The following is a 72,089-nucleotide window of genomic DNA, read 5'->3' as shown; positions in this document are numbered from 1 at the left end:
TGGAAGTTAGGAGGAGGTGCGGGATTACCAAAACTGTTGTCCAGAGGGCTGAGGAAGGGTTGTTGAGGTGGTTCGGACATGTAGAGAGAATGGAGCGAAACAGAATGACTTCAAGAGTGTATCAGTCTGTAGTGGAAGGAAGGCGGGGTAGGGGTCGGCCTAGGAAGGGTTGGAGGGAGGGGGTAAAGGAGGTTTTGTGTGCGAGGGGCTTGGACTTCCAGCAGGCATGCGTGAGCGTGTTTGATAGGAGTGAATGGAGACAAATGGTTTTTAATACTTGACGTGCTGTTGGAGTGTGAGCAAAGTAACATTTATGAAGGGATTCAGGGAAACCGGCAGGCCGGACTTGAGTCCTGGAGATGGGAAGTACAGTGCCTGCACTCTGAAGGAGGGGTGTTAATGTTGCAGTTTAAAAACTGTAGTGTAAAGCACCCTTCTGGCAAGACAGTGATGGAGTGAATGATGGTGAAAGTTTTTCTTTTTCGGGCCACCCTGCCTTGGTGGGAATCGGCCGGTGTGATAATAATAATAAAAATTCTTTTATTCATTGGAACCATGGCTAGGGCTAAAAGTAAGCAGGTTAAAACAATAAATGGAGAAAAAGAAACTGGAATGACTTATACAGCAAGTAGCACCACCAAACAGTACCAGCAGGTTGGTGTGGCGACCCTGGAAATTTGAAATTATGCTAGCCAAAATTAGTGCCGATTAACTGAAGGAACCAAATAACTGATTGCCGGACTTGTGATGGTGGACCTGTATGTTGGTAGACAGCAGCCACCCAGAGAGGTTAATGAATTAAATAGAAACCTGTAATTTTTACACTGGTAAGATTGCTGTGGCTTTTCTTGTATAATTGCACAAGATAACAGGTACATCTTGCTACTGCTACTGACACTTAGGTCACATTATACTTGCAGGTAAACACATGTATACACACCCATCTGCATTTTCCATGGGAAAGTGGAAAAAGAATACTTCTTCCATAAGCCATGCATGTCATAAAGGAGAGCTAAAATGTCAGGAGCAAAGGGCTAGTAAGCTCCCTCCTGTATAAATTATGGTGGACAATCAGTTAATGATGTCATCGGATAGCGAAAAAAATTGGATACCTACAAATTTTTGCATCAAGATATTGGCTCGGCCAACGAAAAAAAACTTGGTTAAAGACATTCATCCCGAACGTGTCCACGCGGCCTGAGCTGCTCGGACACTCCATGTATAGCCAGTGTGCCATTGTTTACAAGCCAGTGAGGACGATTCCCTGCATACATGCGATACATATTGTATTCCATTGTTTTTAGTGCTTGTAACTGCTAAATAAGTCACCAAGGGCCCAAAGAAAGCTTCTAGTGCCAGCCCTGTGGTAAAGAAGGAAAGAAACACAATAGAATTCAAGAAAAAAACTCGTAGCAAAGTACCAAAGTGGAGGAGGAAAAGAGAGGGGAGAATGTGCCTTTTGCAGTGATTCAGTGATTCTGCTATATGTATGATACTTAAGAAGCATGTATCGATGAAGGCTATAGTGCCAGCCAGCGATGAAGTGTAGAATTAACAGTGTAGCAAGTAAATTAAGCGAGTAAACGATAGAAAAACAACACGAAAGTAACTCTCCAATGTTGTTGGACGTGTATAGGGCCAATGAACATATGCCACCCTGCTGTCTTCCACCACCCTAAACCTCTGCCAGCATCTCTCCATCAAACTAACTAATTAAACTAACATCTCCTCCAAGGTAAATGTAAATATAAGAGTGTAAGTATAAAAGTAAATACAAGTGTAAATATAAAAGGACCCCAATGGAAATAAGCCTGACTTTTTTGGGTTATCCTTGGTACTTTACACATATGCTGCTATGCATGATAATTATGTACATAACTGTATTTGTGTATACCTGAATAAACTTTCTTATTTATAAATTAAAAAGTAAATCTTTTTTATTTATAAATTACATACATTGTTTGTGTGAATAGTGGTGGCGGCTTCTGCTGCTGCCTCCACCACCACTAATATGTATGGCTTCTCTGTGGCCCTTACAAACCCAACAACAACACCACCACTTATTCCTCGCATACATTATGATATATTTTATTAATTCTAGAGTATATATATCATGTTTCTATGTTGTTAATATTGTTTATTATGTCATATTAGATGAATTTTGATAGATAAATAAGCTGTAGAGATATTAACGTCATATTGAAGCATAATAAACTCTCCTTCCTCTCGTCTCCTACCTGTCTTCCATACACCAACAAGAGTAGATAAGTGTGATGTTAAATGTTCATTTATCCATTTTATTAGTGCTTTATATTTATTTGTCATTGTTTTCTGCATGTATATCTGTATTTAATCTTTAAAAATATTTTTTGCTAATACTTTTGGGTGTCTGAAATGGATTAATTGGATTTCCATTATTTCTTAGGGGAAAATTAATTCGGATAACAACAGAATCGGTTAAAGACAAGCTCTCTGGAACGGATTAATATCGTTAACTGAGGGTCCACTGTACTAAAAATAAGAAGAAGAACTTTATGAAGTTGGGATGTCTGGATGTAGTGCAAATAAGAAAGAGGAGTCTTTATGAAAAGATTAAAGTAAGGGTCATATGGCAAAAAGTGGGTTATACTTGGATTTTATGCACCCAAGAAGATTGAGATTGAAAGAGAGATCGAGTCTGGAACACATTCATACAGTATTATGATGTCAAAGAGATAGTGGATCAAATGAAAATGCTGGCCCACAGATGGCTCCAACTTCATCCTGTTCCCTACTTGTATGTTTCATAACAATAAAAATGCTTTCAAATGAGCTGATGTAGGTAACAGCTCTTAGCTTGTCAATAAAGTTAGGAATCCTGAACCTAACCTTGTCAAACCCTGTTTAAAAAAAAAGATTGAGATTGAGTGTGAGATTAAGAGACAGTGAGATTGAGAGTGAGACAGATTGAGAGACAGTGAGATTGAGAGTGAGACAGATTGAGAGACAGTGAGATGTTAAATGAGTGTTTAGGGAGCTTTGAACCAAATGAAGGTAATTGTGGTGGAGAACTTAAATGCTGAAGTAGCAGCAGTTGTAGTGGGCATAGTAGGTAAGTTCGGGGTGCCAGGGGTAAATGGTAATTAGGACCCTATGATTTAACTTTACAGCAGCCATCTTAAACTGAGGTGGGGTGACCCAAAAAAGGAATCACTTGCTGTCTTGCCAGAAGTGTGCAGATACTGCAGTTTAGATGCCCCTCTAGACTGCAAAATATCCCCACCCCATTTTCAGAGTGCAGACACTGCACTTTCTACCTCCAGGACTCAAGTCTGGATAACTGGTTTCCTTGAATCCTTTCACAAAATATTACCTTGCTTACACTTCAGTTGTTCATAAAGTCTCAAAAATCATTAATCTCCACTCACTCCTATTTAACATTCTCACACACGCTTTCAGGATGTGAAGCTCACATTACTGTATTTTTTTGGGGGGGGGGGGGGGGCTTTAAGCCTATCTTAAAGATGCAGACAAACATTAATCCTTAAAGTGTCCAGACCTCCAGTCTGAAAAGTGTCCAGTGTCCAAGAATTTAAAAAAAAAAAAAATGAAATGGTAGAGAATCTTTTTCTGAGGGTAATAAAACAAGAAATAAAAAAATTGATGGAAAACATATGAAATTAAGCTTTTGCAAAGTTTGTTGTGTTAGCAGTATTTACACATTGGTGATTTTTGCACACTTTGAATCCTATTTTAGGCCAATTACATTGTGTCAGTTGACCAAATTCTTGGCTATTTTGCTAGTATGACTTCCATGTTATTGAGCACATGAAACTGCCCAATTGACTATTTCAGCTACCCAAGAGAGTGATCAGAAATTGGTAATTTGGCCAGTTTCACACACATTTCAAAATAGAGTACAGAATAAACAATGCAGGTATTCCTGGCACTAAAATAACACTTCCTCTGTTCATTAGTTACATTCCCAGGCTTTAACATGTAAATTCCATTTTGAAAATTTATGTGCACAATTTTCATTCACAGAAAAAAAAAAAGGAAGATTTACTGTTACGAATTATTGTAATTGTATAAATGTCAGAGCATTTGTGAATGTATGTTAGACCAACCAGTTGGATGCATATTGGACAGGTGACATGATTTGTTTACTCTGGAATATTGGCAAAATCGAATATTACTGCTACATTGAACTTTATTTCAAGCTAATTCCAGTTCTCATTCTGTAATATATCTTCCATTCTACCAGACGATACCCAAGAAACTGAGAATACATCCATAAAAACCGTCTGAAAACACGCCGCAAAGTCGCTATTTTAAACCAAAAAACAGTTGCAGGATTCTTCCTCCCTCCCCTCCATTATGCACTTTGTGGAGTAGGATTTGTTTTATATGGTGCAAACGTACTGTATCGACCCATTCTCTCGTATCTAGGCACAAATTTACCGCTCACTGCTTATCTGAGTGAGCTGAGCTCATCAAGGAGTTCTTCGGCATGGAAGAGACTTCAAACCCATAGTACCACAGTATGGACACTTAGGGGATTAAGAAATGAATTCATTCACTAATCCAAATTTTTGCTGTGGTAGTGCTTATTCTTTTGTTCCATGCAGTGCCTCATGTCTAGAAATTTTAGTAAGGATGAATATAGCTTCACATAGTTTAAGGCTAGTTTTTTTTTTTTTTCTTTTAAACCCTTCTGGATTTTAGTCCCCTTTTGCTTGCATAGCATTTTTTACAAAATTCAGACACTCTTGGAATACCAAAGTTTTTTTCTTTTTTGCACATGGGCCTTGGTGCATCTTTCTAGGAAGTCTTAATTCTGGATTGGTATTATTTGTTCTGAAGAGTTAGGTAAACAACAGACTTTATGAATGGCCTGTTATATTTAGAAAGTGTAACATTTTGATTAGAAGCAGTGTATGTTGTCTGAAGGCAACATTTTATAGAACTCTGGTGGTTTCCTTTTATTGCATGATTGTTTTAAGATGGTTTGCAGTTGTTGAACCTCCTTTAATGCCCTCCTATACACATCCCATAAATGAGATATGGATAGATAATAGTAGAGAGTAAGCAAAGTAGGGGTAGGTACATAATATTGCACTTTTGAGAGCATGCCCACAGTTTGATACTTTTGCTACAGTGTGTTGGTCTGAATGTGCACCAAATTCAGTTTAAAAATTTCTCCCAAAGATCTTTTTCACCTTGCCAGAGTTTGCTAATCTCCTAATAAGGCACTTTAGTTGAAACTGAATTGCAGTACAAGTGTAAAGCATTAGTTGTATGTTCCCTCATTATTTCTTTTACATCAGGTTCAAGAATTTGGAGTTACTGAGGTAAGGGATCTCAAACAAAATGGCCGAAACATAGCTGTTACAGAAGAATCCAAGATGGAGTACATACGTCTTGTATGCCAAATGAAAATGACAGGAGCCATTAGGCAACAGTAAGTATTTATGATAATTCATATGACTCTTAGGACTGTAACCTCTTTGCTCCTCCTCCTAGAGTGCAGACACTAGTTCCTACCACCAAGACTTCAGTCTAGTTTATCAGTTACTCTGCATCCTTTCTAAATCTAATTTTACTGAATCGGTTAATAAAGTACATTCTCTTAAAATAAAATAAAGTGCGGTAGAAGAAAACTCTTGACCTCAGGAAAGAAATTCATAATCTGAATTTGTGGTTCTTTTCTTCTTATCAGCCAGTGTGAGCATTGTTTTTCATTATTTTTGTGTAACTTATAGTTCTGAGAGAATTTTTAATATTTATCACTCGGTGCTTTCTCATGTTTGTTACATGGCACTTGCCTAGGTAAAATTCCATTATCCATAAGTCATAGGATTTTTACATCATTTGCAATCCTATTTGTGTAGATTTTTATTCCAATATCTATTATATAAATTTAAAGCATTGACAGTTATTTAAGAGTCTTGTGGGAACTTGCATTAGCACAGTATCAAAAGCAATAAACATTGCTTACATGCCAGGAAATTTATATAATAGTCGCCCTTCAGTCTTTATTTGTCGAAGATACAATGTTAAATATTAATTTCAAGATAAAACTGACCATTGTTGCTGAGAAGTTTACAAGCAGACAGATGTGAATCAACACTTAAGTAAGACATTAAGAGGATTGTGTAATGTTTGGTATTGTATCTATTTAATTAATTATTTCCATAAGTAAATAATTTTCATTAATTATAAAAAAAATTATTATACTTTCTCAGGTTGAATGCTTTCTTGGAGGGCTTCTATGACATCATTGCTAAGCGTCTTATATCTATTTTTAATGAACAAGAGTTGGAGCTACTTATATCTGGGCTTCCAACAATAGACATAGATGATCTACGAACTAATACTGAATATCACAAATACCAACCGAACTCCTTGCAGGTAAGATGTGTAGAAGACTGCAAAGATGATTCAAAAACTTTTTGCAAAAATGTCTTAAAATTCAGGTTCTATATGTACCTTCACTTTCCTTGTATTAAGTATGAGTACATATCTTCAATATTTAACAGGTGACAATTCTGTGAGTAGAAATTTTCAAATGCTGCACCTGTTTAACCCTTTGAGGGCCGACAGGCCCTCTCCGAGACTCGTTCTCAGGGTCGGCCAAATTTAAAAAAAATAATTTTCTCTTATGAAAAGATAGAGAATCTTTTCCCAATCATAATGACACCAAAAGTTTGAAATTTGATGGAAAACTTACGGAATTATGCTCTTGCGAAGTTAGCGGTCTCAGCGATGTTTACGCATCGGCGATTTTGCCCACTTTGAGCCCCATTTTCAGCCAATTCCACTGTACTAGTCAACAAAAAACATGGATATTTTGCTAGAACTCCATTTTTTTTCTATCGAATGAGTGCAAGAAACCACCCATTTATCAGTTTCAACTATCCAGTACAGTGGTCAGAATTTAGCAATTTTGCCAATTTCACACAAATTTCAAAAGATGCCAATTTCTGAATAGATTCCAGAATAAACAAGAAAGACATTCCTGGCACTAAAATGACATTTCCTCTGTTCATTAGTCACGTCTCAAGGCCCCTCTTACATTCTTTTGCTTTCCACTTTGAATTTTTATTCTATAAAAAATAGAAGATTTACTGTTATGCAGACTACTGCATTAGTGTAAAAAATGGTGTAAATAATATTGACAAACTTGCGAAAGAATATTAGACTCGCCAGTTGACGTGTATTGGACACATAGCATGATTTGTTTATTTTTGAACTTTGGTAAAAATCGAACATTTCTGCTACTTTGAGCTCAATTTCAAGGTACTTTTCATTGTAAAACCAGTCAAAATCATCTCTGGTTCTGTAGTATGTCTTCCATTCTATAAAATGAGACCAAGAAAACTAGAATACAACAATAAATACCATGCGAAAATACAGTGCAAAGTCGCTGTTTTATTCCAAAAAAATGGTCAGGTTTTTTTTTTTTTCTCATTATGCACTGTGTGCTGCAGGATTTTTTTTATACTGCGCACACTGACCACATAGACCCATTCTTTCATATGTAGGCCTACCAGCTTTCTCCCACTAGATTTGAGGGCGCTAGAATTTAGGCGTACTAGTACGTCAAAAACCCTGGGTCGTAAGCCGTACTAGTACGGCCGAAACCCTCAAAGGGTTAATATCTGCATAGTTTTTTTTTTTTTTTTTTTTTTTTTTTTTTTTTTTATTTTATTTTTTAATTATCACACCGGCCGATTCCCACCAAGGCAGGGTGGCCCGAAAAAGAAAAACTTTCACCATCATTCACTCCATCACTGTCTTGCCAGAAGGGTGCTTTACACTACAGTTTTTAAACTGCAACATTAACACCCCTCCTTCAGAGTGCAGGCACTGTACTTCCCATCTCCAGGACTCAAGTCCGGCCTGCCGGTTTCCCTGAATCCCTTCATAAATGTTACTTTGCTCACACTCCAACAGCACGTCAAGTATTAAAAACCATTTGTCTCCATTCACTCCTATCAAACACGCTCAAGCATGCCTGCTGGAAGTCCAAGCCCCTCGCACACAAAACCTCCTTTACCCCCTCCCTCCAACCCTTCCTAGGCCGACCCCTACCCCGCCTTCCTTCCACTACAGACTGATACACTCTTGAAGTCATTCTGTTTCGCTCCATTCTCTCTACATGTCCGAACCACCTCAACAACCCTTCCTCAGCCCTCTGGACAACAGTTTTGGTAATCCCGCACCTCCTCCTAACTTCCAAACTACGAATTCTCTGCATTATATTCACACCACACATTGCCCTCAGACATGACATCTCCACTGCCTCCAGCCTTCTCCTCGCTGCAACATTCATCACCCACGCTTCACACCCATATAAGAGCGTTGGTAAAACTATACTCTCATACATTCCCCTCTTTGCCTCCAAGGACAAAGTTCTTTGTCTCCACAGACTCCTAAGTGCACCACTCACTCTTTTTCCCTCATCAATTCTATGATTCACCTCATCTTTCATAGACCCATCCGCTGACACGTCCACTCCCAAATATCTGAATACGTTCACCTCCTCCATACTCTCTCCCTCCAATCTGATATTCAATCTTTCATCACCTAATCTTTTTGTTATCCTCATAACCTTACTCTTTCCTGTATTCACCTTTAATTTTCTTCTTTTGCACACCCTACCAAATTCATCCACCAATCTCTGCAACTTCTCTTCAGAATCTCCCAAGAGCACAGTGTCATCAGCAAAGAGCAGCTGTGACAACTCCCACTTTGTGTGTGATTCTTTATCTTTTAACTCCACGCCTCTTGCCAAGACCCTCGCATTTACTTCTCTTACAACCCCATCTATAAATATATTAAACAACCACGGTGACATCACACATCCTTGTCTAAGGCCTACTTTTACTGGGAAAAAATTTCCCTCTTTCCTACATACTCTAACTTGAGCCTCACTATCCTCGTAAAAACTCTTCACTGCTTTCAGTAACCTACCTCCTACACCATACACTTGCAACATCTGCCACATTGCCCCCCTATCCACCCTGTCATACGCCTTTTCCAAATCCATAAATGCCACAAAGACCTCTTTAGCCTTATCTAAATACTGTTCACTTATATGTTTCACTGTAAACACCTGGTCCACACACCCCCTACCTTTCCTAAAGCCTCCTTGTTCATCTGCTATCCTATTCTCCGTCTTACTCTTAATTCTTTCAATTATAACTCTACCATACACTTTACCAGGTACACTCAACAGACTTATCCCCCTATAATTTTTGCACTCTCTTTTATCCCCTTTGCCTTTATACAAAGGAACTATGCATGCTCTCTGCCAATCCCTAGGTACCTTACCCTCTTCCATACATTTATTAAACAATTGCACCAACCACTCCAAAACTATATCCCCACCTGCTTTTAACATTTCTATCTTTATCCCATCAATCCCGGCTGCCTTACCCCCTTTCATTTTACCTACTGCCTCACGAACTTCCCCCACACTCACAACTGGCTCTTCCTGCATAGTGTTAGGTTAAATATGACATGTTGAAATTTTATCTGTACTATTTACTAAGTTCTCCAATATTACTTATTGGTTCCCTACATCTCTTACTTTTTTTTTATTTAAAAGTTGGCCGTCTCCCACCGAGGCAGGGTGACCCAAAAAAGAAAAAGAAAGAAAATCCCCAAAAAGAAAATACTTTCATCATCATTCAACACTTTCACCTCACTCACACATAATCACTGTTTTTGCAGAGGTGCTCAGAATACAACAGTTTAGAAGCATATACGTATAAAGATACACAACATATCCTTCCAAACTGCCAATATCCCAAACCCCTCCTTTAACCCTTTGACTGTCGCAACCCCCAATCCTGAGGTGTCTCCTGGTGTCGCAAAATTTCAAAAAAAATATATATATATATTTTTTCTTATGAAATGATAGAGAATCTTTTCCCGATTGTAATGACACCAAAAAAACGAAATTTGATGGAAAACTGACGGAATTATGCTCTGGCGAAGTTAGCGACCTCGGCGCTGTTTACAAATCGGCGATTTCGCCCACTTTGAGCCCTATTGTCGGCTAATTCCATTGTTCCAGTCGCCCAAACTCATAGCTATTTCTTTAGAACTCCATTTTTTTCTATCGATTGAGTACAAGAAACTGACCATTTACCGATTTCAACTACCTAATAATGGGGTCAGAAATTTGCAATTTGGCCAATTTCACGAAAACTAAAAAATAGGACAATTTCAAAATAAGGTCCAGAATGAACAATGCAGACATTCCTGGCTCTAAAATAACATTTTCTTTGCTCATCAGTCATGTCTCCAGGCCCCTCTGATATTACTCTTGCTTTCTATTTTGAATTTTTATTCAAACAAAAAATAGAAGACTTACTATAATGCAGACTACTGCAATACTGTAATAATTGTATAAATAACATCAACCCATTCATGACTGCATATTAGAATGGCTAGTTGGACATTTATTGAACAATGGCATCATTTGTTTACTTTTGAACATTGGCAAATATCAAACATTTCCCTTACTTTGAGCTCCATTTCTAGGTTCTTTTTATAGTAAAATCAATCAAAATCACCTCTATTTCTATAATATGTTTTCCATTCTATCAAATGAGACCAAGAAAACGAGAATACAACCATAAATACTATACGAAAATAGACCACAAAGTCGGCATTTTAATTAAAAAAAACGGTCGGTTTTTTTTTTCTCATTATGCACTGCGTGCTCCAGGATTTTTTTTATATGGTGCACACTGACCACACAGACCCATTCTCTCACATGTGGGCCTACCAGCTTTCTCCTGCTTGATTTGAAGCCGCTAGAATTTGAGTATATATACGTCAAACACGGTACCTCGTAAGACGTATATATATGGCCGCGACAGTCAAAGGGTTAAAGTGCAGGCATTGTACTTCCCATTTCCAGAACTCGAGTTCGGCTATATAAAAATAACCGGTTTCCCTGAATCCCTTCACTAAATATTACCCTGCTCGCACTCCAACAGCTCGTCATGTCCCAAATACCATTCGTCTCCATTCACTCCTATCTAACATGCTCACGAATACTTGCTGGAAGTCCAAGCCCCTCGCCCCTCCAACCTTTTCGAGGATGACCCCTACCCCGCCTTCCTTCCCCTACAGATTTATACGCTTTCCATGTCATTCTACTTTGATCCATTCTCTCTAAATGACCAAACCACCTCAACAACCCCTCTTCAGCCCTCTGACTAATACTTTTATTAACTTCACACCTAATTACCACACTCCGAATTTTCTGCATAATATTCACACCACACATTGCCCTTAGACAGGACATCTCCACTGCCTCCAACCGCCTCCTCGCTGCAGCATTTACAACCCAAGCTTCACACCCATATAAGAGTGTTGGTACTACTGCTATACTTTCATACATTCCCTTCTTTTCCTCCATAGATAACATTTTTTGTCTATACATATACCTCAATGCACCACTCGCCTTTTTTCCTTCACAAGTTCTATGATTAACCTCATCCTTCATAAATCCATCCGCTGATATGTCGTCTCCCAAATATTTGAAAACATTCACTTCTTCCATACTCCTCTTCCCCAATTTCATATCCAATTTTTCTTTATCTAAATCATTTGATACCCTCATCACATCATTATTGCTCTTCCTATAATTTTGAGTGTTTAAGAAATGTTTTGGAATAGCTGTCAGAACCATCCCTGTCTGTTTACTTTCAATAATAACCATATTTTGCATTTTAACATTTGCACAAGCTTCCTTTGCAATATATTGAGAATACACTGTACAGTGGAACCTCAAAAATCGAACTGCTCCCAACACAACCAATTATGTAAGTGTATTTTTGTAAGTGCTTTTATAAGTGTATTTTTGAGGGTCTGAAATGGACTAATCTAATATACATTATTCCTGATGGGAATAAATTCATTCGGTAAAGGCACTCGAACAGCTTTCTGGACTGAAGAAAGTTCGATATTTGAGGTTCCACTGTATTTATATATATATAGCTGTACGATCTCATAAATCAAGGAACTCCATTTATCTTAAAAAAATTCCCTTCCCTTTCTTTCATATTTCCTTATCTTTCAAGTATGTTAAAAATCTTCTTACAGCTGCTTTTATACTTTCATATCACCTTCCTCGGTTGCAAGGCCATTGTTTCTATCTTTCACATTTTTTTCCTCTCCTCCACCTCAGAAATTGGATCCAGATTATTGTGGATTTACTCATAGCAATCTAATGTATCTCAAGAACAGTATTTGCATAATTCTAAGGCTTTGTTTACATTTGCATCTCCTATATTTATTAACCCACTTTCCCTTACGTCTTGAGTTGATTGTTGTCTACCTAGGGTACTGTAGTAAATCTTTTGCACCTTTGAGGGCTCATATGTTAACTTTGAAGGGAATGCCTGGATGTTCCATTGTTGGTCCAACAGTTAATGGCCCCAATGTTGTCATCCATGATCTTTTTAAATCTTATTTTTTTATAGTGAATATCTAATAAAATTGATTGCTCTAGAGGGGAAGGAGTGTCCAATTTAGAGAACATCCTGAAAGTTTAAAGTAAGTGAATGTAGTCCGTTTAATTGATTGCCTACCAGACATAGATAAACTTCCAATAAAACAGACTTAGTCCACTGTTTGGATGGATTACTGGATGTGCTAAGAATAAACTAGAGTACAATACAGTATTACCTGTATATGTACATGAAAAGAGAGTTAAAACTACAGTACAGGTCAGTAATGTCTTATCTTTTCTGGTGGATAGATGAGTTTACAAAATCCAACATCTCCAAGACAACACTGTATCGTACCAAAGCGAAGAAAGACCATTCCCTACCTACAAACAGATACTCCACCAACTCCAAACCAACGAATACTACTACAGCTCTCCCATAAGTGTGATACAACTCTCTTGAAAACAATTTACCGCACTGATAAACAGTTTAAGACCATAACCAACTCATCCTGCTTGCTGCCTTCTGACACTCCCAGCTCCTACCGCTGCCTTCGCCATCCTCTCCTAGTTAGCCAAGCAATGACATCAGTCAAGCCTCTCTATCTACGTCTCCAGTACTTTTGTACCACATGTCCCAAAGTGGTTGGGCCACTTGCCTTGATTCCTCCTCTTCCCCTCCTCCCCATCCTTTTCCAGTTATTTCCATCCTTCCTTATCCTTCTTCCTTCCCATCTTACGACAGCTCTCGTCGTCCTCGATTTGATTCGATTCGTCTTCATTTCCACTTCCATCAGTGTCAGAACTATCAGATAGGAAGAGGAGAGTCCCAATTTTCCGGGGAGTGAGAGCTGACTTGCGACGAGGCATGGTGAACAAGGGTAACTGAACCCAGCGTTCCCACAATGCTATGCGGGCGCCTAGATTTTTTGTTTATGGCGCACACCCACCACGCAGACCCGTTCTCTCACATGTAGGACTATGAGCGTTTTCGTGCTAAATTTGACGGCGCTAGAATTTTGGCGTAGATCTATGGTTTGGACACTCAACGTGAAGCCGTAGATCTACGGGATGGACCCTGAAAGGGTTAATTGGAATTAGTGTAATTGAGAAAGTTACTTATTTATCTTCACCCTTTGACTGTTCCTTAAGATGTACACCTCATGGATTGTAAGTGTAGAAAAGCTGGCATTAGTTTAGAGAATTGTAAATACAGTACTGTAGGAAGATTTTTTTAATTTTAATTTTTCTTCAACTTTCTAATTTGTATAGATTCAGTGGTTCTGGCGTGCCTTGAGGTCATTTGATCAAGCTGAGCGTGCCAAATTCCTGCAGTTTGTGACTGGTACAAGTAAAGTTCCACTACAAGGTTTTGTAGCACTAGAGGGCATGAATGGGACACAAAAGTTCCAGATTCATCGTGATGACAGATCAACTGATAGGTTACCTTCAGCTCATACCTGGTAAGTTTTGTGTGTGCGTGTTTTTGTTGTTGTTGTTTGTTAGTTCCCACCTGTAAGGAAAACAATTTCCTAGTGAAGGTAGGACCTAGACAAGGATGTCATGTCACCATGGTTGTTTAATATATTAATGGGGTTGTAAAAGTGACTCCTAGTGTTGAGGAGAGGTGTGAGGTTAACATATTGGAACTGATACAGGTTGGGAGATGTCGGTTACATTTTTGCAAGTGACGTAGTACTTTTGTGGGAGATTCTGAAGACACACTGCAAAGTTTGGAGGACTAATTTGGGAAGTTATATATAAGTTGGAAGTTAAAGGTGAATACTATAAAAGATCAGTGATGAGGGGGTAACAAAAATCCTAGGCAGTGATAGATTGAATATCAGATTGGAGGGTGGGAGTATGGAAGAGGTAGATGTAGATTGAATATCAGATTGGAGGGTGGGAGTATGGAAGAGGTAGATGTATTCACATATTTGGAAGCAGAAATGTTAGCAGACGAGTCCATAAAATGTGGTGAATGATAGATTGGGAGGAGGGGGTGAGGCATCCTTCAAACAAAACTAGTTTTCATTTTAATAATGTCCCAGGAACAGCTTTTGAATTTTAGGAGTTTGAGCATCCAGCAGGCTTGCAGGTTTGTTAGTGAATGAAGATGAGTGGTAATTTAAGGGACGTATAGTTGGAATGTGGGCTAGGTAACGTTCATTGAGGAATTCGGGGGAAATTGGACTTGTCCTGGAGATGGGAAGGGCAGTACCTGCATTTGGAAGGAGGTACGGAGATATTGGTCAGTGTAATCTGAATTGTGTTGTCAGCACACTTATGATGAGATGGCATCTGAATGAATGATTGTGAATGTAAAAAGTTTATTGGCTTGCTCTTCCTTGCTTGGAGATGGCTGTTAAGATAAAAAATAATTTCTGGAATTTTATTATTTTAGTGAACTGGTTTTATCATAATTTACAATAAAAAATTATTTTTTGACCTAAAATACAATAAATGATTAAATTATCTGATTGAGTGACACTTCTGCATTATATAGATTTGCTCTTAAAAATATCTTCTAATGGTTATCTCTTTATTGACAGCTTCAACCAGTTGGACCTACCAGTGTATGAAACCTACGATAAGCTACGTCACTATTTATTAAAAGCCATTCACGAGTGTTCTGAGGGTTTTGGTTTTGCATAGAAATTTTAATTTTTTCCCCACAGCTCCAGCTGTGACAGATACTAAAGTAAAAAGAAAAATGTAGGAAAAAAAAAAGAAAAACGGAAAGCTAAAAATAAACTTGCTAAAGCGTGTGCACAGTGGGAGCTCTGGTTCATATTTACAAGTGTAGTCGTAACAAACAAAAACACACACACACACAATAGTGAGAGGCACATGGAGAATTGTGATTAATCTTACTGATGTAAGGGCATGTTCATCTTAACATGTAATACTTTCGCCTAAGGTTCGGTGGTTGTGGTTGGCGTGTAAAGTGTGTTTGAGCATTGAATTATTTTTTTCTATTATGATTATCATCACTGTACATTATTAAATAACCAACCAAAAGAAGGTTCGTGTTTGTTCATCGCTCCCAAACTGATAGTAGTAGGAGCTTAATATGATGATTGTTATAAAATAAGTCACCAAGCTGTAATGCTTGACATGTTTATAGCATAGCAAACTGTATATTGTATTCAGATATACATATAGTTGAAAATATTTCTTAACTTTAATTTTGTATTTTGTCTCTTTTGGATGGATTTTCAGCATATATTGTGTGCGCACAGATATTAATGAAAGAAATATTTTGAGCAGCTTCAGATATTTTATAAGCAAGCATTGAACCTTCCAGCAAATCCTGAAAATGTGATAGGTATTACCAAGTTTTCTGCCCAATTTATTGTGCACCTTTACTTAAACTCGCCTTTCCTATTTTAGTCTCCCGATACCAATAACTCTCCTTAACCTACACTTTAAGAGTAAATAATTGATTCCATAGCCAACAGTAGGTCATACATGGAACTTGGATTACTGACCTGTTGACACCCAATGCCCAGGTTGACTTTTTTTTTTTTCCTACTTGTATATCTCCACTATCTCCACCTTTGGGCTAGAGGTGAGAACTGGAGAAGTAGGCCCACGTCATTTTACTTCGTTAATTCAAAGGAAAACCAACAAGAACTAAAAAATTATGAATTCCTCGGAGTTGTATGGACAACAGAAACCTGAGAATTTATGCTTTAAATGATGGATCCTTTTCTTGACACAGTTTCACATCAGTGTGTGTGTGTGTATGTGTGTGTGTGTGTGTGTGTGTGTGTGTGTGTGTGTGTGTGTGTAAAATCTTGTTATATTCATACAGACATGTGCTTGTGTATGCATGCATAAATATACATATTCACATGCATAAACATACACATGTATATGTGTACACATACATACATGTACATGCATACACAGTGCATGTACACTGCACATACACATGTACACACACATATATGTACACACATATACACACATGTACACATACACACACACACATATGTACACACATACACACACATACACACACATGTACACACACAATGTACACACACAATGTACACACACAATGTACACACACACACACACATATGCACATACACACACACACATATGCACATACACATGTACACACACACACTGTTCACAATACACACACACAACTACTAGTAGTATCACTGTGCTGTATATTCTGGCCTCACTACTGCTGTACATATAATTAAAAAATACACTTGTATATCTAATGTGATAAATTTACCTTAAGGGCTGTCTAATATTGCTACAAAGTGTTGAACATTATTGTAGAGATAATAGAGTGACACGTGAAGAACTTTTGCAGGTATTGTATTGGCAGGTTTCCATGAAACTTGGAATGGGCTTCTGAAATCTTATCACCATGAATTAGTTCATAGTAATGCCTCTTTGTTTTATTTTTCAACTTTTTCTTATTTTTTGGCAGCCTTGCATTAAAAGCATGAGGAGCATTGTCAGTATTATAAAACTGAAAAACATAGCCAGCTCTTGTCAAATTCTGCATAAAAGGAAACTAGTATTGAGAGTGCATTGAGTGTAGCAACACGTTGGGTGTTGTGCTGTGTGAAGTGTTGAAGTTTTCAGGTGTTAGTGAAGTGTTTCTGGCCACAGCATGAAAGGAAAATATGTAAAGTACATTATATTAAATGTTTACAAATAGTTAGTGATCCTTCTGTTCGTTAAGTATTTTTCATTTGTGAATGATCATTTATTATATATGTTCTTATGGGTTAATATTTTTTTAATTTAAAAAGATGTGTAGACATTGAGTTACGAGTTTTTTATTTTGTCACAGTTAGCCCAGATGTTACATAGTGTATTTTATCACATATGCAACAATCGTTCTTCTACTTTACCATGTTGGCATTAAAATACACAGTATTAATTAATTGAATCATTAATCCTTCATTCTCAAGATAATTTGCCATCCTAATTATATAAGATACAAAGGCACTCCAAAGCAAAAGCCATTAATACAGTACATCTGAAGGAATATATTTTAGTTATGGGGTGTATTATGGTCTTTGTCAGTGCCTTGGGTTGTACTAGTTGGGGGCTTCCCATGTCATGGTGGCCACAACCACAAAATAAGCACTACTCCTGTTTCTGTAATACACGAAGTTCTGTGTACAGTACTAGCCATTGCTGCTAGCCTGAAAGTTGAATATTCCCTGGTGCTACAGCACATCTTCAGAACAGTTCTTTGGTGAATGGATAGAGGCAAGAAGATTGTGGGTTGGCGGTTACTACGAATTCTATTTTTGTGGTTATAATTAGGTAATTCTTATGTGGATCAGTTCACGAGTATTTTTAATGAATGCAACACTTAACTACATGTGTTCCTTAACTTCTGTTCTTCTTTTGCACAGGGATTGCTTTCCTAATTCTAGGGGATTGCTCTGCACTGTATGACCTCTTCAAGGGGGGCTCCTTGGTGTGGTGAAGAGGCTCTTGGTCTGAGGAATTAGACCTGTCGGTCTCCTTCCTCAGACCGAACCTAATTACCCCCCAATCCCCCCTTCCCTATCCCATCTTCCCCTTTTTCCTTTCCTCCTCCTCCTCCCCACCCTTCCCTTTTGCCCTTCCTTTTTTGGCCTTTGGGATTTTTCCCACAGGCGTGCTAGTTCCTAGGTAGGGGAAAGGGTACCAGGGTCCATTCCATTCCGTTGAGGTTCTTGGCAGTGGCATAGTTTGCCGTGGAATCTGGATCGCATGGGGATATCCCGATCCCTCTCCAGTATCCCGGAGGGTGGCTTTGGGTGTCTTTCGGGTGACGGGTGTATCTCTGGAAGCCACCTTTCGGATTCCGGGGGTGGTGGCCGAAGGAGGTATGCTTTGTGGCGGATATCCGGCCACCCTCTCTTTTGTCCACCGAGGTAGCTCGGCAGATGTGAGGTTGCTATCCCAGATTGCTGGTTTACTGGCATGATGGGTAGGGTATAGCACGGGTTCCATGCTGCATCTGCGCTACTTGTGGTGCTGAGGTCCTCTTGGGCACCAAGGGAGATTTCTAGCCCTTTCATTCCTCCTAGGAACTATCCCTCCCTGGTCTCCCCCCCCCCCTTTTTTTTTTTTTTTTTTTTTTTTTTTTTTTTTTTTTCTTAAAAACAAAAAGAAAGAAGTAACCTAACCATGGAGTACCCGATCCATGACCCCACTACCCCCGGGCCCCTTATTGCTACCGCACCCTGTTCTGACCTCGCCTCGTCTTTTGGCCACTCTTCGGACATTCCTAAGGCCCCTGTACCTCTTGCTGGTGCTGTTTCCTCACCAGCTTCAGGTACCGGGGCTTCCACTGACTCCTTCGATTTGTCTGACCTCCGCTCTCCTTCGACTATGCTTCTGGCTTCTCCCTCTACGGTGCGGCGATTTTCGAATTGCCGGCCCGTCCCACGTCGGACTGACTCTGGTCCCACTTCTAAAAGTCAACGACAATCTCCTAATGATGTTACTTTGTTACCTTCCCTTTCTACTCGGAAAAGACCGACACGTCATGCACTCCCTCTCCACACTCAGTTTCAGACCACACAATGGACTAAATTCTTTACATTAAGACCGACTTCTTCTTCTGCCTATCTTTCCAACCGTAGTATTGGCAAAGCACTCCTACGCCACGTTGGTAGAGATATCTTCACAGTCCAGAATTCTACTCAAGCTCATGATCTTTCTCTTCTTTCACATATCGATACTATTCTTATCACTATCGAAAAACATCATTCCTTCAATTCTTGTAGTGGTACTGTTATTCTGCCCCATACCATAGTCCAACAGAATTTCCAGACATGTGGCACTGACATTCTCGAACAGCTGGAACTCCAAGATCTCCCAATTCTCAAGGTAGACACTTACGTTCTTCCTGCCCGCGGGCGAAGACAATACCCTTGCAATGTGGCTCGTTTAACTTTTGACAGCCGTGAACTCCCATCCTCTATGTAGCAGGACATCGGTTACAAGTTCGGAAGGTGATCCCTACACCGCAACAGTGTAGGAATTGCTGGCGATTTGGTCACCCAGCAAAATATTGCAGATCTATAGCCGAATGCCCAGTCTGTGGTGCTGATGACCATTCTAATACTTCTTGCAGTCGAACTTCCTCTTGCCTCAATTGTCATGAGGCTCGCCCTTCGTACTCTAGCCGTTGCCAAGTCTACTTAAATGAGTGGGAAATTCGTTGCCTCAAAGAGGCAGGTCTTCCTTATGCTATGGCGGTTTCTCATCTCCGCCTCCAAGGGAGACTGCCCCGTGTTTCTTATTCTCGTGTTTCAAAGCGTCCCCCCACTTCCCGGTCTCTGTACCTGAGTCTTCCCCTTTCACTGGCTCTGTTACAAGTGTGGAGGTTCATCATCCTCCTCGTACTGTGCCTTCCTCCCCTGTCCCCTCCCACGTTTCTTCCTCTTCTGCCACCTCCCAGGTTTCTGCCTCTTCTGTCCCCTCCCACACTTCTCCAGTTCCCTCCACCCTTTCGCCCCCCTCCCCTACCTTGGTACAGTCCATTACAGCTCCAATCTTTACTCAAACTACTCCTCCTTCCATCTCCAATATTGTCTCCCATACGACATCTCTGAACTCCGAAACACTTGAAGTAATCTCTGAATATATTACAGAGACCAAACCATCAATGGACACTGATCCACCCTCTGTTCCTTCTCTTTCCTCTTCTCCATCTGCACAACTCCTTTCTTCACAACACACCGTTCCTTCGCTACTTGAACGTTTTCCTTTGCCACCGCATGTGGACTTTTCTAACCCCTCTAGTCCATAGGTACCCTTACCTGCAGATTTCAGGTATCTTTATTGTTGCCAATCATGGCCTATTTACAGTGGAATATTCGCGGCCTCGGGTAATCGGGGTGAGCTTCAGATGTTGCTCTCCCAGTTTTCCCCTGTTGGTGTTTGCTTACAGGAACCAAAATTACACTCTGCCGTTGTCTATCCTATCTCAGGCTATAATTTATTGTATTCTTCAGATCCTTTTCCTGATGGGACCTTTAATGAAAGTGCCCTTCTATGCACTGATATTCCATACCATCAGCTATTTATTCGTACTTCACTGCATTACACAGCAGCCCGTATCCACTTGCATAGGTGGTATACACACTGTTCTTTGTATCTCCTTCTCAGGCATTATCTATCCCAGATATTGCCTTTCTTGTTTTGTCATTACCGCCACCACTTCTGTTACTTGGCGATTTTAATGCCCATCATTTCCTCGGGGGGGGGGGGTCTCGCTGTGATTCCCGTGGCATTCAGTTAGAGGCTTTTCTTGCTACCCACCCCCTCCATGTTTTAAATATAGGTACTCGCACCCATTTTGATCCTCGGACTCATACTCTCTCTTGCATCGATCTCTCAGTTTGCTCTTCCTCCGCCACATTAGACTTCACCTGGGCTGTTCTCCCGGATTTACATGACAGCGATCATTTCCCAATCATTCTTACTTCCCATTCATATTCACCGCCTCTTCGTAACCCACGCTGGCAATTTGATCAAGCAAATTGGAACCTGTACTCACAACTAACTGTTTTTAGTGAGGTTCCTTCTTCGTCCTCCATTGATGAGCTTTTACACCTCTTCTCGTCCTCTGTTTTAACTGCAGCTTTTCATTCTATACCCCAAACTTCGGGCAGGCATTCTCAGAAATGCGTGCCTTGGTGGTCTCCTGCTTGTGCTCGTGCAGTACTTTTGAAATGCGCTGCGTGGGGCAGGTACCGGTGCAATAGAACCACGGAGAGACTTATTGATTTTAAGCAGAAGCGTGCGATCGTTCGCCGTGTCATCCGTGACGCTAAACGCACTTGCTGGCGAGATTGTCTCTACCATCACCTCTGTTTCCTCTATGAGTGCAGTCTGGAAAAAAGTACGAAAACTGAGTGGTAAATATTCTCCTGACCTGGCTCCTGTTCTGCGGGTTGCCAGTGTTGATATAGCAAACCCACTAGATGTTGCCAATGAAATTGGCAATCATCTGGTCCGTATTTCTCCGGCTCCATCTATGCCCCTCAATTCTTTCCTCAAAGTCTGCCAGAGAGTTAGCACCCTTGGACTTTTCTTCTCTCGGAGAAGAACAGTATAATGAGCCTTTTACACTTCAGGAACTGGAGGCAACACTCTCAGCTTGCCGATCATCGGCACCTGGGCCCGACGACATTCATATTCGTATGCTACAACATTTACATCAGTCAGCCCTTGCAGACCTATTATGCCTTTTCAATCTTATTTGGTCACAGGGAGTTCTTCCACAGCTGTGGAAATCTGCCATTGTTCTCCCTTTCCGCAAACCGGGTACTACGGGACATGAAGCCTCACACTATCGTCCCATTGCTCTTACCAGTGCAGTTTGCAAAGTGATGGAACGCCTGGTAAATAGACGTTTAGTGTGGTATTTAGACACAACAGTCTCTCCACTCGTCAATATGGCTTTCGTAAAGGCTGTTCTACCATAGACCCCTTACTACGCTTGGATACATATGTTCGTAATGCCTTTGCGAATAACCACTCGGTTATTGCCATATTTTTTGACCTTGAGAAGGCATATGACACAACTTGGAGGTATAATATTTTGGCCCAAGCCCACTCCTTAGGCCTTCGAGGCAATCTACCATCCTTCCTTAAGAACTTTTTAACTGACAGACATTTCCGTGTTCAGGTTAATAATGTGCTCTCCCCGGACTTTATCCAAGCTGAAGGTGTTCCCCAGGGATGTGTTCTGAGCACAACACTTTTTCTCCTTGCTATTAATGATTTGGCCTCTAGTCTTCCATCCAATATTTGGTCATCACCCTATGTTGATGACTTGGCTATTGCATGTACAAGCGCTGACTGTCACCTCATTAAAGTTTCTCTCCAACATGCGGTCGACCGTGTTTCCAATTGGGCCACCACACATGAGTTTAAATTTTCCAGTACCAAAACTCACCAAATTACTTTCACTAGACACTCTGTCATCTCCGATCATCCTTTGTACCTCTATGGCTCCCTTATCCCTGAACGTGATAGTCGGGTTTCTAGGCCTCCTCTTTGACCGTAGGTTATCCTGGAAACCTCACATTACCTCTCTGAAGGTAACTTGTCACAGCCGGCTGAACCTTCTTAAAACCCTTGCTCATCTTTCATAGGGAGCTTATCGTCGAACTCTCCTTCGCCTACATTCCGCCCTCATTTTATCAAAACTTGATTATGGTGACCAGATCTATTAGCGGCCTCTCCTGCTACTCTCTGTAGCCTTAACCCCATTCATCACCAAGGATTACGTTTATGCCTTGGTGCTTTTCGTTCTTCCCCTGTTGAGAGCCTCTATGCAGAAGCGAGCGTTCCATCCTTATCCGATCACCATGATGCCCATTGTCTTTGCTACTATGTACGCTCTCATGATCTCCGCAATCCTTCCATTTAAAGAATGGTCACCGATATTAGTAGACATTCTTTATTTGTTCGTTGCCCCTGTTTGCTCCGTCCCTTCTCTCTTCGCCTACATTCGCTCTTGTCTTCTCTTCAATTACCACCTCTCTATGTTCATGTAGCATCTCCCTTTTCCCTACCCCTCTGGGAAGTTCCAGCTGTTCGAGTCTGTTCTTTCTCACTCCGTTGCTCGAAAGCCCAATTGTCTATGGTAGCTTCCCGCTCTCTTTTTCTTGACCACTTCCACTCTCATTCTCATGCATTGCAGTGTACACAGATGGCTCTAAGTCTTCTGACGGCGTAGGATTTGCAGCAGTGTTTCCGGATAGCGTCATACGAGGGCATTTACTATCTTCGGCTAGTATCTTTACTGCTGAATTGTATGCCATTCTTGCAGCACTTATCTGTATTGCATCTATGCCTGTGTCATTATTTGTGGTTGTCTCAGACTCCCTTAGTGCTTTACAGGCTATACAGAAATTTGATACACCTCACCCCTTAGGCCTCCGTATCCAACTTTGGCTACGCTGCATCTCTTCCAAGCATAAAGATAGTTTTTTGTTGGGTCCCTGGTCATGTTGACGTACAGGGCAATGAACAGGCAGACACTGCTGCGCGGTCAGCAGTACATGACCTACCAGTTTCATATAGAGGTGTTCCATTTACGGACTATTTTGCTGCAATAGCTACCCACCTTCACACCCGTTGGCAACAACTTTGGTCTACTCTGCTCGGTAACAAACTTCAATCTATTAAACCGAGTATAGGTTACTGGCTGGCTGTCTTGTCACCAGTGTCGAGGTTGGGAGACAACTCTCTCCCGTCTTCGCATTGGCCATACTCGTCTTACTCATGGTTATCTCATGGAGAGACGCCCTGCTCCTCTCTGTGAGAATTGTCAGGTTCCATTATCGGTTAGCCACATTCTATTAGACTGCCCACTTTATCAACGAGCACGCAGAGTATACCTCCAACGTCGTCTTCGCTCCGCTGCTTTCTCTTTACCTTCCCTTCTCGCTGATGGACCCGCCTTTCATCCGGACTCTCTCATTGACTTTTTGACAACAACTGACTTACTTCACAAACTCTGATGATACCTTCAGCCCTTTCTACCTCAATCTCTTGCTGCCCTCTACCCCCGCACTATCCCCTGCCCCGATGTTGGTGAGGGGCTCTTGATTTAGGGAATTGGATCTGTGCTCCAGTTCCCCGAATTAAGCCTGAATGCCTTCCACATCCCCCCCCCCCCCAGGCGCTGTATAATCCTCCGGGTTTAGCGCTTTCCCCTTGATTATAATAATAATAATATCCCCTGCCCCGCTGTTTTCTGTAACCTACTGATCATCCCTCCCCCCTTCTACCGCCCAATACTCTCCCTTCCTTCCATACCCTGCAGCACTGTATAGCCCTTGTGGCTTAGCGCTTCTTTTTTATTATAATAATAATGCACTGTATGAACCTAGTGGGTTTAGGTCTTTTTTTTATTATTATATGTATTACTTTCCTTTGTGTTCATACAATATTTTTCCTTTACAGGCTGACTCCTCTCAAAGTGCAATTTATATTTTGGAATGTTGATTATCTCTTATCAAAATATCCATATCTCCAGGTGGTACCTTAGAATATAGGTCCAATAATAGCGAGTCTGAAGCTTTGCTGCACTGTCATTACCCACCATGCTGTGTGGGGATGTGTGGTTTTCAGGGCAGACAGGATAGAGGGAGGCTGGGGCTAACATCCATATGGTCAAATTTTCCATTCAGGCACTTTTTAGGCAATACTTATGAAGGTTACTGAAATTACAAATTACAGTATTCAATGCATATGGCAATCAGAGTTGCCTATTGATATATATAAAACCTTTGCTTTGGCATACAGGAATTTGCTCACTACTTCATTCACTTAAATTAACCATCTGGTTACGGGTGATCTTTACTCATGGCGCTGCTACACTTGTCTCATCCTTCATTACTTCCCTCAAGCCTCCAACTTGCTTCCATCATCCAAATTTTTTATTGCCGAAAATGTCTGTAGAATAGTCAACTAAAATATTAAAAAAAAATATTATCAATCATTATACTTGTTGCACTGTGAGGTGTGTTGATGTTATTAGAGGGCTTGGTGGTACAACTGTCCACCAGGGACCTACTACAATCCCTGGTAGTACAACTGTCCACCAGGGACCTACTACAATCCCTGGTAGTACAACTGTCCACCAGGGACCTACTACACTCCCTGGTGCTGTATAGCCCTTGTGGCTTAGCACTTCTTTTTGATTATAATAATAATAATACACTCCCTGGTAGTACAGCTGTCCACCTGGGACCTACTACACTCCCTGGTAGTACAGCTGTCCTCCACCAGGGACCTACTACACTCCCTGGTGGTACAACTATCCACCAGGGAGTGGTTCGTGATGGCTGTCAGCCTACACACTACAGCATTAATCTGGAACCCCTCTGAGATCGACATGACAACCGAGGTGTGAGTGATGGACCTGGCCACGAGACTGCGGTTTCAGGTGGTCTCCCTGGTGGTACAACTCTCCACCAGGGTCCTACTACACTCTCCATCTTAGACACCGACTCTGACTCCGACGATGAGTCTCCAGACTCGTCCAATGAGTATGGCGACTACAATTATGTGGTTCCATCCAGTGTATTGGACGAAGATCCATCCGGTGAACTGGGCAAAGATCCATCCATTGAAAACTATCGGGTACAAATCGACGGGTCGATGCTTGAAAATAAAAAAGGTTCAAAGAGTACTAAAGAAATAGTATTAAGAAGGAGTAGCGAGTGCAGAGTCTCGGATGATATAAATAATTGCATGGACAATCCTCATCCAGTCGAGCTGTATAGCCCTTGTGGCTTAGCGCTTCTTTTTGATTATAATAATAATTTGATTATAATAATCATCCAGTCGAGGGTGTAGATGACTATGAATTCCAATAAACAAGATATCTAAATAAACAAGATACTATCTAAAAAAGTCATTATTTTGAATAACTGCACAATTGTTCATTTTGGCAACAACACAACAGTAGTTTTAGACAATCACACCATCAGTACCGAGGACGAAGATTATAAGTGTTGTTGTGCACGTAAGAACACAAAAATATCAGCAGTCTCGATACTGATAAAATAAGAGAAATCAAGAAAACCTACAAGCAGGAGAAATTTTACAACAGGACGCTCTGGAAAATCCTTGAACTTAAAGGACAGTTTTATCAGGATATGAAACTTATCTTAAAGAGAGAGATGGTCACTGCTTCGCTCAAACAAGATAAAAAGCAACTTATGAGTCAGGTGACTATCGTCATAGTTATAAAAAATACCGAGAAAATGCAAACAAATACCTCAGAGACCAGCCTGCAAAATAAAAAAAAATACGACCCTTACAGAGAAGGTTGAGTCTCAGCGTCGGGAGTCTCAGGGTTTACAGGATGCCACTAATAAAATTAATGCTGTAATCGACGAGCTCCGATGAAAGTTTCCGGCATCCAATACCATCATTGATGTGAACACAAAAAAAGAGTCAAGGAAGAAGCAGCAACAGCAGTTCAGGTAGACAGCGATAACATGGTGATCCAACAATCACTGCATCACCAACTGCATAAAACTACACTAGAAAAGACTGACGCAGCATTCATTAGGGATTTGCCGGTACTTCCGGCCCGGGTCTTCTCCAGATGGTGACCCGTTTGTAGATGAATGGTTCAGAGAACCGACATGTTGATAAATTAGACACATGTGCAACTCTTGGGTATCTTTATTGAGGAAACGTTTCGCCACACAGTGGCTTCATCAGTCCATACAAAGGAGAATCTTGAAGAACAGGAGGAGAATGAGGTAATCAGTCCCTCAACCTTGAGTCGATGGACTGACCACATCGACTCAAGGTTGAGGGACTGATTACCTCATTCTCCTCCTGTTCTTCAAGATTCTCCTTTGTATGGACTGATGAAGCCACTGTGTGGCGAAACGTTTCCTCAATAAAGATACCCAAGAGTTGCACATGTGTCTAATTTATCAAGATGGTGACCCGGCGACTGACGCAGCAGTTCAGGGGAAACACTTTGATAAGTATCGCAATCACCTACGATACGTACTGAAGAAAGACATGACAGCACAGTCCACCCTCATGAAGGATTTACATAATCTTCGTGCTTGTATACAAAAGCTTCTAAAAAAGAAAAACAAGTGATCCCTCCCTTTCTCTACATTTCTTTATTGCTGGATGACTTATACTCAACATTTTTTTATACATGCCATCTTTCGTCTGTCAATACCATCTGTTGTCTGTCTTGTGGAAAATTGCATTTATCTGAATGTAACTAATTATGTACATAACAGTAAATGATAACAAAGATAATTATTATTTATCAATGTTACATAGACAAGTAGGAATTTTGGACACCTAGGTCGCAAAAAATGTCCCCCTTCGATACCTACCACTGTCATAACCACAAGTTGCTCTGGACCTATTAATTAAATGAAATATGCATACACCAGGAATACTGGTAAATATATAAATTTGTGGACTGTATATTAAAAAATTATTATATATAAATTCACATATACATAACAGAAGGAAAATATATCTTAATATCACTCACCAATTTGACTGGATATTAATTTGTATCATACTCAGAAAAACCTCACTAACTAAATATATGAAAACACTGGCCAGAATTATACACAAATCTAGAGAGCTTATCTGAGGTTCCTGGAGCTGTCTTGTCCAGTCGTCTGATATCTCAAGTTATGCAGGAATGCACATCCAACAATTTCGCCTCCTATTTGAGAGGTGTCAATCTAATTTTAACCTCTAGAGCACGAAAAATTCTTCCCATTATATTAACATATCCAATTCAAAACCAAGATGGCGAGTCTCGTCTGCGCAGACGCAGGCTTTCCGTTTTATATGACATAAATATTATTAAATACAGTATGGCCATCTATTTACATATAAATACTGAATTTCTGGAAAATATATACAGTATTTTCCACATGTCTATACCATCTGTTGTCTCTGTCCATCCCATCTGTCTGTCCATACCGTCTCTGTCCATCCCATCTGTCGTCTCTATATCTCATCTGTAATCTGTCCATACCATTCATCTGTCGTCTGTCCATCCCATCTGTCGTTTGTCCATACCATCTCTCATCTTTGTCCATCCCATCTGTCGTCTCTGTCCATCCCATCTGTCGTCTCCATAAAATCTCTTATCTTTATCCATCCCATCTCTCTTCTCTGTCCATCCCATGTGTCGTCTGTCCATACCATCTGTCTTCTCTGTTCATACCATCTGTCATCTCTGTCCATCCCATCTGTCATCTCTGTCCATCCCATCTGTCGTCTCTGTCCATCCCATCTGTCGTCTCTGTCCATCCCATCTGTCGTCTCTGTCCATGCCATCTGTCTTCTCTGTTCATACCATCTGTCATCTCTGTCCATCCCATCTGTCGTCTGTGTCCATCTCCTCTGTTGCCTGTCCATACCATCTGTCGTATCTGTCCATCCCATCTGTCGTCTCTGTCCATACCATCTGTCTTCTCTCCCCATCCCATCTGTCGTCTCTGTCCATACCATCTGTCGTCTCTGTCCATACCATCTGTCGTCTCTGTCCATACCATCTGTCGTCTCTGTCCATTATATCTACCCCCTCCCCCACATATTGATCTTGAAAATTTATTACCGGTAGGGATACTTTTTTTTTGCTTATAGTTGATGGCGCAGCCATCAACTATAAGCAAAATCAGTCATAAAACTCCAGACCGCGGGTTCTAACCCTGCCCGTGGTATAGTTTGTTTGCAATCGTGGTATTACGAGTTCGTGAGTCACGACTCTGGTGGTATACCTGAAGGGTATTCCGGGGGGCAACGCCCCTGAGCCCCGGTCCATGACCAGGCCTCGAGTTGACACAATCATCCATACATAAACATTATTATAATTATTAGCTGTATAGCCCTTGTGGCTTAGCGCTTCTTTTTGATTATAATAATAATTATAATTATTAATAATTATTATTTTCATCAGAAGCGCTAGTTCCGTAAGTCGATATCACCAGACTGTTTACACTTATTAAGTTTATTCAGGTATACACAAATACAGTTACATAGAATATCATACATAGCAGTATATGCTATATGACCCTTTTGGGTTTAGGTCTATAGAGAAATTGGATGGAATAAAAATGTAACACGAACAGGAGGCAATACAGGCATTTATAGGCATATCAGCAGAAGAGAGAATCACTTCATGAACCAACAGTCATTACAATCAAAACTAGGCACTAGACCCACAAGGGTCATACACCTCATGAATCATTCATAAATAATTAAAAAGATTCCTTGATGCCAGTGAGAAGGCTCTTGAACTAGGGAATTGGAGCTGTGCTTCAGTTCCCTAAATGCCTTCCATCCCCCACAGGCACTATATAATCCCTACGGGTTTAGTGCTCCCCCATAATAATAATACAGTAGTAACAGGGCAACAGTGAACTACTTAATGGTCCAAAGTTCGATCACAATGGCATCATAATCTTCAAGTCGCTTAAGTTCGGATTATTTATGAATTCCTGGCTGTCAAAACTAGGGAGGCCAAGCCCATGATGACACTCTTCAGGTCACTTGTTCTATCTAGGCTGGAATATTGCTGCACACTAACAGCACATTTCAAGGCAGGTGAAATTGCCGACCTAGAAAATGTACAGAGAACTTTCACGGCGCGCATAACGGAGATAAAACACCTCAATTACTGGGAGCGCTTGAGGTTCCTAAACCTGTATTCCCTGGAACGCAGGAGGGAGAGATACATGATTATATACACCTGGAAAATCATAGAGGGACTAGTACCGAACTTGCACACGAAAATCACTCACTACGAAAGCAAAAGACTTGGCAGACGATGCAACATCCCCCCAATGAAAAGCAGGGGTGTCACTAGCACGTTAAGAGACCATACAATAAGTGTCAGGGGCCCGACACTGTTCAACTGCCTCCCAGCACACATAAGGGGGATTACCAACAGACCCCTGGCAGTCTTCAAGCTGGCACTGGACAAGCACCTAAAGTCAGTTCCGGATCAGCCGAGCTGTGGCTCGTACGTTGGTTTGCGTGCAGCCAGCAGCAACAGCCTGGTTGATCAGGCTCTGATCCACCAGGAGGCCTGGTCACAGACCGGGCCGCGGGGGCGTTGACCCCCGGAACTCTCTCCAGGTAAACTCCAGGTAAACTCCAAGTCCTCAAGAAGGCTTTGGACAGACACCTAAAGTCAGTATCTGATCAGCCGGGCTGTGGTTCATACGTCGGTTTGCGTGAGGCCTACAATAACAGCCTGTAAAGTAAAAGGACACAAGTGCAACTAATGTGACATTTATTGTGGCAACGTTTCGCTCTCCAGGAGCTTTATCAAGCCATTACAAACAATACATGGACACAGAGGGTATATAAAGGCTCAGAGTGAGGTGAATACTAGTGAGGTACTATTTCGATGTTCACTAGTGGTAGTAGTAGTAGTAGTGAACATCGAAATAGTACCTCACTAGTATTCACCTCACTCTGAGCCTTTATATACCCTCTGTGTCCATGTATTGTTTGTAATGGCTTGATAAAGCTCCTGGAGAGCGAAACGTTGCCACAATAAATGTCACATTAGTTGCACTTGTGTCCTTTTACTTTACATATTGTCGGTAATTCTACCAACTTTATTACAATAACAGCCTGGTTGCTCAGACCCTGATCCACCATGGGGCCTGGTCACAGACCGGGTCGCGGGGGCGTTGACCCCCGAAACCCTCTCCAGGTGTTGTCTTTTATTCTTGGGGAATGAAAGTAACCCTAGTGCTTGAAACTCTATATAATGTACAACTTGATAACACATAATATAGAAAGGATTTGGGAGTTATGGTAGACAAATCCAAAGTGAAAACAACAGTGTTTAAAGCGTCCATATAAGGCTGACAAATTGCTTGGATTTACATCAAAGAGTTATAAGCCAATCGAGTCCACGGTGCCCCGTGGACTGAAGGCAAAAGCTCTCGCTTCACACACGCTGTCAATTTTGTCAAGGTTGGGAACCAAAGCAATCATAGTACTAGGGGGAGAGAGCACAACTTTGTAGTACCCACAGTCATTGGACAGGCTTCAAACACCTTTTATTGTACAGCAATAAAGGAATGGAACATACTGCCCGCACATGTCAAAGCCAGTCATAGCATGAACCAGTTCAAGAAGAGTGCCAAAAGGTGTCTGATGAATGTAGCTACAGAAAGGGAGGGGAATGATTTTCTATTTTTTAGCTAACATACGTGTAAATTTTGCCATATTCCTAGTAATGACCCTCGTATTGTAGATAGTCTTAATGACCTTGGTGTAGTAGATAGTCTTTTTAGTATGATAATAAGATGTTATCTTCATTGTAGAATAATAAGAAAATATTATAACCTTCATATTATAATAATAAGGTAAAAGGACCCCAATGGAAATAAGTCACTCTGACTTTTTTGGGTTATCCTAGGTTCTCTACACATATGCTGCTATGTATGATATTTCTATGTAACTGTATTTGTGTATACCTGAATAAACTTACTTACACACGGTGAGGGTTCGGGTTCGATTACCGGCGAAGGGGTGGAAACATCGGACGTGTTTCCTTACACCGGTTGTCCATGTTCACCCATCAGTAAAATGGGTACCTGGGTGTTATTGGACTGGTGTGGTTGGCATCCTGGGACAAAACTGACCTAATTTGCGGGAAATCCTCAGCATAACAAGCGGCTTTCTATATAGTAGTATGTCATTGATGTCAACTATGGTCTGTATACCTTGTACATGTACTTGCAGAAATAAAGATTACTATTATTATTATTATTATTATTATTATTAAAGAAATTCCAGGCCGGGTTGGTATGTCAATATTTTAGGTTGACTGTGAGAGTAATGGACTTCTGCGTCAGCCTTCGTCGGGTGTGGACGTCTCTCGCCTGAGTATCAGTGACAAATTTACCCCGTTCTCACTGGGACGCTTGTCTTCATCTATTTAAACCATACCCCCGGCCGGGATTGAACCCGCGGTCATAGAGTCTCAAAACTCCAGCCCGTCGCGTTAGCCACTAGACCAGCTAGCCACGGGCTGGAGTTTTGAGACTCTATGACCGCGGGTTCAATCCCGGCCGGGGGTATGGTTTATTTGCAATCGTGTCATTACGATTTCTTAACTCATGTCGTCTTCATCTATTTAGCCCGCCGGGCACTCTACAAGAGGGGCACCTGTTCATCGGCTTACTTTAGCCAGCTCCATTTTTTCCGGTCTGCGGAAAATTAACCCACCATACCCCCGGCCGGGATTGAACCAGATTCGTCTGTAAAAAACTTGCATTTGTGGTCACAGTGATGCCTGTGCTAACCTTCCTATGGTGTAGAAATATACCTAGTTGGATGAATCTTATTGTGGCTAGCTGGTCTAGTGGCTAACGCGACGGGCTGGAGTTTTGAGACTATGACCGCGGGTTCAATCCCGGCCGGGGGTATGGTTTGTTTGCAATCGTGTCATTACGATTTCTTGAGTCATGCGGAAAATTGTTTGTCGGTTTAGTGGGCAGCCGGTTACTGTACTCAGGTGGGAGTGTTGGCGTCCCTCTCTGCTGGGGCTTGGCAAGGGCGTCCCTCTCTGCTGGGGCTTGGCAAGGGCGTCCCTCTCTGCTGAGGCTTGACAAGGGCGTCCCCCTCTGCTGGGGCTTGGCAAGGGCGTCCCTCTCTGCTGGGGCTTGGCAAGGGCGTCCCTCTCTGCTGAGGCTTGACAAGGGCGTCCCTCTGTTGGGGCTTGGCAGGGGCGTCCCTCTGCTGGGACTTGGCAAGGACGTCCCTCTGTTGGGGCTTGGCAAGGGCGTCCCTCTCTGCTGGGGCTTGGCAAGGGCGTCCCTCTGCTGGGGCTTGGCAAGGGCGTCCCTCTCTGCTGGGGCTTGGCAAGGGCGTCCCTCTCTACTGAGGCTTGACAAGGGCGTCCCTCTCTGTTGGGGCTTGGCAGGGGCGTCCCTCTCTGCTGGGACTTGGCAAGGACGTCCCTCTGTTGGGGCTTGGCAAGGGCGTCCCTCTCTGCTGGGGCTTGGCAAGGGCGTCCCTCTGCTGGGGCTTGGCAAGGGCGTCCCTCTCTGCTGGGGCTTGGCAAGGGCGTCCCTCTCTGCTGGGGCTTGGCAAGGGCGTCCCTCTCTGCTGGGGCTTGGCAAGGGCGTCCCTCTCTGCTGGGGCTTGGCAAGGGCGTCCCTCTCTGCTGGGGCTTGGCAAGGGCGTCCACCGGATCTAATTGGAAACTTCAAGTTTCTATTTCTATTTACAAAGGAACTTTTGTTCCTTTCCTCTCATCGCCCAGCCTCGCCCAACAATTTCTTCTCGTCCCGTCGAGAAACCGGACTCGATACTGCGTGTGCTGTCAGTGGCCCTGATAAACCCAACAAAGAAGACTGATGGTGAGTGTTATGTCGCACCTTGACACCAACTAACAAATACGTCTTTGTAAAACCACGTCAGGTAGTCTTGTTAGTTAGTTTAATATGTTAATTATGCTGTTGTGTTACCTGTGTTAACAGTGGTTATCATAAAGGACATCTTACAAGTTACCACAATAATAATAATAACTTTATTTACTACAAGTACATGTACACACAACCCCCAATAAATGGAATTGAGGGGATTTGGAAGGATAAAACCATGGATTAAACCTTTCTGATCTACCAGAATGGAAAGGAGTTAGAAGTTAATTGGTGAAGCCAGACTGTGAAGTGAGATGGGAAGGGGAGTGTGTAATAAGGGGTTAACTGTAAGGGTTGTGTGAAGTTAAGGGAAAAGTGAGCAGTGAAGAGGGTTTTGAAGAGGAAATTTTACTAGTAATTCAGTGGTGATTGCTAAAGCAGATACTAAGTGTACTAGGGACTGGAAAAGAGAAATAAATATTATTGTATATGAGTAAAAGAGCGAAGAGTGAAAATGGCAGGCATTAGGGGGGTACAGGCTGCCATAATTATATTTATATTTCTTCTTCAATTCCATGAAGAAAGAAATCAGTCATGGGGGCTGGAAAAGGTGAATGGAGTAACAGCGCCCTGGACAGTAAAAGCCCAACAGTTGCCATCCTACCAGAAAAGTAAATGTCACTATCGCCACAAGGTATGCCAACACCGCATACCCAAACAAAAACAGTGGCACACAGCTCTTATTGTAGCACTCTTAATTAAGTGGTGATATCCAAATTAATCCAGGACCTCAAACTATTGTGCAGAGGCAAAACAGACGGATAAATGACGGCGATAATGACGGTCTAGTAGCTAGGAATGATAACCTTAACTCCATATGTAATGCATACATAGGTCAATGTGAGACAATACAGCCATTATTATCTCAAACACTAACAAACAGGTGCATACACTGTACTAAAGTACGCATGAAAAACAGAAAAGGCACCTTATGTAAAATGTGTAAGGGGTGGATGCATGATGGATGTATGTACAATTATAGCAACGGTGCCAGAATTCATTTTGTGTGTAACAAATGCACTTTGGCACAGTTACCCTTTAGCAGTGATGACATTGATTTACCTAATTTTAATACAAATGACCCATTGCCATATATTGATGATTATAATTGTTTTATGAAAACAGGCCTTCACTTTATTCATGTCAATGCAAGATCACTTCTTCCTAAATTAGCAGAGATTAATATTCTAGCTAACAAAATTAGGGCGGCAGTTATAACCATCTCTGAATCTTGGTTGGATGATACGGTGACTGACGACGAGGTCAAAATAGATGGTTACAATATAAAACGCTTAGATAGGAACAGAAAGGGTGGTGGAGTATGTGCCTACATTGGAAATGACTTAGCTTACAACCCAAGACCTGATTTAAATAGCAATAAACTGGAGATTCTATGGTTTGAAGTGCTGCTTCCTAAGACCAAACCCATCTTAGTAGGAACTAGTTACCGCCCTCCTACCCAGGACCAGTCCTTAGAAGACTTTTCCAGAGTCTTGTCCGGAGTTGAAAACAATTGCGAGACAATAATACTGGGCGACTTCAATATCTGTTTTCAGCAGCAAAATAACGGGCTATGCAAAAGGTATAAGCAAATTCTAGGATTAAATAGTTACACTCAACTAATTAATACTCCAACCCGGATCACACAGTTCTCAGCCACCCTAATTGACCACATACTTTGTAACCGCTCTGAGAACATTAGTCAGTCAGGCGTCATTGCCACAGGTCTTGGTGATCATTTCATCATTTACTGCACCAGGAAAATCACTAGGGATAGGATAGGCCTACACAGGACAATAAAAATGAGGTCAACTAGAAACTACAGTAAAGAAACACTGGTAAATAGGCTACACAATTGTGACTGGACAGAGATAACAAGTTGCACGGACGTAAACGATGCCTGGGAAAAATTCAAAACAATGTTCACTACCATCCTTGATAATATTGCACCAGTTAAAGAGGTTAGGGTTAAACGAAGAACTGAACCCTGGATGAATACTGAGATATTAGATAATATGAAATTCAGAGACCAGCTGCTAAAAAGATTTAAAGCAAACAGACAGGATATTGCAGCACTAAATGAATTCCAAAGGGTGAGGAACAGAGTACAGAGACTTATAAAAGGAGCAAAGGCAAAGCACTACTGCTCAAAAATTGAAGAGTATAAGCATAACCCCAGAAAGCTCTGGCAACAACTAAAACAGTTGGGGTATAGCCATAAGCCAGTAGATAGGTCTAACATACTACTCACTATCGATAATGAGGTATGCCACGAAACATCTAAGGTGGCAAATTGCTTTAATTCCTACTACACATCTGTTGCATCAACACTAGTAAGTAAACTACCAGCTGCATCAAATACCTTTAACACAGACTCTGATAAGTTTCAAACATACTATACCAATAAAGGGGTAACCCCAAACAGTTGTCAACTAGTAAGTGTATCTCATGACTTTATTCAAAAAGAACTAAGCAGGTTAAACCCAACTAAGAGCACAGGCCCTGATAACATCCCGTCTAAGTTCCTAAAAGATGGTGCTTCTGAACTGTCAGCGTGTCAGCGTGCCTCGTTGTGCTCCGGGTTATCTCGTGTTTTCACGGTCGCTCTTACGTGCTAGAACTTTAATTTGTGTCATCAATCCTATACGATACATCCCTCTAGCGCCTGGAACCAATCTTGGGCGGAAAACATTATATACTGAGTCAAAAAAGGAGAATTAGTGTGCACTACCTAGCAGAGTTTACTGCCAGAGGGGAATCATAGGCCTGTGTCCCGTGTGAAAAAATAATAATAATTGAACTTTTCGTGTCAGAGGAAAGAAAGTCTCCCTGATAACATTGAGTATACATAGTGTATAGTGTATACTACAGTGGCTCCCTAGTATATTGATGATAAAGGCTAAAGTGTCATTTGAAAACAGGTGAATTTGTAAATGAAGTGATAAGCCTATAGAGGCAGGTGCCAGAAGTCGCCAGAAACTTACCACAGGTCAGCTGTTTTTAATAATCTTCCTGGCTTGCTAGTGTACTCGCATATAATCTAGTGATACCAGTGAATAGCAGAATACAGTGTTGTAGTAGCAACTAACCAGTATTATAATGGTACTTAGTGGAGTGGAGTGACTTTCATTAGTTTCTTTTTCTTGAAATACGAGACGTTACTGTGAATTTCATATAACCTGTAGTTACCAGCGGTCGCAATATACACAACGAGAAGCAATTATTACTACAGAAAAAGCGTCCTTCCTCCAAAATTTGCACCAGTCAACTATAGTGATAATATAGCATTTATTGTGGTGGAGACGGAAAAAAAAAAATAGAAAAGCCAGATACAGCGATTGATAAACAAGGGTGGAGGTCGACCGTTCGTCATTGTAGGAGCTGCCAGATATCACCGGCTCTTCAACACGCAAGTTATACTTTTGTATCAGTCAAATCACATATTACTCGGGTAGATAATTTCCAGTAGATCCTTCATGTGTTAGCTCAAATCACCGACCAGTATGTTTTAAATAAGTGACCCACTGATCAGAGCAGATCGACTGGTCCGAACCCTTGACTCGTCCGAACCCTTGACTGGTCCGAACCCGGGACTGGTTTCAAACAGTTTCGTTGGACAATAAAGCAGACTGTAAATGGATAAGATAAGATAAGATAAGATTTTGTTCGGATTTTTAACCCCGGAGGGTTAGCCACCCAGGATAACCCAAGAAAGTCAGTGCGTCATCGAGGACTGTCTAACTTATTTCCATTGGGGTCCTTAATTTTGTCCCCCAGGATGCGACCCACACCAGTCGACTAACACCCAGGTACCTATTTGCTGCTAGGTGAACAGGAAAACAGGTGTAAGGAAATGTGTCGAAATGTTTCCACCCGCCGGGAATCGAACCCGGGCCCTCCGTGTGTGAAGCGGGAGCTTTAGCCACCAGGCCACCGGGGGGTTGTAGGCGCCCTTATAAACACAAACATTAAAAATCAGGAACGTGACGGTAAGCTGTCCAATATACAAAAAGAGTTAGAAACAGAAATACAAATAGCTAGAGCTTCATTTAAGGTTATTAATATAATATTCAAGAGGTTGCTAGTAGAATTGCAGTAAATCAACCATTCAAATCATTATGAAGCTGTGTGTAGTCTGTGGTCAGTCAAACAAACGGGCTTCCACATGGATAAATTGTCATTTTTGTGGAAATTGGTGTCACGCCCCTTGTGCAGATATCCCAGAACTAGCTACAAGCAGTATTAAAACAGAGAAGTGTTTTTGGGTATGCCCAAATGAGGAAAATCTGTGGACTAAAATCACAAGGGTATTAAAAGAGGACAACATCAAAGCTGCTTTCATAGAAAACCTGGAAGCTTTCTACAACAGATGGGAACATAAAAAGTCTGGGCTGAATGGTACTGCCCTTGATACTGGCCATGTAGTCACAAACTGTAAGGCTGGAGGTGATGTCCTGGTAGTCAGTAAATGTGGGGCTGATAGTGCTGTCCTGGGAGACAGTAATGGTGAAGCTGGAGGTGCTGTCCTGGGAGACAGAAATGGTGAAGCTGGAGATACTGTCCTGGGAGACAGTAATGGTGAAGCTGGAGATTTTGTCCAGGTAGTCGGGAATTATACGCAGGAAGGAATACATATAAATGACCTCATAGGGGACAGGAGCCATAGTAGGGAAACAAGTGTAGTCAAAGATAAGATAAAACCAATATTGCAAACTAGAAATACCGCAGGAAATAGCAAACAAGAGGACTCCAATAGCAATAGTGAGGATACATTACCAAAAACAACTGGTGGGAGCTCCATTGTTGGTGCTAGGGAGGATAGAAGTAAGACAGGGAAACATGCACCAACAGGGAATACAGTCACAGAAACCCAAGGCAAGCGGAAACCAAGCCTGTGCACATACTATGCACTTGGTATCTGCTGGCATGGGAAATCTGGAAAAACAGATGGGACATGCAACTATGACCACCCTAGAAAATGCCATGCCCATATGACAACAGGAAAATGCAAACTCCCTTCCTGTAAGCTTTTTCACCCTGAAATGTGTACCTCTTCAGTACAGGAAAGACTGTGCTATAACTTAAATTGCCAGGCATACCATCTAAAGGGGACAAAAAGATACAAAACATCCAGGCCATGGGAAAACCTGGGTAGCCACAGCCACTCAAGAGGGAGAGGTTTCTTAGTGCCAGGAAGGAAAAAAAACTGGCAGGAAATGGCAGAAATCGTACACCAAATCCAGTCATTCCTGGAGTGGAACCACAGTCGATGGCCTCCACTCCAAACCAACAGATACAGATACTAATGCCAGAAAAAAAATCCCCCCCCAGTACCAACAATACCACCAGTCCGATAACATTCTTCTTTGCGAATATACAGGGTCTAAAGCCAGCAACAAACAACAAAATACCTTTCATCCGTGGACTGCTTGCAGAGGCAAAGGCAATGTTCGCGGCTTTCACTGAGACCCACATAAAGGATCACTTGGACAACGAAATATGGATCCCAGGTTACAACCTATACAGATGTGACAGAGTGAACAGGCAAAAGGGGGGGGGGTTGGCCTGTACATTGCAGAGTCACTTGTTTGCACAGAACTGCTTAATGCCTCAAATGATGTAGTGGAAGTTTTAGCAGTAAAGGTCGAGAACCAAAACCTAGTCATTGTGGTAGTCTACAAGCCTCCGGATGCAACATCCCAGCAATTCCAGGAACAGCTGTTAAAAATTGACCACTGTCTGGAAAATCTTCCAGCTCCTGCACCCAACATCTTGCTCCTGGGGGACTTCAACTTAAGGCACCTAAAATGGAGGAATATAGCAAATAATATTGTTGCAGTAATAACACCAGGAGGCAGCTCTGATGAAAACTCACACTCACACGAGCTTTTAAATCTCTGCACAAAATTCAATTTAAACCAGCAAATAATAAAGCCTACTAGACTGGAGAATACACTAGACCTCATCTTCACTAACAATGATGATCTGATAAGAAATGTCACCATATCAAAAACAATATACTCAGATCACAACATAATTGAGGTTCAGACATGTATGCGTGGAGCCCCAGACCGACAAAATGAGACTAGTCACGAGGGAGCATTCACCAAATTCAACTTCAATAACAAAAACATAAAGTGGGACCAAGTAAACCAAGTCCTAACCGATATAAGCTGGGAAGATATACTAAGCAACACAGACCCAAACTTATGCCTAGAACAGATTAACTCGGTGGCACTCGATGTATGCACAAGGCTTATTCCTCTAAGAAAAAGGAGGAGTAGATGTAAAATAGAAAGAGACAGGCGCTCCCTTTACAGGCGATGGAAAAGAATAACAGAGCGGCTAAAAGAGGTCAATATATCTGAAATGCGTAGGGAGACACTGGTCAGAGAAATAGCAAGCATCGAACTTAAGCTAAAAGAATCCTTTAGGAGTCAGGAATCGCGGGAAGAACTAAAAGCCATAAATGAAATAGAAAGAAACCCAAAGTATTTCTTCTCCTATGCCAAATCAAAATCGAGAACAACGTCCAGTATTGGGCCCCTACTTAAACAAGATGGGTCCTACACAGATGACAGCAAGGAAATGAGTGAGCTACTCAAGTCCCAATATGACTCAGTTTTTAGCAAGCCGCTAACCAGACTGAGAGTCGAAGATCAAAATGAATTTTTTATGAGAGAGCCACAAAATTTGATTAACACAAGCCTATCCGATGTTATCCTGACGCCAAATGACTTCGAACAGGCGATAAATGACATGCCCATGCACTCTGCCCCAGGGCCAGACTCATGGAACTCTGTGTTCATCAAGAACTGCAAGAAGCCCCTATCACGAGCCTTTTCCATCCTATGGAGAGGGAGCATGGACACGGGGGTCGTCCCTCAGTTACTAAAAACAACAGACATAGCCCCACTCCACAAAGGGGGCAGTAAAGCAACAGCAAAGAACTACAGACCAATAGCACTAACATCCCATATCATAAAAATCTTTGAAAGGGTCCTAAGAAGCAAGATCACCACCCATCTAGAAACCCATCAGTTACACAACCCAGGGCAACATGGGTTTAGAACAGGTCGCTCCTATCTGTCTCAACTACTGGATCACTACGACAAGGTCCTAAATGCACTAGAAGACAAAAAGAATGCAGATGTAATATATACAGACTTTGCAAAAGCCTTCGACAAGTGTGACCATGGCGTAATAGCGCACAAAATGCGCGCTAAAGGAATAACAGGAAAAGTCGGTCGATGGATCTATAATTTCCTCACTAACAGAACACAGAGAGTAGTCGTCAACAGAGTAAAGTCCGAGGCAGCTACGGTGAAAAGCTCTGTTCCACAAGGCACAGTACTAGCTCCCATCTTGTTCCTCATCCTCATATCCGACATAGACAAGGATGTCAGCCACAGCACCGTGTCTTCCTTTGCAGATGACACCCGAATCTGCATGACAGTGTCTTCCATTGCAGACACTGCAAGGCTCCAGGCGAACATCAACCAAATCTTTCAGTGGGCTGCAGAAAACAATATGAAGTTCAACGATGAGAAATTTCAATTACTCAGATATGGTAAACATGAGGAAATTAAATCTTCATCAGAGTACAAAACAAATTCTGGCCACAAAATAGAGCGAAACACCAACGTCAAAGACCTGGGAGTGATTATGTCGGAGGATCTCACCTTCAAGGACCATAACATTGTATCAATCGCATCTGCTAGAAAAATGACAGGATGGATAATGAGAACCTTCAAAACTAGGGAGGCCAAGCCCATGATGACACTCTTCAGGTCACTTGTTCTATCTAGGCTGGAATATTGCTGCACTCTAACAGCACCTTTCAAGGCAGGTGAAATTGCCGACCTAGAAAATGTACAGAGAACTTTCACGGCGCGCACAACGGAGATAAAACACCTCAATTACTGGGAGCGCTTGAGGTTTCTAAACCTGTATTCCCTGGAACGCAGGAGGGAGAGATACATGATTATATACACCTGGAAAATCCTAGAGGGACTAGTACCGAACTTGCACACGAAAATCACTCACTACGAAAGCAAAAGACTTGGCAGACGATGCACCATCCCCCCAATGAAAAGCAGGGGTGTCACTAGCACGTTAAGAGACCATACAATAAGTGTCAGGGGCCCGAGACTGTTCAACTGCCTCCCAGCACACATAAGGGGGATTACCAACAGACCCCTGGCAGTCTTCAAGCTGGCACTGGACAAGCACCTAAAGTCAGTTCCTGATCAGCCGGGCTGTGGCTCGTACGTTGGTTTGCGTGCAGCCAGCAGCAACAGCCTGGTTGATCAGGCGCTGATCCACCAGGAGGCCTGGTCACAGACCAGGCCGCGGGGGCGTTGACCCCCGAAACTCTCTCCAGGTAAACTCCAGGTAAACTAATACCGTACCGGAGGGGTTCAAGGAGGCCAGAGTTACTCCTATCTTCAAGAAAAATAGTAGGTCTGATGTAAGCAACTATAGGCCTGTTAGTATACTCAGTATAATATCTAAAATTCTAGAGAGGGCGGTGTATTCTCAAGTAGTTAAGTACCTTAATAACAACAACATTCTCCATAGCTATCAATCGGGCTTTAGGAGATCCTACTCAACCGACACCTCCCTTATTAATCTGATGGATTACCTGAGAACTGAAATGTCAAAGGGGAACCTCATAGGTATGGTAACCTTAGACCTGCAAAAGGCCTTCGATACTGTCAACCACAATATATTATGTAATAAACTTCAAGCTATCGGTATAGGTTCTGTAGACTGGTTTAAGTCCTACCTTAGCAACAGGAGACAAATAGTCAAAATCAACAAAACAGAATCAGAACCCCTGCCGATAACATGTGGAGTTCCCCAAGGTAGTATTCTGGGTCCCTTATTATTCTTATGTTATGTCAATGATATGCCTATCAGTGTCAAGTGCAAACTCCTACTGTATGCAGATGACAGTGCTCTGTTAGTGTCAGGTAAAGACCCACAAGATATTGCTAATGTTTTAACACTGGAACTGGAGTCCTGCAGCAAATGGTTAGTAGACAACAAACTATCATTACTCCTAGGGAAAACAGAAGCCATTCTCTTTGGCACGAAACATAAACTGAGAAGGGTAAATAATTTTAATGTTCAATGTAATGGGGAGCCCATCACTTTGGTTTCATCAGTAAAATATTTGGGAATCCCCTTTGACCCATGCATGTCAGGAGAATTGATAGGGAACAGTGTAGTAAAGAAAGCGAATGCCAGACTGAAGTTCCTGTATAGACAAGCACAGTGTCTACCTACTGGGGCTCGCAGGACCCTATGTCTAGCCCTTATACAATGCCATATGGATTACGCTTGCTCTTCTTGGTACTCTGCCTTGACAAAAAACTGAAAGATAGACTGCAAATCACCCAGAACAAAATCGTAAGATTCATCCTGGGGCTGGGACCAAGAGAACATGTAGGCCAGGATGAATTACAGCAGTTGGATATGCTGAATGTTGAAGACAGAGTAAAACAACTGAAGCTAAATCATGTTTATAAAATTGCTCACAAACAATGTCCAGAATATCTTGCTGTCAATTTTGTCAAGGTTGGGAACCAAAGCAATCATAGTACTAGGGGGAGAGAGCACAACTTTGTAGTACCCACAGTCATTGGACAGGCTTCAAACACCTTTTATTGTACAGCAATAAAGGAATGGAACATACTGCCTGCACATGTCAAAGCCAGTCATAGCATGAACCAGTTCAAGAAGAGTGCCAAAAGGTGTCTGATGAATGTAGCTACAGAAAGGGAGGGGAATGATTTTCTATTTTTTAGCTAACATACGTGTAAATTTTACCATATTTCTAGTAATGACCCTCGTATTGTAGATAGTCTTAATGACCTTGGTGTAGTAGATAGTCTTTTTAGTATGATAATAAGATGTTATCTTCATTGTAGAATAATAAGAAAAGATTATAACCTTTATATTATAATAATAAGGTAAAAGAAGGACCCCAATGGAAATAAGTCACTCTGTCTGACTTTTTTGGGTTATCCTAGGTTCTCTACACATATGCTGCTATGTATGATAATTCTATGTAACTGTATTTGTGTATACCTGAATAAACTTACTTACTTACTTGCTTACATGGTATACAGTCCTAGCCGACAACAATGACATACTACTATTACCTGGAGTTCCCCTCAAGGAAGGTTCCTTGATGTTGGTGAGGGGCTCTTGATTTAGGGAATTGGATCTGTGCTCCAGTTCCCCGAATTAAGCCTGAATGCCTTCCACATCCACCCCCCAGGCGCTGTATAATCCTCTGGGTTTAGCGCTTCCCCCTTGATTATAATAATAATAATATTACCTGGAGTTTACCTGGAGAGAGTTCCGGGGGTCAACGCCCCCACGGCCCGGTCTGTGACTAGGCCTCCTGGTGGATCAGAGCCTGATCAACCAGGCTGTTACTGCTGGCTGCACGCAAACCAACGTACGAGCCACAGCCCGGCTGGTCAGGAACCGACTTTAGGTGCTTGTCCAGTGCCAGCTTGAAGACTGCCAGGGGTCTGTTGGTAATCCCCCTTATGTATGCTGGGAGGCAGTTGAACAGTCTTGGGCCCCTGACACTTATTGTATGGTCTCTTAATGTGCTAGTGACACCCCTGCTTTTCACCTGCCTTGAAAGGTGCTGTTAGTGTGCAGCAATATTCCAGCCTAGATAGAACAAGTGACCTGAAGAGTGTCATCATGGGCTTGGCATCCCTAGTTTTGAAGGTTCTCATTATCCATCCTGTCATTTTCTATATAGAAAGCCGCTTGTTATGCTCCACATGTCGGGCAAATTAGGTCAGTTTTGTCCCAGGATGCGACCCACACCAGTCGACTAACACCCAGGTACCTATTTTACTGATGGGGAACATAGACAACAAGTAGAAAGAAACACGTCCAATGTTTCTACCCTGGCTGGGAATCGAACCCAGACCCTCGCCATGTGAAGCGAGAGTGTTAGCCACCAGGCCACCATTACCAATTTAGCAAATTGTTATATTCTTAAATGTTCTGAACTACCTCACTATTGTACACAAATCCATTTAATCATTTGCAATTTGTAATGTAGAATAAGAATTATTATTAGTCTGCCCGAAATGCCTAGGCTTGCTAGGCACGCTAGTGGCCTTTATAATTGATGTTTTATAATATATAAACCACCCATTGTAATCTTTACAGAGAAATAAACATTTCAGTTTCAGTATATATTTACTTAATATTCGTGTAATCTATTGTGAAAACCATTGTCTTATAAATATACATATATAAAATGCTATTATGTAAATATCGCGAACAAGCGGTGCAAGATGCAAAACAACCACAGGGGAGAGTTGAATGATAGCTCCAGCACTTTCGTCTTGCAATCAACACATCAGGAGCTTGCAATGTTGCAAAAAAGAGGAGGAAGTCCAAGCAAATACGATTGCAGCACAAAAGGCCTAGAGCTATCATTCAACTCTACCCATGACCCCCCCTTCCTGAGGTTATGCATAAAATACTATAGTACTTCTGGTCAGTAGGGTTTACAGCTTGCAGAAAATGCTCTATAATAATAATAATAATAATACGTATCTTTATTTACTACAAGTACATGTACATGGTATACAGTCCTAGCTGACAACAATGACATAGTACTATATAGAAAGCCCCTTGTTATGCTCCGCATGTCGGGCAAATTAGGTCAGTGTCCCAGGATGCGACCCACACCAGTCGACTAACACCCAGGTACCCATTTTACTGATGGGGAACATAGACAACAAGTAGAAAGAAACACGCCCAATGTTTCTACTCTGGCTGGGAATCGAACCCAGACCCTCGCCGTGTGAAGTGAGAGTGTTAGCCACCAGGCCACCAGAGCATAACTAAGAGATCTTTCATGGTTTTTTGGGTTATCCTATGTAATTTACACGTTACGACATGTGATAATTGTACTTATGTGTACCCGTACCTTCATAAACTTATGTATCATGTGGAAATAAATTGACTGATTGATTGAACTACCAGGAGCAGGATTCATATAGTGCAAATTGTGGTGAATTGTTTTCCAGGTGAATGGCTCTTGATCCAAGAAACTTTAATTATTTTCCCTTGAATTGAACCTAATTGCCTGATATTTACCAGGTGTATGACACCTAATGGTTTATGGCATCTGAATTACCCACATGGGTTTAGGGCCTAAAACAACATTATTATGGTTATTATTATTATAATTGCATCTGTCATTGTGAGAAACTTATAAGTCTGCTCATGCTACTTCCCCATTGTAATATAATCCACATTTTTATGTGCAGAAATTATTCATGCTTAATTGTCATAAAATATATAACTAACATTCTATAATTCTTATCCATATACCTGTACTATGTTAAGTAGTTCTTAAATGTTAGTTTTAGATTGATATGCTTCATATAATGGGACAGCACTTAAAATGTGCAGAAAAATGTAATTCCACAGCTAAATTAAAACCCTGTAATTCTTGGAGTAAAATTTGACTTTGACAAGCGAGTTTTCATACGCCAATTCTGCTTTTTTGGGTTATCCTGGGTAATTTACACATGTTACTGTGTATGATAATTTGTGTAACAGTATTTGTGTGCCTACACCTAAATAAACTTACTTTATGCAACTATTGTGGGTTGCATCCAAGGAAATTGTCTATGCTAATGTGTAAGACAATTACAGACTTGGAGTAATATCCAAAACCAGATAACATGCAGTATAAGAAAACCCCAGACTTGCTGGAAGCATTCAAGTATTGGGTAAAAGGTGTGTAGTCATTAGAAGAAATCTCTATGCAAACTGAACGTAATAATAATCTTTATTTCTACAAGTACATGTACAGGGTATACAGACCAAAGCTGACATCAATGACACACTACTACAGTACTGTATATAGAAAGCCTGAAATACTTTGCATTTCAGGCAAATTTGGTCAATTTCGTCTCGAGAATGCAATCCAAACCATTTCACTAACACCCAGGTACCTATTTTACTGCTAAGTGAACATGGACAGCAGATGTCTTAAGGAAACATGTCCCAATGTTTCCTCCTGTACCAGGGATCGACCCCCGGACCTCAGTGTGTGATCTGAGTGCATTACCAATTGGAGAAAAGGAGGGTTAAGAGGTAGCTACACATTCACTTCTTATGACCAGAGTTTTTGGTAAGATGGGTAAGGAAGAAGGATGGGTAAGGATAGAAATAATGGAAAAGGGTGGGAGGGAGAGTGAGATCGGATATAAAAGGGAAGTGGCCCAACCACTTTGGTGCAATTTAAAAAGTGTATGTGTAATAATAGAAAATTCTTGAAGGGGTATAATACTAACCCATCAGAGTCACATAGATATAACAGATATATAGGTACATGACTCTGAATTGGTAGTAGATATACAAGTTGCAATTTTTTTTTTTTTTGCGATTGCATAACGAATATTTAAACGGCAAGGCAAGGCAGTAATTGTCTGCAGAACTCATGAAGAATTACTTGACGTTAGCTTCTTTCAAGGTGGTGTCTCGCTATAGTAAATGTAGCAAGTTTATATCAGTAGATTGTTATACAAGATATCTCCCTAATTAGGGGCGATAATTTTATTAGTAGACATAGAAGGGTTCTGGTGTTACCCAATCATCTTCATCTGCAGGGAGGTTGCTCAAAATCATTGGTTGATGGTAATCGTCTTTATGGATGAAGCGATGCACCCTCTGTGGGAGAGTCATTCTTTGGGTCCTGTGAGAAGGAGTACAGTATTAATGATAGTCAGTAGTATTTTCAACTTGGAGAGGATGTTCTCTATCTGGTATGTAGAGTTCTTGCATTGCATAGAGTTGTCTCTTCTTCAGCGTATCAAGGCGTACATTTAAGGCAGTAATATCCTGTTGTATGTGTAAATCTGCCATTTTGACTCTCTCCCCTCCTGGTACCCGTAATAAAGCGGAGAGCTCTATTCTGGACCCGTTGCAACTGTAGCATGTTGGTCTTTGTTGTTAATGACATTGGGACACATGGGTATTCGAGTATAGGTCTTATCATCATTTTATACAGATGTTTTTTGACATGTGAAGGGGCTTGATTAAATCTAAAGAGACTGCTAAGACCGGCTTTGGCTATGTTGATTTTTTATTGACGTGAGATGTTGAGTGGAGCAGCCTGTCTATTTCATATCCCAAGATCTTGTTAGGATTTCTAATGGCTACAGGTGTACCTCTGATGGAGATACCCCCCTTATCTTCGATGGTTGATGCAGAACATCCTATCGTGCTAATCAGGACTTTGTCAGGGTTAGTCGTAATTCTCCATTTCTTTTCCCAATTGGATGTTCGATGAAGTTCAATATTCATTTTTTCTATGACTCTTTCATATTTGTATTTTCCTGTTACAGGAGTTGACAAGATGACATGGATAACATCATCTGCAAATTGTGTTATAATTGTATCATTAAACTCTGGTTGAGGAAGATCATTCACATAAATATTGAATAGAATTGGACTAAGACAAGAACCTTGTGGGACACCAGCTGTCATTATAAAAGGCTCTGTTGACTTGCCATGAAAGGTAGGAATGATTTTTCTTTGAGTTAAGAAGTTGTATATAAATCTGAGAAATGTCCAGTTATGGTCAGGTAGGTCAATAAGTTTGTATATAAGACCATCATGCCATAAGCTATCAAAAGCTTTATGAACATCTCTGGTGGCAATTAGGGCAAGATTGCCCTGATGTTTCAGATTCACTACAGTATCAAAAATAATATTTATTGCATGATGGGTACCTCTATGTGTCCTAAAGCCAAACTGTTTTTCAGTAAAAAGGTGATTAAACTCTATATAGTAGTTCAGTTTGTTGGAAATAATCTTTTCAAGAACTTTCCCAGTGACTTTAAGTAAGGATATAGGTCTATAGTTTCCTGGTTGATGGATGTCTTTATTGGGTTTAGCAAGAAAGATCATCCTAGCAGTCTTAAAAACCACTGGAAAATGTCCAGAGGCCAAGGTGGCATTTAAGATATTAACCAAAGACTGTTTACAATTTCTGGGTAGGAACTTTATTTGTTTCATTGTTATTCCAGAGAGACCAGGGGCTCTATTTCGCAATCTCCCAATAACCTGACTCATCTCAAGTAGTGTGATAGGTCTAGTAAGTGGGTGGGTCTCTTCAAGAGTTGATGTATTGATGGAAGGTAGTGGTTGTAGATCAGTTAAGTTCTCATCTCTCCATTCACTAACCAACTGATAGTGATTATTATTAAATCGACGACTTATTGTGGGAGAGAACTTTCTCCCATACATCACCCATCAAATTAGCCTGGTCCTGTGGATCATCGAGTTTAATCTCAACCTCTTCATCGTCATCATCAGTGAAGGTATGAATTAGGTAGCTAGGAGCCTTGTGCTTTGCACCTAAAATTGCCGAATCTTGCTCCAAAATTTTGCAGGCTCTTGTTTATACTGATTAGCTTTTAGAACTAGCACTTTCCATAAGTCACATTTGTGATGACTGATCATGTTAATTAATTCTTGCCTCAATCTATATAATGTAGCTACTGGTGGTTGCCGTGTTTGAAGATGCCTTCGACATTCTGTTTGATAATTTCTGATACCGTCTCTAATTTCCCTAGTAGGTTTATATTGTTGGTAGATCTTTGTGGAAGCTAATTGGCAAGTTGCATTAGTAGCATCAATTATTCGATTGTGAAGGGACCTGATTGCGTCATCAATTGCATTGGAAGGTAGATTTTCTAACAATACAATTTCATCTTCACCCAGAAATGCCCTGAAGGGGTCAAATCCTAGGGTGTTGAGATTGGGTTTAGGAGGCACAGGTATTCTAAATGGAGAAGTTTGTAGTTGTATTATAACAGATATGGTCAGATCCTACGTTTCCACCAGGAGATATACGACAATGAAAGAGGTCACAGTCTCTGTTTGTCAGGACTACAGTATATCTGGTGTCCCTGCATGAGGACCAATATACGATTTAAAGTATGGGCCTTGAAATGACAAGTTTCTGGCTGTCATGATATTAAATAGTTGTTTTCCTTTCAAGTCACCCAGTGGATTACCAGCTCCACAGTTAAAGAGGGCAGGGTGATGAGCATTAAAATCTCCCGCTAGAATTGTTGGAATGTTTCTGCTTAATATCCTATGTAGAGGAATTCACTTTATATATGGTTGTCTCTGGGAAAAATATCCAGTTCCTATCAATAGTTGGCCATGAGACATCATCAGTTCTATTGCAAGAATGTTATCTTCATCAACATGAATATTTCTAAATGCATAGCCTAATTTAACTAAGATGGCTACACCACTATAGGGTCCTCTCGATTTCTCCACAGTAGAGTAACCACGTAATTTAATATATTGATCAACTCTCGCAGCTGTCTCATTCAAGAGTATAACATCAGGATTGTAATTATGTAGTTCAACTTCAAGGAGGTAATGGTTATTAAAGAAATGTTGAACATTAAGTTGGAAAATTGTAATCCCCATTATTTCTTGCCCTTCGCACGTGTACTGCGGTCTGAACATCTGCAAGTAAATTCATGTTTGGTATACACACTATCCCTGCTGGACTCGTCAAGGGGAGGAGGGAAATTCTGAGTAGTTGCTTGTGTACTAAAAGTGTCACCATCCTCACTAGAGTTGGTAATATTAACAGAATCATTAGTCATCATCATCAGAAAACTGAGGTATGATATTCCCAGTTTCAGGAAGCAGAGGCTCATGAGAGTTAATGGGAGACTGTGGAGGCTCCAAGGGAAAATTTGGTAGGCCAGGTGAATTACCCTGGGAAAGTTCCTGTTCAACAGGATCAGCTGCAATAGCAGAAGAGTAAGCACCAATCTCTGGGGCATGGTTAGGGTCAGGTATTGACTCATCGGGCTGAGGGGAGTTGACAACCTGGGTATGCGAGGCGGGTGATCCCTGAGCAAGGGACAAATTAGGCGTATTTGTAGAGGTAGAGTAGGGCACATACTTCCTGTTTTGAGAGGGTTGGGCCATAATAACCTTAACATTATCTGGGATAGTAATGGGAGTGATCCCATTAGCCATTAGCAAATCATTGAAAATATTAGAGCAGAGTTGAATGTCACCACCTATGTCCTTAGCCATCATATACATCAATTGAGCTCTCGTCATATCCCCGGCTGAGGATACCTGAGACATGGGAGGTGAGGATGAACCTTGTGGTTGCGTTGTGTATGTTGTAAGTGAGGGTTAGATTGGGACACTCCAATAGGGGCAGAATTCCAAATATTGGAACCGGTGGAAGAGACCTGAGGAGTCCCACTTGATCCAGGCAAAGCTGGGCAGGAAGTTTGGGACATTGTTGGAGGTGGCTGGGGAGTAGTCTTCGAAGAATTGGACAGTTTCTTGGCTTCTAGAATTTTCTGTATTACCTTTTTCCTCTCAGGACAGATAGCAGAAACAGCATGGTGTTTTCCATTGCAGAGGACACACTTGGGCTTAGTTTTGTTATGACAATCTTTAAAAGAATGTTAACCAGAACATATGCTGCAAATCAGTGCTTGGGTACTGCATTTGTTGGTGGTATGACCAAATGTGTAACATTTGTAACATTGTGTAACACTGACAAACCGCTCAAGAGAGATTCGGTCAGGTGTACATCTGGTGCCAAAACATTTGAAACCATTTTGACACACTAGTTTGGCTGCTTCAGGTGTCTCAAGTATTAACTTTAATGTTACCTGGTTGTTGCCAGGTTTAGAGAATTTATATGCTTGGACAGCCTTTAATTCAGCATTCTCCCTATTAAAGTCATCAACAAGTTCATTCACTGTGCTCTCTCTCATGAAGCTGTTAATTCTGGCCACAAACACAGTTCGCTGGGCTTGGTAGCTTTCAGGTGCAATTGGGTTGATACCAAAAGTCTTCAATTTGTCTAGAACATCTTGCTTGAGCAGTTGAAGTAACTCTTCTTCAGAAGAGAGGAGAAGTACTGCCCCAGCCTGGGTTTGAAAAACATCCACCGGAGCAACAGTTGAATTCGAACAAATACATTCTAGAATTTCTTTCTTCGACTTTTGGTTGTCATCAACACATAATCTTACTCTTATTCGTGCCATGATGTCCAGGAAGGTACATCTGGCACATAAGTTGCTTTAACAAAAAGGGTCTTTCCTTAGTGTTAGTCCTGACATCCTATTTCAGCTGACTTATGAAGGTCAGCCCCTAAGATAGCCTACCCTCGAGTGGTGAGGGGGAAAGGGCCCAAGGCAAAGATCGGCCGGATTTTAAAAAACCACATGGGCTACCGGATGGTCAAAATGCCTTGTGTTAACTCGCCAAAGGCGAAGTTGCTGAAAAAGAAGAAGATAGGAAAGTCAGAAGGATAGCAGTGTAAGTAGTGTGTTAGTGTGTGGGCCAGTGTAGATGTTTGGGTGAGGGGAGGATTGGGAAGGTTGGGGGGATGGGGAAGAGAAGGGTGAACAAGCAAGCAAGTCACCGCCTTACCCTCTTGATGGGATGGGGCTCGAAGTGACTGCAAGCAAGTTTCCTCTCAGCTCTGGTCGAGAACAACTCAGGATAACCCAAGAAAAATCTCGAGTAACAGTGTTCAGAGTTGCCCTGATCGAGAATTACTCAGGATAACTGAAGAGCAGGAACGACGACGTCTTGTCTCCATGGTGGCTGGACAGCGACCCTGTCAACTACACATTGTGGTGCATTAATCCTGTATTACCCCCTAATTTTGTCCTACCCAAAAAAATTACTTATTAAAATTATTATTATTATTGATACAATTCTTAATTGAAGCCTTATTTGAATATCAGGATATCTTCATTCTGTCTTTTTAGATCAGAATGAAATAAGACTGTAGCTATGTATAATGCCATACTATGGATAATGGCATACTGTGGATAATGGCATACTATGGATAATGGCATACTGTGGATAATGGCATACTATGTATAATGCCATACTATGTATAATGCCATACTATGTATAATGCCATACTATGTATAATGCCATCTTTGAGAATATTACACAGGTGGCTTCTAATTATGAGTGCTTTGGTAATCTCCCCACAAATTATCTTTTAAAAATTGTATTGAGCAAAATTTTGCAATGGATTAAGATGGCCCAGAGATATCTTACATATTATTCAGTGATGAGTGCAAAATGGAAAATAGTTTTCATAGTCTTACGTCCATACAGTATTTGCCCATCAAGAGTCATGTTACTCATAAGATATTGCTTTGATATGAATGGCATTGTATAAGTTTAATTTTGCTTTATTACAAACCTGGAGAGGTGGCTGTAGAAATATAATGTTACAGATAGCCTTACAGTTACTATAATGTTATTTCTTTTCTCTTTATAGAAACATGAGTCGTTTCAATAAAGTAAGAGCGTCCGGACTTATTATCTTTCGCCGGGTTTCTGAAGAATTTGAGTATCTTCTGTTAAAATCATCAAGGCCAGAAGGCCACTGGACTCCACCTAAAGGTAAGTACTGTACTGTATATATAATACACAATAAGATAAACATGTAAATGATAAGCATTTCACAGTAAAAACTTTGTAGCTACTCCTGTAGCTACAAACAGGTTATTACACCAACATTGGTCCCCAATACAGGAGGGTCCTGCTTATACAGCAGGTTAGGTTCTGGGCTACTGCTGTAAAGCAAAAATTGCTGTAAAGTGAAACATAGCCCTTTTTTCACTTTCAAATGCATATTAAAGCCTGATAATATGTTGAAACTATCATATATTAAGTGAGCAACAGAGCTAGGCTTTAAAAATGCACATACAGTGCACACATATTACATACTTGCCTTAAAATATTTTCATTCTTAGCTTATAGTGAGTGGTGAATATATTTATTGTAGGTAGTATAAATAAATGAAGAATGGGTATAATTGAAAACTGTTGTATTAGTGAAATGCTGCAAAGTGAGGCCTGCCTGTACAGGTTATTAGTGACAGCTTCGGTCATACACCAAGGACCCCAATGGAAATACTGTAAGTCACTGTCTGACTTTTTTGGGGTATCCTAGGTAATCTACACATATGCTGCTATGTATGATAATTTATGTACTACAGTGGACTCCCGCTTAACGATCGCCTCCAAATGCGACCAATTATGTAAGTGTATTTATGTAAGTGCGTTTGTACGTGTATGTTTGGGGGTCTGAAATGGACTAATCTACTTCACAATATTCCTTATGGGAAAAAATTCGGTCAGTACTGGCACCTGAACATACTACTGGAATGAAAAAAGTTCGTTAACCGGGGGTCCACTGTAATTGTATTTGTGTACCTGTACCTGAATAAACTTACTTACCAGCACTGTTTCTCCAGTAAAAGCCAGTGATTATTTACTTTCAACATGTACCATGCAAATTAATATTACGGCAGATGAAAATATTATTTTTTGCCATTATTTCTCCAGGACAGATTTGTCATATACGTACAGTACTATACATTACAAACAAACATTGAAAAAATTACTCGCATTTTGTTCATTTTTCACATGGGTTTTAGCATACAAAGTAGGTTTATTTAGGTACGGGTACACAAATACAATTAATTTACAGTGTAAATTATCTAGGATAGCCCTAAAAAAAAGTCAGACAGTGACTTATTTCCACTGGGATGTGAGGGGGAAACCTTCATCAGCGAGATCGACTTTCAGATCACATGGAGGAATTGTGTGAGGAATACCAAGGACCTGTCTGGTAATCTCATGCACAAGGCCATCACCGTGACAACTAGGCTGTTGAATGCACAAAATTTTCTGAACCTGATCTTTTTTTTAAACCTACCATTGTGAAGGCCCCACTGTTGCCCAGATCACTCTGAAATAAAACTGACATAGTAAATATTGTGTGTTCATCATTCCTGTCTGTTAAATGTAAATTTTAGAATGCAGTACAGTACTAGTGAAAATAAGAAATTGTGTCAAGAGTACTCTTTACTCACTTTATTACTTTCATCAGATTGTGGAAGTCTTATTTTATATAAAGAATATGGCATTGGATGGGAAAACCAGGGTATGAATGCTTGTGAATCTTATGTATGTATGCATTCTTAGCTGAGCTTGAATCATTTGAATTATTATGCCCATGCCTTTCTAGCAGGACAGCTATTGAATGAGTCACTTTACTTCAGTGGGAGATGGCCAGTGTGGTAAAACAGTGTTACACTGCTAAATATATAATGCTTCTCTCTCTATGTAACAGGACATGTAGATCGTGGTGAGTCAGAAATGGAGGCTGCCATTAGGGAGACAGAAGAAGAAGCAGGTCTTAGATCAGAACAGCTCACTGTGATAGATGGTTTTCAAAGAATCTTAGAGGTATGTATGTGTATCATAATGGCATAAAATGAGTAATTTTTTGTCTAGTTTTGGATAAGATAGATTTGTTTGGATTTTTTAACCCAGAGGATTAGCCATCCAGGATAACCCAAGAAAGTCAGTACATCATTGGGGACTGTCTGTCTTATTTCCACTGGGGGGTCCTTCAGTCTTGTCCCTCAGGATGCAACCCACACAAGTTGACTATTACCCAGATACCTACTTACTACTATGTGAACAGGGACAGCAGGTGTAAGGAAACATGCCCAAAATTTCCACCCACTCTAAAACCTCCTTACTCATCCACAATCCTACATTCTGTCTTACCTCTAATTCTTTCAATAATAACCCTACCGTACACTTGTCCTGGTATACTCAGTAAACTAATTCCTCTATAATTTTTACAATCTCTTTTGTCCCCCGTCCCTTTATATAAAGGGACTATACATGCTCTCCGCCAATCCTTAAGTACCTTCCCCTCTTTCATACATTTATTAAACAAGAATACGAACCACTCCAACACCATATCCCCCCCTGCTTTTAACATTTCTGTCATGATCCTGTCAGTTCGAGCTGCTTTACCCCCTTTCATTCTATGTAATGCCTCACGCACCTCCCCCACACTTACATCCTGCTCTTCTTCACTCCTAAAAGATGGTATACCTCCCTGGCCAGTGCATGAAATTACCGCCTCCCTTTCTTCATCGATGTTTAAAAGTTCCTCAAAGTATTCTTCCCATCTACCCAATACCTCCATCTCCCCATCTACTAACTCTCCTACTCTGTTTTTAACTGACAAATCCATTTGTTCCCTAGGCTTTCTTAACTTCTTTAACTCCAAATTTTTTTTTCTTATTTTCATTAAAATTTCTTGATAGTGCCTCTCCCACTCTATCATCTGCTCTCCTTTTGCACTCTCTCACCACTCTCTTCACCTTTATTTTACTCTCCATATACTCTACTCTTCTTATAACACTTCTGCTTTGTAAAAAACCTCTCGTAAGCTACCTTTTTCTCTTTTATCACACCATTTACTTCATCATTCCACCAATCACTCCTCTTTCCTCCTGCACCCACCCTCCTATAACAACAGACTTCTGCCCCACATTCTACTACTGCATTTTTAAAACTATTCCAACCCTCTTCAACCCCCCCACTACTCATACTTGCACCATCCCACCTTTCTGCCAATACGTAGTTGCTTATATCTCACTCGAACTTCCTCCTCCCTTAGTTTATACACTTTCACCTCCCTCTTACTTGTTGCCATTTTCCTCTTGTCCCATCTACCTCTTACTCTAACTGTAGCTACAACTAAATAATGATCCAATATATCAGTTGCCCCTCTATAAACGTGTGCATCCTGGAGCCTACCCATCAACCTTTTATCCACCAATACAGTATCTAACAAACTACTTTCATTACGTGCTATATCATACCTTGTATATTTATTTATCCTCTTTTTCATAAAATATGTATTACTTATTACCAAACCTCTTTCTACACATAGCTCAATTAACCCTTTCAGGGTCCCCAGGCTCTCTCCGAGACTTGTTGTCAGGGTCCCCAAATTTAAAAAAAAAATAATTTTTTCTTATGAAGAGATAGATAATCTTTTCCCGATCATAATGACACCAAAAGTATGAAATTTGATGGAAAACTTACGGAATTATGCTCTCGCGAATTTAGCATTCTCGACAATGTTTATGCATCGGCGATTTTGCCCATTTTGAGTCCAATTTTCGGCCAATTCCAGTGTACTAGTTGATAAAAATCATAACTATTTCTCTAGAACTCCATTTTTTCTATCGAATGAGTACAAGAAACCACCCATTTACTGATTTCAACTATCTAATAAAGTGGTCAGAATTTAGCAATTTTGCCCATTTCACACAAATTTCAAAAGATCCCAATTTCCGAATAGGGTCCAGAATAAACAAGAAAGACATTCCTGGCACTAAAGTAACAAGTTCTCTGTTCGTTAGTAACATCCCCAGGCCCCTCTTATATTTCTTTGGCTTTCCACTTTGAATTTGTATTCTTACAAAAAATAGAAGTTTTACTGTTATGCAGACTACTGCATAATGGTATAAATAATATCAGCACACTTGTGAAAGAATATTAGACTTACCAGTTGACGTGTATTGGATGCTTGGCATGATTCATTTACTTTTGAACTTTGGTAAAAATCGAACATTTCTGCTTGGGTTGTGAATGCAGCAGTGAGGAGGCGGTTGGAGGCAGTGGAGATGTCCTGTCTAAGGGCAATGTGTGGTGTAAATATTATGCAGAAAACTCGGAGTGTGGAAATTAGGAGAAGGTGTGGAATTAATAAAAGTATTTTATCAGAGGGCTGAAGAGGGATTGTTGAGGTGGTTTGGTCATTTAGAGAGAATGGATCAAAGTAGAATGACATGGAGAACGTATAAATCTGTTGGGGAAGGAAGGCGGGGTAGGGGTCGTCCTCGAAAAGGTTGGAAGGAAGGGGTAAGAGAGGTTTTGTGGGCGAGGGGCTTGGACTTCCAGCAGGCGTGCATGAGGGTGTTTGATAGGCGTGAATGAAGACGAATGGTATTTGGGACCTGACGATCTGTTGGAGTGTGAGCAGGGTAATATTTAGTGAAGGGATTCAGGGAAACCGGTTATTTTTATATAGCCGGACTTGAGTCCTGGAAATGGGAAGTACAATACCTGCACTCTAAAGGAGGGGTTCGGGATATTGACAGTTTGGAGGGATATGTTGTGTATCTTTATACGTATATGCTTCTAAGCTGTTGTGTTCTGAGCACCTCTGCAAAAACAGTGATTATATGTGAGTGAGGTGAAAGTGTTGAATGATGATGAAAGTGTTTTCTTTTTGGAGATTTTCTGTCCTTTTGGGTCGCCCTGCCTCGGTGGGAGACGGCCAACTTGTTAAAAAAAATATATATATATATACAGTATATATATAGTATATATATATACAGTATATATGTATATACACATACATACAGTGGACCCCCGGTTAACGATATTTTTTCACTCCAGAAGTATGTTCAGGTGCCAGTACTGACCGAATTTGTTCCCATAAGAAATATTGTGAAGTAGATTAGTCCATTTCATACCCCCAAACATACACGTACAAACGCACTTACATAAATACACTTACATAATTGGTCACATGCGAAGGTAATCGTTATGCGGGGGTCCACTGTACATACATACATATTTACAATGGCTAAATGTTGAATTTCCTCTCATCTTCAGTGCCTCATTTGTAACAAAGTACAGAAATTCTGGATGCAGTGTTTCCTAGTTATAAGTGAAAATCTTGGAGGAAAGAAACACTGGCAATCACTTAAAGGTACCCCTTTGGGATACCTTATAAAAATATTACATAGTAATTGATAAAATTTAGCTGACCACCTAATGGTGTTGCTGTGATAGTGTTGTCAAAGAAAAGAATCATCTAAGGCAGTGTTATTCACTAATTTTTGCAAGAGAGCCACTTCGGTTAAACACATTGATTGAGAGAGCCGCAGCTACTGCAAGTTAGCGTAACTCAACTAAATTAAGTAGTACTGAGCTGCTAGTGCAATATAGTAAATGAGAAAAATTAGACATGGTAATATTAGCCTGCATATCTTGTTATTAATAGCAAAATAAAGACCAAATTTACTTAACCCTTTGAGGGTCGACAGGCCCTCTCCGAAACTCGTTCTCAGGGTCGGCCAAATTTAAAAAAAAAAAATTATTTTCTCTTATGAAAAGATAGAGAATCTTTTCCCGATCATAAAGACACCAAAAGTTTGAAATTTGATAGAAAACTTACGGAATTATGCTCTCGCAAAGTTAGCGGTCTCGGCAATGTTTACGCATCGGCGATTTTACCCACTTTGAGCCCCATTTTCGGCCAATTTCACTGTACTAGTCGACAAAAAACATGATTATTTCGCTAGAACTCCATTTTTTCTATCGAATGGGTGCAAGAAACCACTCATTTATGAAATTCAACTATCCAGTACAGTGGTCAGAATTTAGCAATTTTGCCAATTTCACACAAATTTCAAAAGATGCCAATTTCCGAATAGGGTCCAGAATAAACAAGAAAGACATTCCTGGCACTAAAATGACATTTCCTCTAGTCATTAGTCATGTCTCAAGGCCCCTCTTATATTCTTTTGCTTTCCACTTTGAATTTTTATTTTCACAAAAAATATAAGATTTACTGTTATGCAGACTACTGCATTAGTGTAAAAAATGGTATAAATATTATTGGTGCACTTGTGAAAGAATATTAGACTCACCAGTTGACGTGTATTGCACGCTTGGCACGATTTGTTTACTTTTGAAGTTTGGTAAAAATCGAACATTTCTGCTACTTTGAGCTCAATTTCAAGGCACCTTTCTTTGTAAAACCAGTCAAAATCATCTCAATTTCTGTAATATGTCTTCCATTCTATGAAATGAGACCAAGAAAACTAAAATACAACAATAAATACCATACGAAAATACACTGCAAAGTCGCTGATTTATTAAAAAAAATGGTCAAAGTTTTTTTTTCTCATTATGCACTGTGTGCTGCAGGATTTTTTTTAGACTGTGCACACTGACCACATAGACCCATTCTTTCATATGAAGGCCTACCAGCTTTCTCCCACTAGATTTGAGGCCGCTAGAATTTATGAGTACTAGTACGTCAAAAACCCCTACGCGTAAGACGTACTAGTACGACGAAAACCCTCAAAGGGTTAATGCTGCGATGAGCGGAAGTGTGCTAGCTGCTGCTTAACTCTTGTCATGTTTAACCACAAATCGATCCATCATAACGGACACTACTTGACTGCACTTTGGTTTCAAGTAAAACTAGCCCATCGCAGCTAGTTTCCACAAGCAGCAATAGTTAAGTCGTTACTTTCATATATGTTGCCGCAGTCTCAAATATCTGTTGCCTATTTTCAAACACAAATCTCCAAGAGTAACGAAATACGTCCAGTCTCCCCCGAAAGCTTGAACTCAACTGATTCAGCGAGACCACCGACACCTAAAGCTAGACGTGTCCCTGATCAGTTTCCTTTAGTGGACACGTATGATTTCTGTACGACTAGGGTAGGGATGTTAGAATGTTATCTCTTACTGTGACTTCATCTTCCATCTCACCTCATGAAAATATGTATCTTACTTGAAAAATTATTTTTCTATATATTTTTTTTTATTAATTAATTTATATATTTTTCGAGAGCCGTGAATTGAGTCATCACGAGCCGCGCAGTGAATACCACTGATCTAAGGGAAACAGAGCAATCACTTTACCAGTTCCACATAAATGCATGGATGGGCATTAACTGCCCTGTGGTAGAGCATTTGACCTGCAGACAAAATGTCCCCAGGTTTGATCCTGGGTGAGGCGACATACTGGAGAATTTCCTTACACTTGTTACCCCTGTTTGCATACCTGTAACTAAGTGTTAATTGACTGTTGTGGAGTACATTCTGGGAAGATAACCAAGGGACCCAAATGAAAATAGGTCACATTGCCTTCCTAGTGTACATTGTTTAGAGGATGTATAGTAATTTTTCATTTAGTTGATATTAATATAGTGCTTATCTTTTGCTTATATTGTATTTTTTTTTTTTTTTTTTAACACATCGGCCATTTCCCACCATTATAATTTATTTGTCAAATTGGTTTGGGATTAATAGAATGTCACAACTAAATAAAAAACTTATAAATTTCTTTTTTCTTTTTCAGTACAATGTGGAAAAGAAGCCCAAATCTGTCGTCTATTGGGCAGCCGAATTAAAGAATCCCACAGCAACTGTATCACTTTCCAATGAACATGTTGAATTTAGTTGGGCACCGCTTGTTAAGTCTTGCGACCTTGCAGGCTTTCCTGATTTGGTTTCTGCTCTTGAAGACTGTGAAGAATTTCTACAAAATTTTTACAGCAAATGATCTTTTATTTTTACTGGCATGTCTTAGATATCAGACTTTGAACTTTATACATATTTAAAAGATATACGAAATGGATGTACAGTAAGAGAGGTTTTAATTACGTATTTGAAATACTGTACAGTATTATATTTTAGGATCAAATTACTCCTGCTAAATGGACAATTTTTTTAGTGATTAAATGGCTGTTTGGAGTTGCATCCAAACTGTCATTTCAGGGTGCCTATGCAAAGACACTGATGTGTGAATGATGGTGAAAGTGTCTCTTTATTGGGTCACCCTGCCTCGGTGGGAGATGGCCGACATGTTAAAAAAAAATGAGGTTCTTTGCTATGTGTCTTTCTGATACAAATACTGTATTTATTGTAGTTACATAAGCAGAGTTGTACACTAGGTTGTAGGTAATGGAAAAAATATTTTCACCAATTCTCACTACATGTACCCTTTTATACACTGCATTATTTATATTGGAAAGCACCCTATTCAGAATTTCTGAATATTTATTGTTATTAAAAAAACAAATGGGCTTTATCATTGATTTGTCTCCTTGACTGTTTTTGGTTGACAAAAACCCTTTGAAACACTAAATTTGTATGGGTCATTCAGCATAGAGCTCCTAGGAGGCCCAGTTCTCTGTCCACTAAATATGGTTTGTCTTTTATCTGTTAGGCTAGTGATTCCCAAAGTGGGTGGTGGAAAGCTCTGGGGGGGAGGAGAAAGGGGGGGAGGAGAAAGGGGGGGGAGGAGAAAGGGGGTGGCAGAAGGGTGGCATCAGGCCAAAGTTCAGAAAATCATATCGAGACTTGGTTACCAAAAAAAAAAAAACTCTGACTGCTATCCTGCACTGCGGAACAAAGTCAAGATGTACCTTCCCAACATCATATTTAGTAGAGAAAAGCTTCAGTGTAGTTGCCAAGCTTCTTTCCAAGGAAAGAAACAGACTGAAAATTTCTGAATGCAGGGGTCTAAGGTTTCTTCTGTGTCTTCAAGCATGATGTTGAAAAGCTGATGTTCCTGCACCAAGCACATCCATCTTATTAAAATTGTGAAGACAATATAGTTACAGATGAGATGTAAATTTACCCTTTCATATTATTAAACTGATTTACTATAATTTCTATTTATGAAATATTCTTGTTTATAGTGTTAGATTAGTTGTTTTGAATTTGCAGTAACCCTAAATATTATCAAGAAAGAGATGTGTTCATGTGTGTGTGTGGGGGCACTAGGGATGTGGCCTAAGAGCCAAGGGGGCAGTAGCCTGAAAAAAGTTATCGAACCACTGTTAGTAATTACCTATATTATAACAAGCTTTCAGTGGTTAAAGTTATTTTGTTTTAAAAATTGCCTTGTAAGCACTGAAAAGTAAAAAATAATATAAGTAATGTAAAATTATAAGCTTTCAATGATGATGTTCGTAGTCCAGTAGATATCAGAAACATTGCCAGAGCAAATGTAGAAGTTTTGAAGAGGAAACTGGATTACTACCTCTGCCATGTGCCAGATCAACCCAGCTGTGTGGGCCTGTGGGCTGCTAACAGCAGTAGCCTGGTTGAACAGGCAATCAACACAAGGATGGTATCATTGTAATGTGTACTTAAAGTTGGGGCCATCTCCCAGTTTACTTTCCAACAGTGTTTAACATGAACAGAGGCTGAAAATACCTGTGTATGTGTGTTGGGTTTGAGGAAGCCTGGGCTGAATATTCTTGTGTGTTTTTTTTTTTATATAAACACCCAACTGGTAATCTCTGTATCAAATGATGGCATTTGCTGTAGCTATTATTTAGCTTTTATTTATGTACAATATGGAATGAAATTCAGAGTGAATATACAATATCACTTTGGCCTCGCTTTCTGCCTGTAATACCTGCTTTACTTCCCTAAAATCCTGTCACTACCATCCAATATCTTTCATAAGCACTAGTGTAACACAGACTGACACTTGTATAAGTTGGTCTTCATATCAACATTCCGGAGTAGCAGATCACTACAATAGTCTTACTGGCCCTTCCACATTTGATGCACCAGCCACTTTTCCACCTTCACCTGATGCAATACCCTCCTCCCTCGTCTTAGGAGAGGACAAGAGAGGGGGTAAAAGAAGTTTTGTGTGCAAAGGACTTGAGCATACAGCAGGCAGGTGTGAGCATGTTAGATGGGAATGAATGGAGATGAATGGTTTTTGGGGCTTGACAAGCTGTTGGAGTGTGAGCAGGGTAATATTTTGTGAAGGAATTCAGGGGAAACTAGTTAGCCAGACTTGAGTCCTGGAGGTGGGACGTACAATGCCTGTACTTTAAAGGAGGGGTTTGGGATATTTGCTGTTTGGAATGATATCTGAACTGCCATATCTGCACACCTCTGCAAAGATAGTGATTATGTGTGAATGATGGTGATAGTGTTCCTTTTTTGGGCCACTCTGCCTCGGTGGGAAACAGCTGGCGTCTTCAAGCAGGCACTGGACAAGCACCTAAAGTCAGTACCTGACCAGCTGGGCTGTGGTTCATACATTGGATTGTGTGCGGCCAGCAGTAACAGCCTGGTTGATCAGGCCCTGATCCACCATGAGGCCTGGTCACAGACTGGGCCTTGGGGATGTTGAACCCTGGAACTCTTTCCAGGTAAACTCCAAGTGTGTGTGTGTGTGTATATATACTATATATATGTTTGTGTGTGTGTAAATGTGTGTGTATAAATATAGGTGTGTATATAAATATGTGTGTATATATATATGTGTGTATATATGTTTCCCACCGAGGCAGGGTGACCCAAAAAGAAAGAAAAAACTTTCATCATCATTCAGCACTTTCACCATCACTCACACATAATCAGTTTTTGCAGAGGTGCTCAGATATGACAGTTTAGACGACCCTCCAAACAGCCAATATTCCAAGCCCTTCCTTTAAAGTGCAGGCATTGTATACATGTTTATGTTTGTAAAATGTGTACAGGATGGCCCCGCTTATATTGAAATCTTGGAAGATGTGGATCATTTATCTTACCATCTTTACCTTTCTTACAAAAATAAGCCTACATCTTAAAACTGGCTTTCATCAGACAACCTCACTTGCCCTGTGACACTCAAGATTTACAGCTAATGTAACACAGCTAACTTTCTACTTTCTGTGCATAGCCACTTTTTCATGAAGTGGAAGAGGCATTAGATTAAGAAGTGTCATGAACCACACTGGCTGACGTTTCCTATGCCAGAGATGCTGACTGCAAAAGAATGACTAATTGTTGCCACTGTATATCTGTAACTTGTTCAGCTATTAAAAATTTGTGGTCCAGTCCCTGAACCCATTATGTACCTCTGTAATCTTTTCACTACTACCCACATGATGGGCATGGGGTGCATAATAAAGATGTTAAATTAACAGTGTATTTGTTATGCATGATTTTTGGTCAGTGGAGTCAGTGAGGGGTTCTTGATCTAGGGAACTGGATCTGTGCTCCAATTTCCTGAATTAAGCCCGAATGACTTCCATCCCTGCCCCCCCACAAGCACTGTATAATCCTTATAGGTTTAGTAGTCCCCCCCCCCCCATGATAATAGTTTGGTCAGATATAAGTTAAACATAGTTGGCTTCTCAGATTTTAGTTTAGGTTAAAACAGGAGAAGGTTTTGCATTTACTGATTTTCACTCTTGCATATATCTATTTACCACCCCAAAAAATCCTCTCACCAGTCAATGCCATTACAAAATTGGAGTCTTCAAGGGGTGCCATATAGCACTTCATTTTTTTATAATAAAGGGGTCCCATGATGCAAGGAATTGGATATACCCTCCCATTCTGTGGATCAAGCTTAATTACCTCCCATTCTCCATGTGCTGTGTGAGCCCTGCAGGTTTAGTGCTTCCCCATGGTTATAATAAACACGGCAGGAATACCGGCTGCCATTAATTTCATATTCCTATGCAACTCAAATTATCTTGTGCCACCAACTTCCTATACCAAAATGCACAATAGCTCCCAGATGCCCCATCTGAACACTCAGAGCTCTTTTTAGGTGATGGGGGTTACACTAGGCCTTCTGGCAAGTTACAGTGGAGTAGTATTTGGCTAGGGTCAAGCAGGAAATCATGTGGTACTGAGTCTTTTATCCCATAGTTACTCTCAAGCTCTGATAGTTAGTAGCACTTATGTGGAGTGCCATCTTCTGTTATACTACATTGCGAGTGGGTGATAGAAAAATGAAACTGTTTTTTGTCAATTTCTTGCACTTATCTTGGAATTTGTCAGTTAAATGAAAAAGCCTGTGAGTTGCCTCATTCTGGAAGATCCCTGATAACTGCCCCATCATCTTTGTCCTTTGAGAACCTTCTGGACCCTGATGGTCCAATTCATGTCACCCACCCCTGGGCCTTACACCTGCAAACAAGACATATCATCCTATGTTAACTAGCCAGATTGAGTCAGAATGGTATAACTCCTATAAACTTTGTGATTAAATTGAAATACATACTCTGGACTGTAATAATAATTGGCAGCATAGTTGTAAGTGGATGATTTATTTGCTGGATCAGAGGCTGTCTATAGTAAGTTATCTGTGCTATTTAAGTGGCATATGAATGTAAAGTTGAATTAAGCATCCCACAGGGGATGTATCTTGAGTCTAACCTTATTTAAAATAATGATTCCACATAGGTTTAGTGCTTTCATGAATATAATTTACCCATATGAGTTTAGCACTTTTTTGTGAAAATAACTTGTTAGCGCTTTTTTTGTAAATATAATTTACCAGCCAATAATTATGAGTACCTTTGGTGATTATATAACAGTAGTTTAGATTAATGGACATGTTAACAAATCAAACATGTCTTTTTTCCATTGTGGTCCTTTAATCTTGTCCCCCAGGATGCCACTCACACCAGTCAACTAACACCCAGGTACCTACTTACTGCTAGGTGAACAGTGACAGAAGGTGTAAGGTGACTAACAACCAGGTATCTAATTACTGCTAGGTGAACAGGTGTAAGGTGACTAACAACCAGGTACCTACTTACTGCTAGGTGAATAGGGACAGCAGGTGTAAGGTGCCCAACAGAGGTATGTACTTACTGCTAGGTGAACAGGGACTCCAGGTGTAAATTGCCTAACAGAGGTATGTACTTATTGCTCGGTGAACAGGGACTGCAGATGTAAGGTGCCTAATACAGAGGTACCTACTTACTGCTAGGTGAACAAAGATTGCAGGTGTAAGGTGATTAACAGGTACCTACTTACTGCTAGGTGAACAGGGACTGCAGGTGTAAGGTGACAACACAGAGGTACCTACTTACTGCTAGGTGAACAGGGACAGCAAGTATAAGGTCACTAACACATGTACCTACTTATTGCTAGGTGAACAGGGACAGCAGGTGTAAGGTACCTAACACAGAGGTACGTACTGCTAGGTGAACAGGGACAGTAGGTGTAAGGTGACTAACACAGAGGTACCTACTTACTGCTAGGTGAACAGGGACAGCAGGTGTAAGATGACTAATACAGAGGTACCTACTTACTGCTAGGTGAACAGGGACAGCAGGTGTAAGGTGACTTAACACAGAGGTACCTACTTACTGCTAGTTGAACAGGGACAGCAGGTGTAAGGTACCTAACAGAGGTACGTACTGCTAGGTGAACAGGGACAGCAGGTGTAAGGTGACTAACACAGAGGTACCTACTTACTGCTAAGTGAACAGGGACAGCAGGTGTTTACCTGGAGAGAGTTCTGGGGGTCAACGCCCCCGCAGCGTTGCTAGGTGAACAGGGACAGCAGGTGTAAGGTGACTTAACACAGAGGTACCTACTTACTAAGTGAACAGGGACTGCAGGTGTAAGGTGACTTAACACAGAGGTACCTACTTACTGCTAGTTGAACAGGGACAGCAAGTCTAAAGTCACTAACACATGTACCTACTTACTGCCAGGTGAACAGGGACAGCAGGTGTAAGGTACCTAACACAGGTACGTACTGCTAGGTGAACAGGGACAGCAGGTGTAAGGTACCTAACACAGAGGTACGTACTGCTAAGTGAACAGGGACAGCAGGTGTTTATCTGCAGAGAGTTCCGGGGGTAAGATAAGATAAGATTTCGTTCGGATTTTTAACCCCGGAGGGTTAGCCACCCAGGATAACCCAAGAAAGTCAGTGCGTCATCGAGGACTGTCTAACTTATTTCCACTGGGGTCCTTAATCTTGTCCCCCAGGATGCGACCCACACCAGTCGACTAACACCCAGGTACCTATTTGCTGCTAGGTGAACAGGACAACAGGTGTAAGGAAACGTGTCGAATGTTTCCACCCGCTGGGAATCGAACCCGGGCCCTCCGTGTGTGAAGCGGGAGCTTTAGCCACCAGGCCACCCAACGCCCCCGCGGCCCGGTCTGTGACCAGGCCTCCTGGTGGATCAGAGCCTGATCAACGAGGCTGTTACTGCTGGCTGCACGCAAACCAACGTACGAGCCACAGCCCGGCTGGTCAGGAACCGACTTCAGGTGCTTGTCCAGTGCCAGCTTGAAGACTGCCAGGGGTCTGTTGGTAAGGTGACTTAACACAGAGGTACCTACTTACAGCTAGGTGAACAGGGACAACAAGTATAAGGTCACTAACACAGAGGTACCTACTTACTGCTAGGTGAACAGGGACAGCAGGTGTAAGGTGCCTAACATAGAGGTAACTACTTACTGCTAGATGAACAGGGACTGTAGGTGTAAGGTGACTAACACAGTGGTGCCTAGTTACTGCTAGGTGAACAGGGACAGCAGGTGTAAGGTGGCTAACAAAAGTACCTACTTACTGTTAGGTCAACAAGGACAGCAGGTGTAAGGTGATTAACACAGAGGTACCTACTTACTGCTAGGTGAACAGGGACAGTAGGTGTAAGGTGATTAACACAGGTACCTACTAACTGCTAGGTGAACAAGGACTGCAGGTGTAAGGTGACTAACACAGGTACCTACTTACTGCTAGGTGAACAGGGACAGCAGGTGTAAGGAAAGTGCCCAACGTTTCCACCCATGCTGGAGACTGAATCTTGGATACTCAGTGCGAGGCGAGTGCGTTGTCAACCGAGCCATGGGACACCGTACATGAGTGGGTGTTAGACCTACCGAGCATGGGCCAATAGGCCTACTGCAGGATTCTTAGTTTTGTTTTGTTTTGTTCTCAGATATGGAAAACTCGAGGAAATTAAAAATATATCAGGGTATACGACAAATTCTAACCATACAGTAGAGCGAAAAAGTAATGTGCAGGACTTGGGAGTGATAATGTTAGAGAATATCGTCTTCAAAGACCACAACAATGTCTCTACCTCATCCGCTAGGAAAATGATAGGATGGATAATGATAACCTTCAAAACTAGGGACGCCAAGCCCATGATTCTATTCAAATCGCTTGTTCTCTCTAGGCTGGAATACTGCTGTACACTAACGGCCCCCTTCAAGGCTGGCAACATTGTAGACCTGGAGAGTGTACAATGAACTTTCACGGCACACATAAGTGCGGTAAGGTACCTAAACTACTGGGAACGGTTGAAGGTCCTTGATCTGTATTCTCTGGAACGCAGGCGAGAGAGATACATGATAATATACACTTGGAAGGTCCTGGAGGAATTAGTACCAAACTTGCACACGAAAATCACTCCCTATGAAAGCAAAAGACTCGGCAGGAGATGCAACATTACCCCGATGAAAAGCAGAGGCGCCACGAGCACGTTAAGAGACAGCACAAGTGTCAGGGGCCCAAGACTGTTCAACTGCCTCCCAGTATACATAAGGGGGATTACCAACAGACCCCTGGCTCTCTTCAAGCTGGCACTGGACAGGCACCTAAAGTCGGTACCTGACCAGCCGGGCTGTGGCTCGTACGTTGGATTGCGTGCAGCCAGCAGTAACAGCCTTGTTGATCAGGCTCTGATCCACCATGAGGCCTGGTTACAGACCGGGCCGCGGGGGCGTTAACCCCCGGAACTCTCTCCAGATAAACTCCAGGTTGTGCTTCCTATCAGATATGCTTTGGTTCTGGTGAAGGGCTCTCGATCCAAGGAATTACAGCTACCCTTCCTTTGTTGGGATCAAACCTGACTTCTTCTATTCCCCAAACCCTGTATTAACCCTACGGGTTGAGCGCTTCCATATATATAGATGGGCTAATGAGAGCATAGGCAATGGGGTCGAAGAGGTATTACCTGGAGAGAGTTTCGGGGGTCAACGCCCCCGCGGCCCGGTCTGTGACCAGGCCTCCTGGTGGATCAGCGCCTGATCAACCAGGCTGTTGCTGCTGGCTGCACGCAAACCAACGTACGAGCCACAGCCCGGCTGATCAGGAACTGACTTTAGGTGCTTGTCCAGTGCCAGCTTGAAGACTGCCAGGGGTCTGTTGGTAATCCCCCTTATGTGTGCTGGGAGGCAGTTGAACAGTCTCGGGCCCCTGACACTTATTGTATGGTCTCTTAACGTGCTAGTGACACCCCTGCTTTTCATTGGGGGGATGGTGCATCGTCTGCCAAGTCTTTTGCTTTCGTAGTGAGTGATTTTCGTGTGCAAGTTCGGTACTAGTCCCTCTAGGATTTTCCAGGTGTATATAATCATGTATCTCTCCCTCCTGCGTTCCAGGGAATACAGGTTTAGAAACCTCAAGCGCTCCCAGTAATTGAGGTGTTTTATCTCCGTTATGCGCGCCGTGAAAGTTCTCTGTACATTTTCTAGGTCGGCAATTTCACCTGCCTTGAAAGGTGCTGTTAGAGTGCAGCAATATTCCAGCCTAGATAGAACAAGTGACCTGAAGAGTGTCATCATGGGCTTGGCCTCCCTAGTTTTGAAGGTTCTCATTATCCAACCTGTCATTTTTCTAGCAGATGCGATTGATACAATGTTATGGTCCTTGAAGGTGAGATCCTCTGACATAATCACTCCCAGGTCTTTGACGTTGGTGTTTCGCTCTATTTTGTGGCCAGAATTTGTTTTGTACTCTGATGAAGATTTAATTTCCTCATGTTTACCATATCTGAGTAATTGGGGTAGGTTTAAAAATGTGGGTGCGGGAGGGAAGAGGAGCGATTTCAAATTCAAATTCAAATTCAAAGTTTATTTTCTATAAGGATTACAATGCTGAGTTTATAGAAATTTGGTTATTGTGTGGTTTACATGTAGTAAAATAGTGATTACAGAGTATACCACTAGAACACTTAGCATGGCTAAGCATTTCGGGCAGACTTAGTTTTATTCTTAATTGTAAAATATTACAAATTATGAGGTAAGTTGGTATTATGGCTAAGTGACTAAATACTAGTTTGTGAGTTTAGCAATGTAAATGCTTTTGTTTTGGCACAGTACATAGTTTCAGTATTGGAGTGTCACAGGATTCATTATTTTAAGATTGAGATTAATATTTCTGTTTATGGTCAAATGAGTGAGTGAGTGTAAGTGTGAACCACCAGGTGGTATTCGTGTAGTTAGTTGACAGGGTGTATCAGGGAGATAAGATGTTTTCTAATGGTAGTTTTAAAGGTGATGAATGTGTCTGCAGTTCTAGAGTTCTCAGGTAGGGTATTCCAGATTTTAGGGCCTTTGACATACATTGAATTTTTGTAAAGGTTTAGTCGGACACGGGGAATGTCGTAGAGATGTTTGTGTCTGGTGTTATGCCTGTGGGTTCTGTCACAACTATCAAGAAAGCATTTTAGGTCAAGGTTGATATTAGAGTTTAAGGCCCTGTAGATGTAGATGTAGATTGTTATTGTATGAGGTCTGTTCAGTGTCAGCGTGTCTCGTTGTGCTCCGGGTTTTCTGGTGTTTTCACGGTCGCTCTTACGTGCTAGAACTTTAATTTGTGTCATCAATCCTATACGATACATCCCTCTAGCGCCTGGAACCAATCTTGGGCGGAAAACATTATATACTGAGTCAAAAAAGGAGAATTAGTGTGCACTGCCTAGCAGAGTTTACTACCAGAGGGGAATCATAGGCCTGTGTTCCGTGTGAAAAAAAAAATAATAATTGAACTTTGTGTCAGAGGAAAGAAAGTCTCCCTGATAACATTGAGTATACATAGTGTATAGTGTATACTACAGTGGCTCCCTAGTATATTGATGATAAAGGCTAAAGTGTCAGTTGAAAACAGGTGAATTTGTAAATGAAGTGATAAGCCTATAGAGGCAGGTGCCAGAAGTCGCCAGAAACTTACCACAGGTCAGCTGTTTTTAATAATCTTCCTGGCCTGCTAGTGTACTCGCATATAATCTAGTGATACCAGTGAATAGCAGAATACAGTGTTGTAGCAGCAACTAACCAGTATTATAATGGTACTTAGTGGAGTGGAGTGACTTTCATTAGTTTCTCTTTTCTTGAAATACGAGACGTTACTGTGAATTTCATATAACCTGTAGTTACCAGCGGTCGCAATATACACAACGAGAAGCAAATATTACTACAGAAAAAGCGTCCTTCCTCCAAATTTTCCACCAGTCAACTATAGTGATAATATAGCATTTATTGTGGTGGAGCCGAAAAAAAAATAGAAAAGCTAGATACAGCGATTGATAAACAAGGGTTGAGGTCGACCGTTCGTCATTGTAGGAGCTGCCAGCAGTCACCGGCTCTTCAACACGCAAGTTATACTTTAGTATCAATCAAATCACGTATTACTCGGGTAGATAATTTCCAGTAGATCCTTCATGTGTTAGCCCAAATCACCGACCAGTATGTTTTAAATAAGCGACCCACTGATCAGATCAGATCGACTGGTCCGAACCCTTGACTGGTCCGAACCCTTGACTGGTCCGAACCCTTGACTGGTCCGAACCCTTGACTGGTCCGAACCCTTGACTGGTCCAAACCCTGGACTGGTTTCAAACGGTTTCGTTGGACAATAAAGCAGACTGTAAACGGATGGGGTTGTAGGCGTCCTTATAAACACAAACATTAAATATATATCAGGAACGTGGAACTGTCCAATATACAAAAACAGTTAGAAACAGAAATACAAATAGCTAGAGCTTCATTTAAGGAGGTTATTAATAGAATATTCAAGAGGTTGCTAGTAGAATTGCAGTAAATCAACCATTCAAATCATTATGAAGCTGTGTGTAGTCTGTGGTCAGTCAAACAAACGGGCTTCCACATGCATAAATTGTCATTTTTGTGGAAATTGGTGTCACGCCCCTTGTGCAGATATCCAAGAACTAGCTACAAGCAGTATTAAAACAGGGAAGTGTTTTTGGGTATGCCCAAATGAGATAAATCTGTGGACTAAAATCACAAGGGTATTAAAAGAGGTCAACATCAAAGCTGCTTTCATAGAAAACCTGGAAGCTTTCTACAACAGATGGGAACATAAAAGGTCTGGGCTGAATGGTACTGCCCTTGATACTGGCCATGTTGTCAGAAACTGTAAGGCTGGAGATG

The 72,089-nt window shown here is 41.1% G+C and overlaps 2 protein-coding genes across 9 annotated transcripts in view; both read left to right on the top strand.

Annotated features, from left to right (window-relative positions):
• Window positions 1-17,366, top strand: part of HUWE1 (HECT, UBA and WWE domain containing E3 ubiquitin protein ligase 1) — a gene marked incomplete in the record, with an annotated part of 207,021 nt that extends 189,655 nt beyond the window's left edge. Inside the window, 4 exon segments of the mRNA XM_070099348.1 lie at window positions 5,307-5,440; window positions 6,225-6,390; window positions 13,724-13,914; window positions 15,004-17,366. Of these exon segments, the coding sequence (XP_069955449.1) occupies window positions 5,307-5,440; window positions 6,225-6,390; window positions 13,724-13,914; window positions 15,004-15,106 (594 nt within the window).
• A 15,836-nt stretch (window positions 17,367-33,202) lies between these two features.
• Window positions 33,203-64,072, top strand: Datp (purine phosphoribosyltransferase family protein Apf). 8 transcript variants are annotated; one of them, XM_053792341.2, is made up of 5 exons: window positions 33,203-33,351; window positions 47,823-47,995; window positions 52,784-52,908; window positions 54,646-54,761; window positions 60,493-64,072. In XM_053792341.2, exons 3-5 carry the CDS (start codon window positions 52,788-52,790, stop codon window positions 60,694-60,696), a joined length of 441 nt encoding a protein of 146 aa, XP_053648316.2. In that variant the 5' UTR covers window positions 33,203-33,351; window positions 47,823-47,995; window positions 52,784-52,787; the 3' UTR covers window positions 60,697-64,072. The 8 variants fall into 8 exon arrangements, with proteins under 8 accessions (XP_053648316.2, XP_053648319.2, XP_053648317.2 ...); XM_053792342.2 differs by having other exon boundaries at window positions 33,340-33,412; XM_070099346.1 differs by lacking the exon at window positions 33,203-33,351 and adding an exon at window positions 37,382-37,403.
• Window positions 64,073-72,089: the final 8,017 nt, after the last annotated feature.

This window comes from Cherax quadricarinatus, chromosome 67, assembly GCF_038502225.1.
Source record: "Cherax quadricarinatus isolate ZL_2023a chromosome 67, ASM3850222v1, whole genome shotgun sequence".
NCBI lineage: Eukaryota > Metazoa > Arthropoda > Malacostraca > Decapoda > Parastacidae > Cherax > Cherax quadricarinatus.
The sequence above is the reverse complement of the archived record's forward strand: the minus strand, read 5'-3'. Positions and strand labels throughout refer to the sequence as shown.

Bases quoted from the DNA above. Each gene is read 5' to 3' on its own strand.
- Datp (XM_053792341.2), top strand. From the start codon at position 52,788: ATGAGTCGTTTCAATAAAGTAAGAGCGTCCGGACTTATTATCTTTCGC. The intron at 52,909-54,645 runs GTAAGTACTGTA...TCTATGTAACAG, and splicing joins CCACTGGACTCCACCTAAAG to GACATGTAGATCGTGGTGAG. The intron at 54,762-60,492 runs GTATGTATGTGT...TTTCTTTTTCAG, and splicing joins GTTTTCAAAGAATCTTAGAG to TACAATGTGGAAAAGAAGCC.